The sequence below is a fragment of the Polypterus senegalus genome, chromosome 4 (assembly GCF_016835505.1).
Source record: "Polypterus senegalus isolate Bchr_013 chromosome 4, ASM1683550v1, whole genome shotgun sequence".
Taxonomy (NCBI): domain Eukaryota; kingdom Metazoa; phylum Chordata; class Cladistia; order Polypteriformes; family Polypteridae; genus Polypterus; species Polypterus senegalus.
The window spans coordinates 228,029,405-228,101,493 of NC_053157.1; the positions used below are offsets into that span (position 1 = coordinate 228,029,405).

Here is a 72,089-nt window from a genome sequence, read left to right on the forward strand (position 1 = left end):
ACTGCTTAGCTAGTAAATGCCATTTTCACCTCTATAGTCAAAATAGAACCTTTAATGTGGTTTGTATAAACTGGAAGTTGTGCATGTTGGGCTGGTCTCAATCTGGATAAGGCAAACTAATCCACTTATTCAGTGGGGGGGTAGTCTGCATACAGTTTTTGGCTTATTTCCCCTATCTGAAATATTTGTGTTTGCAAAGGCCTGCTTCTAAAACATGGCATGCATTTACCCTTTTTGCTGCTTTCTTTTCAAGCAGAGGACAGTTGAATGTGGATTGACCCAGGTCAGGTTGAGGAGCATGCACTGGTACCCAACACATGATGAAACAGCTCAGGATCCTGGTTAACATCCCCCCAGATAGACACGCAGTCCAGTCACAGGCCCCTAAAAATGATCATCTTTCTGCCGCAGCCAGGTGTTAGGTGGGCATCCCCTTGACCTGGTCTAGTCACTCGGGTCTCCAACAATGAGGATCCTGCAAGCTGGATCACCCTCGGAAAATCATACTACACACAGGTAATGTGCCTCATTTGGGACTCTGTGAGCACCCGCTTGTTTGACATGTTTCCGTGTCTCAGAAACACATTGCAAAACAGGAAGCACCGGGACTCTAAAGACTTGGACATTCATCCTTTTGCAGAAATAGGAGTGCCATACACCCCTTTCCAGCAACCTCATGACCCCCCATGCTTTCCCAATCCATCTATTGACTTCATAGGAAGAGACACCAGAGACATGAATATCACTGCCGATGTAAGTAAACCTCTTGAAGATGTCAACATTCTTTCTGCAGACTGACACATTGCTATTGGATGTGCCCAAGAGGCCATTAAAGGCTTGGAGCTTGGTTTTTAGCCAGCCTCCATTGACTCTTCACCAGTAGATGCCCCACAGCCACTGGACCCCACAACCCTGCCCAACACTCACTACATGCAAGCACTGAACAAATTAGGAGGAAGAAGACACCCCTGACGAACCTCAGAATCACCTGGAACAACATGCAGAAGTTCTACCTCCACTCTGCACAGCACCATTGTACAGGCCGACCATATTATCCAGCAGCTTTGGGGGGATCCTACAAAGTCTCAGGATGTCCCACAGGACAGCTCGATCAACTGAATCAAACGCTTTAGGAAAATCAGCAAAGGCTGTAAAGAAACTCAACTGATTGACACAGATATCTGGAAGATTGACCTAGATATTTTAATAATTAATGAAGTATCTTATTCTGATTTAGTAAAACAAGCAATTAAGGGGATTTTACTTGATTTACATTTCTCTATAGATTATGATTGTAATTAGATTTACAGCAAGGTAATTGAATTGCACTAATGTAAGAACCTTATAGAACAATTTACTGATAAACACAAGGATTACAGAAATCAAAACCTAAGAGAAGGATGCTTGTTTTTGTCAAACAAAAGTCTATACAGTACTGAGCTTTTGTGGTTTCCAAAAAGAACAGGGTACAATTTGTAGATTTTACATATTTTTCATAGAGTATTGTCTCTTTGAAAATTGAATGTGATGTCTGGAACTCTGTGCATTCCTTAGGTCAGTGATGTGCATAGACGTTTTGTTGGGCATTCGCTCAAAAAGAGGAGAAGGAGTGCTTTATGGGACAGGATTTGTTACAGTTTAATTAGTGGACACAAATTAGTATCTACTTTGATATCTGTGTTATTAATTTCACTGAAAATATGAATGTAGCATCAGGACATTACAGTGCTCACTACCTTGGCAAAGTATTTGTCCATGATTACTAATTATGTCAGATTATCAGAAAACACACTACTCCCCTTTTACTGTATGTGTACATCTTTTTCCAAATATAACAAATTTTCACAAGATGAAAGTGAAAGTAAAGGAATTTCCATCTAATGAAATGCCAAATGGAGTTTAACAGTAAAAGTTCATATCGTAATATATTACTATAACTGAAATATTATGCAAATTATGACAAAGGGGTTCAACTAAGTACCGAATATAGTGTCTGATTACTTGTGTTGATGTAATATTTCAGTTTTGCAAATTTGCAAAACTTTCGAAAATATATTTTTTGCTTTGTCATTTTTGGGTTTTGAGTATTACTCAAAGGCAACTTGAATGTAAATGATTTTAGCATAAGGCTTTTGTCTCATGCTGCCTGATTTTTAACTTAAAGATGGAACGAACATGATGTTAAGGAACACGCACTTATTATGACATGGAGGAGAAGGTGGCAGCAGATTACCACACACTGAATTGGGAGATCCTCGCCTAGTATGAGATAACCGCAGCATCCCTGGCCCAATGCTGGCACGAGTGATGGTTTAATTCCAAGAGTCACACAAAAGCCCAGGCCTTGGATTTATGGGGCAAGCTAGCCTGCTGGCTCCGCCCAGGGGAAAATACACCTGAGCGGATTGTGGAGAAGGTGGCGCTGCCACATCCTGCCAGATCATCTCGTCAACCGTGTGAGATGACATCAGTAGGCAGACATGGAGGGGCTTGCTGAATTGATTGAGTGGCACCACACTACCAGCCAGATGGACCACCTCAAAGATCTGCCTAAGAAAAGGTGGCATTTAGCAATAATCCCTATGTTAACATTTTTTGCTATTTTTCATTTGGTAGTTTTTTATATGGGATTGCAAAGTTTAATTTTTCTATTTCATATCAAATATTGAGTTGAAGTTACATTCTTTGTAATAAATATTTGTATGTTCTTTATCAATCTGTGCTGTTTCCTTTTTTTTGCTGAGACCATAACTGAGCCTTTAAATCTCCTTTGCAAATGCTTTACAAAACATAAGTAGTCCTCACTTTAAATTAGCTCACAACAATGGTTAACTAGCAAGTACCAAATGATTTTTAACTATCTAAATAAATCAAGATTTATATCAGGGATGTGTGTTTATAAAGCATTTGTTAACACAGTATCAGTATGTCTAAACAACTAGATGTACATTTAAATAGTTTATTAGTTATTTACTTACACTTTGTAAATGATCTTATGAACCACTCACAACCTCTCCATAACTGGTTTATATGTATTTTAATACTTCTTTGAAAAATATTAATTGATCATTAATAAAGCATCATAAATGCAGTTATCAAAGACATTATAAATATGCTTTGTGATCAGTACTAAAGCATTTATAATGGCATTTGTAAAGTGGTTGCTAATGCCAATTAATGTGGAAGCGATGCTTTCTAAATGATGAACAAAGTATTTAGTCATGCTTAACTAATGCTTCATAGTGTGCAGTTATTATAAAGTGTTACCATCCCTTCCACTTTGGTGCCACCTTTGTGGGGAGCCTGGACATGCAGTGGCTTACTGTCCCTGAGGGGATAACCAGATGGAGTGTGGATAGGCTCAGTTAGAAAGGTACTGTTGCCCAGTCGGGGCTAACCCTCTCTCAATTCCAGTTTTAGAACGGTCATTCTGTCCTGGCCCTGTATGACTCCAGCAGCAGCCTATCCATTGCTGCAAACCAACATGTATCACCAGAACATTATGATGGTAAATTAACCAGTCTGACATGTATCCAGGGTGAGTTCCAGAGACACTGCACCATCACCTGCTGGCTAGTGATTCAGGGCCACCTTGAGTACCTACTTGTGGTGATATTACTGTGGCCACCATAGGATATGATCCTGGGAAGAGACTGGTCCCAAAGAAAATTTGATGAGGAGGTACCATGTCTGCCTGGAACAATTAGCTCAGCCTTTGACGCTGCGCAGAGGAGAAGCTTAGCCATGCAAAAGGGCAGAGAAAGGTACATCTACCCAATATGATTTGATAAATGTGGGACCGATCGAGGACCACTACACTGGCCTACCTACACCAGAAATAAATCCTTAAATTTGCTGCGATGGCCAACCCAACTCACTTGCGTTTTTTCAGGCTCCTTTGTGTTATGAGGACAGTCCAACCTGTCATTGACCTGGACCCTGAGTACTTGTAGCAGTGAAACTCAACATCCACTCCACTCCTGGAATAGTGACAGGGCATAGTGCTGTGAAAGTCAATAAATAGTTGCTTGAATTTGGTGGTGTTAAGTTGAAGATAATTCTCAAAGCTCTCCACCTGACTTTAATCCTCCATCTCATTGCATCTGAGAATTTCTGTAAGTGACATGACCTGGTGTTATATTTGTAGTCTGAGATGTACAGAGTGTAGACAAAAGCATACAGGACTGTTCCATGTGTTGTTCCAATGTTGCTCCCACAGTCCTTGACCCTCATAATCTGTGGTCGGCGAGACATTATCCAGGACAACAGATACTGTTGAATTTTGCATAAATTCTGTGAGTAGAGCTTTTAGATTTAGCTTTTAAAATCACAATTCTGCATCAGACTAGATTAGATAAACTTTAATCCTATGTGGAAATTAAGATGCATACTGTAACAGAAACATAAAAAAACAAGAATACAGACTCACATTAATAAAAATACAGCCAATCAATCAATCAATACATAAAAAACGTATATTGTGCAGATATTTTAAAATAAACGTAATGAGTACATCGGGAAGAAACATCGAATTGCCTAAGAGCAGTGTGCACAAAAGACTCCCAGAGCATCTTAGCACACTGTAGTGGAATGAGCTTGTGGCTAAAAGTTCTCCAAGAGCACCTCCTGGAGAGGATGAAGATGATTTTTCATGATGGCATCCAATTTTCTTTTCTACAACAGCTTCCAGTGTGTCTTATGTTCACACAGTGATGAAGCAGGCTATCCTAAAAAAGTTTGTTCAGGCATTTTACTTATTTTGAGCTCAGGTTGCTTCCTCAGGAGACCCCAGCTTAGAGCACCACACTGGCTACTATGGACTGAGAACATTTCCAACAGCAGCTGCACTCCTCAAAAGACCCGAGTCTCTTTAGAAAGTCCAGTCTGCTCTGGCCCTTCTTGTCCAACACCACTGTGATGTCAGACCAGTCCAATTTGTTGTTTAAATGAACCCCCAGACACCTGTAGCTCTGTACATTTCCATGTCCTCCTCCTGGATGAAGACTACTCTCAAAGGCTCCATGACAGGCTGGAAGTCCACCACTAGCTCTTTTGTCTTTCTGATGTTGAGTTGCAGGTTGTTGTCCTAGCACCAAGAGATGCAATCATCCACAGCCTTCCTAAACTCTGACTCACCTTTATTATTAATGGGTGAAAAGGAAGGGAGTCGGGACAGTTACCTGAGGTATTACATCACCATTTTTGACACACAGTTCCTCAGCCTCACAAACCACTGTCTGTTGGTCAAGTAGTCCATGATCCAGGAGATTGTGGGGGCCTCAAAAATACAAAGCCTTGAGCGTTTCCCTAGTTAACGAGGCAGAATGGTGTTACAAACTCTAAAAATGGCAAAGAACATGTCCCTGACTATGATGCCAGCGATGTCCAAGTGGGAGTAGGCTCTGTGGAGCATGAAGATGAGAGCATTCTCCACAGCTATAAGCGTTACTATATCACTATATATTACTTTATTACCATAATCTCAAGATTGAAAATATGTTGTTTACATCAAATAGAGCAATCTGTAAGGATGGACTGACGTTTGTCAAGGAAATGGAGACACTACGTCTGGTGGAATGGGTTAAGCTCCTGTCAGTTCTTTTAAAAATGTTGCAAAGTATTATGAGGAAAGACTAAGTGGCAATATGCTTCCATGATGAGGATGCAAAAAAACTTTAAAATTGGTATAGTTTTTTTTTGTGTAGTGGAGTTTTGGAGTTATGTGTGTTTTTCTTGATTTATACATTTTGAATGTATTTATTAAACATTTAATTAACCAGATAAAATAGGATAGGGTACTGCAAACAGCTAGTAACTTTAAAACATTATTTCAATAAATAGCAGGAATGTTTTTTTTTTTCAAACATATACTTAAGTCATTTGCCCTTGAGGATTAACAAAGTAAATCAAATTTAAAAAATAAATAAATAAAAAATGTACACATTACAGGTTGGTATGTCATTTTAGAGCCTCAGTTAACTGCTTAATTCTTCAGTGTACACAAGTGTTCAAAATATGTTATAGAAGTATAAAATGCACAAAATACACAAATGTTGGATAAAAGAAGCAGTTATTTTGATGTCTAATGCTTATTTTTCTTCTTGAAATAAACAGCTATTAAGGCACAACAAGGCTGCACACCTATATCGTAAGAACTAGAGTCTCTGGTCTAACTGTGGAAACAGGAATATTAAAAAATTCCAGACTCTTGGGGCTCACCTTGGGGGCAAAGGCAGTCCGTGTTTATGGGCTATATCATGCAGTACTACACAATCCATCAAAATGTGTCAGGTCTTTGTGGGGCTGCAAAGCAGTGTGATGCCCAATGAGTCCAAACATCTTGATCTATCTACCTTTAAATAAACCAATGGTTTGTTCAATTATTATTATTATTATTAAGGACACAGTTTATCAAAGGCAGGCAGTAAAGCAAGTTGTTAATATATATTATCTTATAGCATTATTATTCCACAGGGGTCAGTGCTAGGGCCACTGCTATTTTTAATATATATATAATATGGATAGCAATAAAAGTAACAAGCTGGTTAAGTTTGCAGATGAAACCAAAGTAGTTGGACTGACAGATAATTTGGAATCCACTAAATCATTACAGAAGGTCTTGGACAGCATACAGGCTTGGGCAAATTTGTGACAGATGAAATTTAATATCCATAAATGTAAAGTATTACATATAGGAAGTAAAAATGTTAGGTTTTAATACACAATGGGAGGTCTGAAAATCAAGAGTACACTCCATGAGAAGAATTTAGGAGTTGGTGTGGACTCAACACTATCAACTGCCAGACAGTGTTCAGAAGCCATTAAGAAGGCTAACAGAATACCAAGTTATACTGTATGACGCCTGAAGAGTAGAGTACAAATCCAAGGAGGACAAAAGTCCAGAGAAAACTACTAGGCTGATTCCAAGGCTAAAGGGATAGTTTATGAGGAGAGATTAAAAGAGCTGAGACTTTTCAGTTTAAGCCAAAGACAATTAAGGGGAGACATAATTGAAGTATTAAAAATTATGAAGGGAAGTAGTTCAGTGGATTGAGACTGTGATTTTAAAATGAGCTATTCAAGAACACAGGAACGCAGTTGGAAACTTGCTGAGCACACAGAGAACCATAGACACATGGAATAAGCTATCAAGTAGTGTGGTAGACAGTAGGACTTTAGAGACTTCCAAAACTCGGCTTGATGTTATTTTGGAAGAATTAAGTGGATAGGACTGGCAAGCTTTTTTGGGCTGAATAGCCTGTTCTGATGTAGGTTGTTCTAATGTTCTAATAATATATTGGTTCTTTCACCAATCAGGTGCTATATAAGTACAACACGCCTTTATCATAACATTTGTGTATTCAATTGCACTGATTAAATTAGGAAAATTATCTTTTATTGTCAATTATCTTTTGTTGTCAGTCTGCTCACACTCACTGCTCACTGCAAAGTGGTGGCTCTGAGGCTAGGGATTTGGCATTTGGAAGGTTGCCAGTTCAAATGCTGTAAACACCAAAAGTGACTCTACTTCATTGGGCCCTTGAGCAATGCCCTTAACCTACAATTGCTCCGTCCTGGGTATGACGTTAATCTGCATCCAGCCCTGCATGTGGGGCCTCCAACCTGCAGGAAAAGACGAATTGGCACTCCAGCCACCATAAAAAACCTCACACTGGTTCCATTCTGAACTAGTGTGGTGCTGAGGTGTCACCCATTGCATGGCTACACTTGGGTCCTAATCAGAGATCCTGAGTTGGTTTGTCATGTGGTGGGTGCGGCAATGCGCTGTGTCAGTGCGTGCTCTTAACCTCTGCTCACCTTGACCATGTTGAAATTGAATGTATCTGAGTAGCATCTTAAGTATAACATCCCATACATATGGCATGACATGGCACAGGGATGAATGTGAGATTCCTAAATGGCCAGCCATTTCAAATACCCAACAGTTGGTAAAACCTGTAACAGAACACGAATCATGTGATTTGTGTATGATGATCTCACAATTCCAGCAGAACAGCTTAACGAAGTCTGAATTGGCTTATAAGAAAGTCATCATCATGAGCCAAACACCATCGTGATCACAGATAGCCTGCCACTACTCCAGTGCTGCCATTGCCAGTTATGTTGTGCAACACACAGCTCAAACTTTTTATAGAAACTAAAGTGATCAACATTAAGCCTATGAATTAGACCATTATTACCACTTTTGAAAACAGTTATATTGAAAGAACACGTCAGTCTACCCTGCTCTGGATAAGAATATTTGAAAAATGGAAGGATGGATGGATATTTTAGGAATGTTGGAATATTACTGATGCGTCTTTGAAATGTTCAATGAAATGAGATTTTCTGTTCACTTCATTTTCCTCCTGCCTGGAATCACTAAAATGCCAACACCAAAAAAGACGGCACAGTTTGCCGTAATGTGAAGCAAATTTTCACACCAAGTTTGTGTTTTATAAATACTCACTTTTGCATAAGAGATGGCTTACACACATTTCCAAGCATAAGCCTGATACATGAGGCCCCTTGTGATTGACCTTCAACATATCTGTTTTTCTCACAGTCTTGTCTCTCGATTTCTACATGATAGTAGTGCTTGTTTTATAAATTGAAATCATTATTATGTGGACTCTACGTTAAGAAATATCTCTTTCCTAGTACCAGCCAGATGGTTTGTATGAGTAGAGAAATGCAAGGTAAATCTACATGTAAAAATGTACATTTAGCAAAAAAATAGACTACAGTAATAAATCCATTAAAACACAATCCACGGTAGTGTGATGTTTGAATTATTTATTACCAGTCACAACAACATTATTTGCATTAATTATGTTCCAGATGCAAACATTAGTCAAACAGAGTAGAAATAGTCTAACGGTTTAAAATGTTAATGCTCTACAAAAACAAGTCAGAAAGAGAGAAATCCTTAAAAAGTACCATTCTATTTTCAAACTGTATATAAAGAATAAGCAAAAACAAAATTGTCTTTTTCATATTGTGAACAAGAGACATGTCTTTGCACAAAAACTGTGTTGTTAACAAAAGACATTCAAGCAGGAGAGGCCAAAAATGTGAAACCAGTGCAGACAGGAGAGATCATGCAAACTTTACAGATGGCACAAAACAAGTACCATAGCCAAAAGATTAGAAAGCAGGAACTTGGAATTGTTGAGGGTTACTTTAGAAATTCCTAAATACATATTTCAATTTGAAATTCAGATGGAAAGCATCCACCACCACTCCATCAATATATAAGATAATAACGGTAAATCTTTGCACGTTAAAGAAGCAGACGATTGTGATAAAAACACATAAAATACAAATAAAAGCTAATTTCAAAGGATTATTTCAAACTACTGGTTTCAAACATTTTAGATCCTGTTACATATTTTTAACCACTGAAATCTCCATTTCTAAAAAAAGACTCAAGAACTCAAGAAAAGAAACATAAAAAGAGAATTGTCCACAGGACTAGCTTTCCATTAACCTTACACTTAGAACTGCCTTCTCATGACCCTGAATTAGATAAACAGATGGCTGGAGGAATGAACAACTCCCACTTCACCCTGTTTTTTAACGAATGCAGTTGAAAATAATTCTAAATCACTTATAAATTGTTTAAAGTAATTTGTATAACATCCCCAGTCACAAGCTTCAGGTGCTTTGTCCATCGAAATGCACTCCAGTAATCCACTGAGAGGCAATTATGGTGATATTTTTGCATTAGTGGAGAAGAAGAGGAAGAGTTGAACTCCAATTGTATATTGTAGGTGACAGAAAGTGACATTGACTACAGCTGAGATGCAACAAAATTAAATGTTTTGTCAAGAATGACACAAAAGCTAAATTTGCAAAGGTTGGCTTCTACAGAGAAAGTTTTAGACTTTGTGAGTTAAACAGAAGATCCAGAAGACATTTGTCTTTCACTAGGATATTAGATAGGAAGATAGCAAGCAAATAGGCACTGAGGTTGAAGTTCAGGCAGTGAGGCTGTCAGTCTTTGAATTTTGGTGTAAGAGTGATGTTCACATATGAACAGAAAAGGAGAATCTGAGTAGCCCAGAGACATTTTTTAGATAAAGAACAGCATCGAATCTGGTGAGACATAAGAACAGAGAGGCTTCACCAAGGGCAACACGCTATATGCAACTGGAGAAGGAGCACAATGAAGGAGAAGCATTTTGTAGAAAAGTCCTTTAGGCGTATTTGGAGGATGCTGTGGTTGACACATTCAAAGACAGCAGTGAAATCAAAGGTTTATTATTTTGTAAGTTCATCTCTTAGTTTGCACAGCCTGCTTCATGGAGCACTGAATGCTGTTACTCCAGTAGTCAGAAATGCCAGCTTGATGAATGGATTATTTGCCAGGTAAAGTCATATTTTGGAGACTCTGTGTAACACTACTCCATTTGGAAGCTTTTGGCCCTTGGCGCATCTACATACTGTGTAGAATCTGCTTCACAGATCATATTTGTCTGATCTTTACAATTTGAATCATACCAACCATGAGAAGCGTGAACTTGTATCGTCACACAGTCTTCCCCTTTCTGATTTTTTCCTTCCCAGTTGTCCGGCTCTTTGCCCTTATCATGCCCTCTTAGTCCCCAGAAGTCTTTTCTGCAAGAGACAGGAAATCATCAGCCTTGAAATCTTGACAGATGGAAAAGAATACATTTGGACCATTTGGAAGTGGCCTACTATGAGTGCTGATCTGAATCCCATTGGATATCTGTGGAAAGAGCTGAATGTTACAATAAGGATAAGGAGCCAGTCAAATCTGAGAGAAATGAAAAGGAATGGGCTAATCGAGAATGTAGAAACATTGAGCTCTTGATGGCTGTGCTACAAAATGTTAGGTTAAGGGGACCAGTATTTTTGTCCATGCTCTTTTCATTTGTTTCATTAATCAAAATAATATGGTCATTCATAAATCGAAAGCAAACTTTCTGTTCTATTAAGTGTAATATAAAAATTGAGGATCTCCAACACCTTTTCTTCTTCATCTTTTCACACTTCTACGTGGGGTCTATGTTTTATAGGTTTTTCATTATCAAACATCCTTACCTTAACCTGTCTTGTGTCTATTTGTTTTGTTTCATTTCTTTCTGTCTTGTTATTAGATGCAACTGAGAAGGCAAATTTAATCTTTTCTTGTGTAAACATGACTAAAAAAGCAACCTTGAACCCTCAACATCAATCCAGGCCTGGGACCAACTTCATAATGGAGGATAGATTTGTGAATACCAAATACTACTGTCAGTTTTTTTGCTTAGTTCAAAGAAATTTGTTTTTGGATTTTTTTTTTTACAAAGTGAGGTTGTACTCAAATGTTCAACCATTTCTGTTGTACCCTTCCTGTCTATCTGGGTAGATAATAAAGTTAGTGAAGGATTGCTTCTACAACGAATCAAAGGGACAGTTATAGTATATGGAAGCATGAAAGAGAAACATTTTATTGGTATAGCTTTCATTGTGTGTCACAGACATGATGTTATGTCCCTCAGTGTGTGAGTTCCCTTTTTCCCTTTATATGTGATGGAGAAAAGAATTGTGATACTGTTTGACTGAAGGTTTAATCACCAAATACTTGAAGCATTTATCGAATTATACATTAATGAAAGAAACCACAATCAGGGGCAGCAAACTCTGTACAGAAGATGGGTTCATTTGAAGATTTTCATCCAAACAGGGTCACTGAAGCACTCTCTGTGGGACTGCGTATGTGAGAGTGTTTCAAAGCCACACAGGTTTAACTTCATTATGTTTACCATCATCCATTCGTCACTTTCTGGAAATTCAAAGGCAGCCTTTTTCCAAGGCAGTAGAGTCTGTTTTTAATAGTAGGAACAATCAAGCTCTTCAGCAATTGTTGCAACTAACATACTAACATTTTCTGCTAAATGCTGAAATTCTGTTACTTACGCCATTTCCTGGTCCAGAGGGCTGTTGTCCACCCACTGAAATTGACCTTCTGTTTTCTCATCAGTTAGTCCAATCCAATAGGATTTGTCTTCATGTTTTTTCAATGTTTTTATCTTATCTATTAAGAATGTCTGTGACAAACAAATGTAATATTTTAAGTTACCCATTTCAGACATTACATGCAGCAAAATATAAAACATAAAATGTGACATATCACTATTCAATAAAAAATAAGCTTTTGAAGGTTAGGTTATGTACATTTCAGAAAGCAAAACAGACTGAAAATTTCAGCCAATACAGTATACCAAATCATATTATTTACTTCCATTCCTCCATCGTCTAATCTTGACTCATTCTTTTCCTCAGAGGTGGTTCCTGGCATAGGGAGTATAGGCAAATGCCGAGGGTGACAAATAATTAGGGGAGCAGGAACGCCCTCGCCTCCCAAGCCACACATCCCCATTTGCTCTATTGGCAGGATTTCACCCAAATGACACCCAGGCACCTGTTTCACTGTTCTACGCTCTTCCATTTTTTCCCGTGCACTGGAATGGACCCCAAAAAGGAAAAGGTGTGCTGTGAAGGGGCATCATTCCTCTTCTACTGTACGTGTAAGTTACGTGGCATGTAACAAAATGCATCCCATTCTTAACACTCAAGCATATGGAAAAGCATGTCATGTCAAATTATATGCTGCAACAAAGCCTCTCGTTAAATTGATAAAATCAATATATTAAATGAAAAAAATAATGAAAACTGTATTTGTAGCTTTACATTTATGTTTTATGTTATAGAAAATATGGCAGACCAAATTAACATTTAGAAATATTTCACATGAATTGTTTGTATATTGAAATGCATTTCATCTTTTATGATACACTAGCAGGAGTACCTGGCATTGTCCGGGAATCTATAACCGGTGAATTTCCCAAATGAAAGAAACAGAACATAGAAATAGAATAAACAGTTTTCTGATTCACATTTTATTGTAAGCTCCTCCAGTTCGGATTGTGTCTGCTGTGGTGTTTGAGATGCCCTTGAAATAGACATTTCTGTGGCATCTGAAGTGGGAAGAATTGTTATGTCTTTTTTTTTGGCATCATGGGCATATTCGTGAAAAGCAGGAGAATTATAATGTGTTACATGGTATTACGTGCGAAATACGCACCACAGTGAGATTAATTTACCTTATTTACAATACGTCGGAAAGCAAACAAATCATAGACATATATAGATAGACGCCGCATTCACTGTGTTGACCAGTTGACAAAATACTTCAGCGCGTCCGCCCTATTGCGAGTGGCAAAAGTGCCATTTAAACTAATACAGGTAGATGTGGAAACCCGGATTTCTGATGAAAAAACAATAACGTTTAAAACAGTATTGTTTACATACAACATATTTTGCCGAGTTGTTTAAATATAACTATTTATATCCATTTATACACTAATAATGGCAATTATTAAATAATACTAATAATAATTATTATTAAATAATTCCTTCCATATAAGTAACATTTCTTGGACTGCCTTCTTCCATCTCCAAAATATTTCTAGACTTCGTCCTGTTCTTACGCAACATAGTACTGAAGTATTGGTTACTGCCCGAGTCACCTCATGTACTGTAATGCTATTCTGTCTGGCATCCCGCAAAAACTTATCCATCAATGACAACTTCTTCAAAATTCTGCTGCCAGGATAATAACCTGCTATTCTAAATCCACTGAACATACTACACCTATTCTCTCTTAACTTCACTGGTTCCCTCTTAACCACAGAATACAATACTAAATACCGCTCTTAACATTTAAAGCTCTCCACAACCTCACTGATCTCCTACAGACTGACACTCCTCTCGCTCACTCAGATTCTCATTTGCAGCTCTACTTTCTGTATCACACGTAAGACTCTGTTCTATGGGAGTTGGAGCGTCTCTCATAGTGCTCCTCAACTCGGGAATTCTCTTCCATCTCATATATGTCAGCTCAATTCAATAACACATTTTAAAACTGACCTCAAACTTTTCTTTTCAAACTGATATACCAGTTGTGAATTTTGCACTGTTACTGGCAGTTTCTTTGTTTGTTTGCTAATGATGTTTGATTTATCATTGTCTTGTTTTAATTTTACTAATATTGATTAATTTTATTGTAAGGTGACCTTGAGTGCTAAGATTATAAAATGGAATTTTCTAATGGTGAAATATAACCAAAACAATTGTTCAGCCTCACCTATGAAATGTAATCCCCCAGGATCTGGTTTGGAGCATACAGCGGTTTCTACAATCCCAAGCAGCACATGCATGAGGCATCTTTATCCATTACTTCACTTCACAGCAGTGCCACTCGCAATGTGGCAGCAACGTTGACATAGGATGGTGCTGGTCATGTGGCATTTAGTAATTCTATGTCTATGTATATGGTTGGCCTTCTCATATTTGCACACTTCCACCATCTCTTGGCAATTTAAAGAAAATGGGTAAAGAGAGACGCACAGAGACCAAAGCTGTCGCTAGATGGCTCCGCGGTAAACTTCTGTTGGAACATGCGGCCAACTTAAGTTCAGAGACGTGTGCTGAACGTTATGTCGGAGAAAAGGTGCCCTGCAGTTCACCACGAACATTTTTCTGAACCAAACATTCCCCATGACCTTCTCCTGGTCACAAAGGAGCCCAATGCCCAGTTGGGTGGTGATCGGACGCCCAGTGCAGATTTGTATGGGGTAGACAAACATACTGTGAACGCTGGCCCGGACACACACACACGGACATCATATTTACACCACACACTGTTTATTTACAAAGTCTATTTACAAGAAATACATGCACTCACAAACCCCAGTGCCTCCAGCCCCGATTCCCCCAATGTCCAGGCCACACAGTCCTGTGCCTCTCTTTCCTTTGACCGCCTCCCGTCCTCTCTCCAGTTCCGTCCTCTTCCACCCGACTTCCACTAATGACTGGAGGGAGGCGGCCCCTCTTATGGGAACCCGGATGGGCTCCAGCTGCTTCCCGGCAATTAGAGTTAGCCACACCCCTGTGTGGCAGAAGTGCCGGCTGCGCACCCGGAAGCCGTCCGGGTGTCCCCTGTCGTCTTCCCCCCGGCACTTCCTGGTGTGGCAGAAGTGCCAGGCTCCCGGGACAATAAGGCACTGGGGCGCCGCCTGGCGGTGGCCACGGGTCCCTACAGGGCTGGGCTTCGAAGCCCCCTACCCGAGGCCTCCTGCATAACCAGGACGGACGCCCCCTCTCGGTCTGGAGGAGGCACACGCCCTCCTCTGGTCCTCCAAGGCGTCCCGGCCGGGGACCACAATACATACACACATACATCGACTCTGGTTTATATATTAGAATAAAATAAGTTAATTTACATTCTAAGATACTTCTGCAGTTCTTTTTGGGATATCTGAAAATGATTTCATTTTTAAGATATCTCAAAATCCCTTGCTGTAAACTTTTTAACTCTTTAAATGGGACTTCTTGTCTGGTTTACCATATATGTGTTTAACAATTTTTGATATCTGAAAATCTTGTTTAAATCTTTAAAGAGACGATTTTCCTTTTAAGGATATTAAGAAATACCATCCATTCCACTATATCCTAACTACAGGGTCACGGGGGTCTGCTGGAGCCAATCCCAGGAAACAAACCCTGAGAAAGGCGCCAGCCCTCCACAAGGCCCACACACACACACAACAAGCAACCACAAGGGACAATTTAGATTCACCAATGCACCTAACCTGCATGTCTTTGGACTGTGGGAGGAAATCCATGCAGACACAGGGAGAACATGCAAACTCCACGCAGGGAGGACCGGGGAAGCGAACCTGGTCCATACATTTAAGACAGCTTAACTAAAGTAGAAACCATTTTTAAGATAGTGTGAAATTAATATCTGAAAATGTATTTTACATACTAGGGTCGTTCAAGTAGTTTCCGCACTTTTTATTTTAAATACGTTTATTAAGAATTTCAAAAACTAATTATGTCACTTTTCTACATAGTCACCTTCCTTTGCGATGCAAAATTCCCAGTCACATGACACTCTCAGACACGACCAATTACTCCTCCTACTGACTTCACTGTTTACAACAAAAATATAAAAATAAGGAAACTTTTTGAACGTTCCTTGTACTTTTCAATGGAAAGCATGGATGGACTGTTTTTTGTGAGTGGTGAGGATGACTCAATTCCTGGCTGAAAAGCCCATATACTGGACAGAGAATGTCAATGGATAGTTGTTCCAACCAAGATGGCTAGTGTTTTCTCTCTTAGGTTGGACAATAAAATAGAAGGACAGGGAGAAAATCTGCATACACTGCAAAAATGCAAAAACTAGAAAGAAAATCTAATGTACTTGACAAGATTTCTTAAAATTAGCTAAAAAATCTTAAATACATTTTTTAGTAAGTTATTAAATCTTACAACAAGGAAACCAAGATGTAATGGCTTGATATATAAACTGTTCACTCTCTTAGATTTGATTGTTGGCACAGTACCAAGTCTGTATACTCCTCCAAAGTAGTAGGTGGCAGCATACATTTGCTGGTTCACCTGCACGGCAACCTGGGATATGTAGTGGAGGTTGAGTGCCACCAGATGGATATGCCAGCAATGGATGTTCATTTGTAAGGATGTTCTGCCTAACCCAGAATATTGTGGTGCTGTATCTAACACAAAAGGACCTGCTTTTCCTTACGAAGGGAGTCAGAGTCAGGAGAGGAGAAGGAAGACAAACTTTGCCTGGAAGGTTTTGGAGGTACTGTCGATTGCATGTTGTGTTGTTGGAGGAAAGCCTGTAAAGGTACTGCTTCAACTAAAAACATCTATTTGTTATAAGGTTATAGTTGTGTCAAGGGTTTAGAAATCTGAGACACCCCTTGGTGGCCAAAATATGAGTCAATGTGATGGTACCTAAAATGCATTTTAACATCCTGTGACTATAAAATTTTGAGTAGATAAATTTATCATCTAGTCTTTAAAATAATTTGATGTTTCTGTTATTTTAACTTAACTGTTCATATTATTTTAATTTTATCCATACCATACTGTTTTTCTTGTCAGAGCATACTTGCAGCTTTAAGACAGTTGAGCAGCCATAAGGTTGTAAGATATTTAGTTGAAATATAGTTAACATATTTGTAGCTTATGGCACCGTAGTGTATAATGATTAGCACTACCACTTTACAGATCCAGCTTACTATTTAGAAATCCATCACCTGACTGTTCTCTCTGTGCTGTTTTTATGGGTACCCCAGTTATCTTCCTACATTCTCAAAGCTTTGCATGTTTGCTTAAATGGTCCCATTTCAGGAGTGAGTATGTTGAGTGAGACCCTGTGAATAACTGGTACCGTGTCCATGCCTGTTTGCTTTTTTACATACATTGTGTGCAGTGCTACTAGGATAGACTCTTGTTTCCTGCTCCTCTGAACTGAAGTAAGCTGGTTTGACAATGACTAAGAATATTATTAGTTTGCCAGTGAACATGACACATTTTCTTTGTGATTGCCACGAACTGTTGGCAAAACCAAAGGACATTTCTAAAAGACCATAAGAGAAAGTAAAGGTGAATTGTGTTATCATAAGGAAAGGCATCCCAAAATGTTCTTATTTTTCTGCAAATATTACTTTTATTTCAGTGTTAGGTGGCTGCCTTACCCACAGGCATATCTACCGCTAATTTTCATGAAAGTTATCCTTGATCATTCTTTTGTACTTGTTTGTATGAATTACTTTTTAGATTCAGTGTTAAAGGCAGTCAGACCAAAATAAACATTTTAAAGACATGCCTGGCAGCAGTCAGTTAGTCAAATAAAAATGAAACTGAATACAAATTCACAAAAAATCCAAGTCATTTTTTGGAACTTTTGTTTCGATTTTAGCATAAGAATATACTTCAACCTGTTTTCAGCCTTTCGTTTAACAAAATTTAGTTGAATGAAATAAAGTTTAAAAAAAGGACACAGTGCGCAGTCCTTGACTACTGCTGCAAATACCACAGCTCTCTGTTCCAGTAAAAACCAATTGTGACAGGTAACTAACATCATATACTGCATATGTATGAGGGAGAGTCAAGCTAAAGTTATAAAATGAGATTTATTAGAAAATTGAGCGAACCTTAACAAACCTGATCATGTCATTTCTCAATGGAGTCTCCACCCTTCTGATATGCTCTTGCTCCATCTGCCTTGAACTGCCAGCAGAATAAAAGGTTTTAACTTGTACTCACACCACTCGTGCACCCAAGTTATTGTTGAACACTTGATGCCGAGGGGTACTACAGTCACTAGTGACAGTTACTGTGACTTGCTGGAGGCCAATGTGAAGCCTGCTATTCGATCCAGGAGGTGGGGACTGCTGTCTCAAGGAGTTCTTTTGCTGCAAGACAATGGCACACTGCTAAGAACACCAAGGTTTGTCTGGAAAAACTGAAGTTTGAGGTATTGCCACATCCTGCTTATTCTCCAGATTTGGCACCGTGTGATTTCCACCTTTTTGGACCAATAAAAAAAAACATCTGTGCGGTCGTCGATTCAAGACAGATGATAACATGAAGAATTGCACGAGTGGCTGGGCGGACAAGACAAAACCTTTTATTCTGCTGGAATCCTCGCACTTCCAGGCAGGTGGTGCAAGTGCATTGAGAAGGGTAGAGACTACAATGAGAAATAATATGGTCAGTTTTGTTACATTTTCTGACAAATCCCATTCTCTAACTTCAGCTTGACTGTCCCTCGTATGTGAGTTTAATGAAATGTACATAATGGAAAAAATACAAATTCATAAATAACAAATTAGGCACAATGACTGTAGCTTTGTTTATCCAAAGTTACCAAAGTTCTACAGCTTTTAGTTTGCTTCAAGCACCAGTGTGACACATGTTCAAATAATTCCACAGACAAAATATCTTCGTTTTAAAAGTTTTAGTAAAACTTCAAGACAAAACAGTTTACACAAAAATAGAGAAAAAAATTGATATTAAAAAACTTCTTGTTTAAGAAAAGTTGGGTTTAACGCTTATATATCGTGTTTCATTTCTCTACAGTTGTATTAAACACGTTAGACACGGTCAGAAAACTGTATGCCATCTCCTATTCTATTTGCAACATATGTCATAGTTCGTACTAACAGTAGGACTATGTCCTCACTGGCTTAATTAACACTCTGCTCTACAGATACAGCCAAGAAAGTCTCATGTTAACTTACAGGGGGTAAAGGTTATACCATATTCTAGATAGCTATTAGGAACTGGTATTCTATAGAAATAAAGCAAGCACTATATGAATTTAATATCAAACATTAACTTTCTAAGATAGCCCTTACAATGATAAAGTAGTAATTTTGAAAAGACATTGAATATTCTTGCAACAACCAAGAAAGAATGCTTACCAAATAAATATGTTTTGGAAATTTGCACATTAAAAATGAGAATTTGTGGGAATTACTCAATTTGTGTAGGACACCTGCATTGAATATCAAGCCCTGAGCAGTGCATAATTTTTTAGTTACTGGTCACTAAACAGAAGTAAATGCATTTAGTTTGTGCTCATTAGTGATTGTTGAACCCAGCTAAATCTGCTTTGCCTCGAGTTAGTGAAACTGAACATTTTGCCAAACAAAGTCAATGGGTAAAGTGAAACTGAACTAGTGTAGAATGCATTATTATGGTGTCATTGAAGGGTAGGGAAGTTAGCTGGACCAGAAATGTGACCTGAGCTGTGAGGCGGCAGTTCAAACCAGTGTGCCACAGTGTCTCCCTGAGATAAAATTAATAGGATTAAACATCATAATAGTAAATGGTGGCTGGCAGCAAGCATGTATTCTCTAAGTCTCACCCCCACAGATTTGATAACAGGTACTCATAAATCATAAACCAAAAAGTACAGTTTGTTCTTCTTTTTTTCTCTGTTGCATTTTGCTCATTCATTACCACTTCCAACAAATAAAAATTCACAGTGAATTTCCAGGAAAAGATTTGGTGAATAAAGCATATTTCCTGCAAAAAAAAATGCTTTGCTGAATTTTGCCGGACAGCACTTGTGTCCATGTTAAGATGAATCGGGTGGTCCACCAATCCAGTAAAATCTATGCCATGCACCCCCTTTTGTTACACTGAATTATATTGTCCCTCTGCTGTCAGCTTTTTATAAAGTGAGACTTTTATTATACCTAAGGCACACTTTGTTTAGATTAAACATTTACTAAATATGCTTTTAGGGGTGAAGGTAAACCTCCGCATCACAGTGTATATTACATGAAAACATTGATTTGATTTTACTGAGTGGAGTTTGTGCATGAGGGGGGTATCTTTGAACCAAAGAGTGAGGGACAGCCGAGTGTGCAAAAGAATAATTAGCAACACTACAAAGATAATTAACTATCGAAAGTTAAATTATTTTTTCCACAAGCCAGTGAAGCCTACATTGTCTACCAAGGTTGTATTTTAGAAATTTCTTATATTTGTCAACAATATTCTATTACAATCATTAGCATATTTTTTGACAAAAGCCACACTGAACTTTATGCAGGTTGTTGGAATATAATATTTTTAAAGCAATTCATTTCTAAAAATTCATACAACACTTCTACTTTCATCTGCTCCCATTTAGGAGTCACCACAGCGGATCATCTGTCTCCATCTATCCCTGTCTTTTATATCATTTTTTGTCACACCGACTGCCTTCATGTCCTCCCTCACTACATGCATAAACCTCCTCCTTGGCCTTCCTCTTTTCCTCTTGCCTAGCAGTTTCATCCTCAACATGCTTTTCCCAATGTACCCCTAATACCTCTTCTACAAGTGTCCAAACAATCTAAATAGTAATATTAGTATAGTAATATTTAGAATATTTTACATATATGAGATCTCACTTCTCTATATGTAATTTTTAACTGCTAAATAAACTCAGATGAAGTGCAGGAAGTGTACTTCTTAGTAACTGTGTGGCATTTTCTTTTTTTGTATAAAAGGTGTTGCATCATTATTATAACCTACAGTCATTTTTATGCTACACAGTCCAGTATATAGTGTAAGATTGTTTTTGATTTGTATTATGAGGGTGGGATTTAACTGCTGTTTTGTGATATTTTTGTTACAGCCCTGTGAATAAAAACTTTCTGCATTTTTAATTGCGGGAACTCGGTGATCCATGACACATTACAGTGTTCAGTTAACAGCAACATCATGTTAAACAACTGTGACGCTGCTATCAGTGAAGTAACCATTTAACATTTAGTTTCGGGTAAAAAATGTCAATTTGTTTCATTTGTATAATGCACAGTAGTTATTTTATCAATGCATAGCTTGGGAATTCTAAGTGGAGCTAGTTATTTCAGGGAGCATGACTGGCTTTTGCAGCTTTGCTCTTCGTAATCTTTACTCAGGTGTGAAGCAATATAATTTGGCAGAACGTGGTTACTCATTCAGCAGTAGATTAGGTGCACCTTTCTTTTAAAAGAAGTCACTTTTTTGCGAGTGTTATAAATAATTCCTTGCAATAATGTATCCTTCCTTCCATCCCCTTGGGATTAATAAAGTATCTATCTATCTATCTATTGTGGTCCCCGGCCGGGACGCCCAGGAGGACCAGAGGAGGGCTTGTGCCTCCTCCAGACCACGAGGGGGCGTCCGTCCTGGTTCTGTTGGGGGCCACACCAGGAAGTGCTGGGGGGAAGACTTTACGTGACACCCGGAGAGCTGCCGGGAGGACAGGAGGAAGGAATGCCAGGAACACCTGGTGCTCATCCGGGAGTACTATATAAGGGGCCGCCTCCCTTCAGTCAACGCGGAAGTCGGGTGGAAGAGGACGGAGCTAGCGGAAGGATTGGAGGCGGCCAGGAGAAAGAGAGGCACAGGACTGTGTGGCCTGGACTTGGGGGATTCGGTGCTGGAGGCACTGGGGTTGTGAGTGCACATAATTGTAAATAATATTGTAAATAAACGGTGTGTGGTGAAAATATGATGTCCGTCTGCCTGTGTCCGGGCCAGCGTTCACACTATCTATCTATCTATCTATCTATCTATCTATCTATCTATCTATCTATCTATCTATCTATCTATCTATCTATCTATCTATCTATCTATCTATCTATCTATCTGTCTATCTATCTATCTATATTTGCTGAATCAGATCAATAATTTTATAGACTCAGTTATCTGGCAGAATTGCTATACCTATAAAGTCATAAACAGTATGATCCTCCATTTCACTAAGTTTGACGTACTGTTTTTCTTTTTAAAGAAGCTCATTTAATTAATAAATACCTAAAAAGGTGAACAAGAAATCAATTAAATAAATAGGTTTTTGTGTCTATTTAACTGAGGCTTTTGTATTTGGACACTCTTGCTTGATATCCAACTAAATGTCTGCCTATGCAAATCCACCTCTTCAACATGTCTCACTCAACTGGCCAAGCATAATAACAGTGTGACATTTGGCTCTTTATCCTCAGACCTCAGCTTCTAGTTATAACAGACATTAGCTTTGCAGAGCTCTGATCAGAATGTCAGATTAGTGTCTGATTACATTTTTTCTGGGCAGAATTTGTTGAAGCTGTGCTTCCATGTTGATTGTTCATTCAGGAAGAGGCACTGCAATTTCAATATTTTGTCATTTTTTTCTGCTTCTTAAATTGTGCAGCTGAGATCAGAATTTCTGACAGAACATTTATCAACTTTGATTTTATAACTGGATGCTCTGCTCCTTAATTATTGAAGCTGAATTGTGTTAATCCTTCATGTTAAACCTGTTCTTTTTCAGGTTAGTTTCAGAGCATTGGTTACCCCAGTAATTGAGCTGGATTTTGTCAAATTGTTCTTTCTGGAATGCGCAAATAATGATCCAATTCCAAAAAGCAGGATTAGCACGTTATCCGCATCTTTGGCTCCACAAATCGCATAATTCTGGCTTAATCTGTTCCAGAAATGTGGGTTTGGCTTAATGCAGGTTTTATTTTAAAATTATTATTTTTTAATTTGCAGAAAAAATACCTGTTACTGATTACCAGGTTTTATATGACTCTAAAGCACAATGACACAACTCAGACATGAAGGTGCAGTAGGTAGAGGTTTTACTATTAAACATAACATTACATTTCAGGACATTTTGTTTGTTAGATTCAACATCAGCGATGGACAGAAACGACGATGATTTTATGCATTTAAGAAATGTTTGGTCCGAGAAAAGTGAAGCCAAAATTAAGGAAGGGGTTTTTGTTGTTCCTGAAATCTGTGAACTGATGCCTGATGATAGGTTCAAAAGGAAACTGAAGCCCACTGAATCAGCAGCATCTCGACTTTTTTCCACCAAATCTGGGCAATGTCCATGATGAGTTTAGGGAAAGATTTCATCTGGATATAAAGGTGATGGAAAACTGATATCGGGGGAAAATTCAGTCCAAGCATGATGGGTGACTACTGTTGGTTCTTGCAAAGAGAGACAGATGTGCCATACAAGGGCAAAAGCGAGTGCCTCCAACATTTTTGGGCCTGCTGACCTCACTTTTATATTGAGGTAAATTGACATAACTATGCTTTAATTTGTCTCTGGTATCGTCTTCTGGTTTGTTTTCAGAATAAACACATCAAAACAATTTTGATGGAACAGAGTCCAAACTCCAGATATCGTGTTGATATATTGATATTCAAAAGTATCAAAACGTCAATGATGTGTATTTCAAAAATCTGATGTGCTAATTTAATATATGAAATCAGTGTCAAAAACTTAATAAAGAGCTGCACTGAAGTTTCCAGTAGCAAACAAAAAATATTTTTTTGTAGACCAGTGTAATTAGTGAACTTTCCCAGCAAAGGATTGTCATACCATGCAGGAAGAGTTTCTCCCTTGCAACTCATGTGCACAGATGGACTATATAGATTATAGTCCTGCATATTTGCAAAATCTAATTGTGTTTTGCTTTTTGTTTTTGTTTTGAGTTGGTGTTATTTTATCTTTTACTTTAACTATATTTGCATTTTTGTATGGCACTCTCTGAATTTGTCTATGGTAAGAGTGATATATACAGTGTAAATAAACTAATATGAATTGAATTCAAGTAGATTTCAAACTAAGTTACACCAATTTTGAAAAAACAAGAATATTATTATTGGGATAAAGTTTAGCTATTATCTGTGTCTGCTTATATTATTGGCAAAAACAAAATCAAAATAACAAAACATAAAAAATTAAACAAAACAATTACATTTTCAGTTTTAAACTTTGGGTTTTAAATAATCTGATCACTAGGAGTGCCCATATTGCTCCTGGCCTGGTTGCTCAGAAGACCCCTGATGAAGACCCACCTGTTCCTCTTTACTCTTGATAATCACCAGTTCTGCTTTCAATGCACGGCAGTATTTACAGCTAGAGTGCCAGTTCTGTGCTTCAGTGGTGAAAAAGTAACATTTTGATTTGAAATAAAACCATTGGTCTGGGCAGATGTGACACCTTCTTTCTGTGAAACAAAAAAGAAAGAGAAAATCTTCTAGACGGAAGCCTTAAAAGCCCAGTGGTTTGTATGAGTATTTCAAACTTAAATCCACAAACGGATGCAAGAAAATGACTGAGACTCCTGGGTTGCAGATATTCATGAGTAATGCAGTTGATGAGTACACAACAGCAATACAAGTGTTCTGGCAGGTGGGTGTATGCATAGTGGCATGTCTAAATGTTTTTTAAGTTCCAACCCAGACGACCTCCCTGGCAACTGGCAACACAGTAAGTGAGTAACTGTCAGGATGGTGTTAAACAGATCAGGAGATTTGAATTTATTCAAGGAACTGTTACAAGAGTCAGCATTTCAATTTGTATAATGATATTGTCAGAAAACCAGAGAGTAAAACTGGGAGGGAAGTCTGAGAGCCGCTAACAAAAGGACAAGTAGTTTTCAGAGCAAAGGCGCTACAACTGTAAGTTGAGAAATGAAATGCTACGAGTTGTAACTAGAAAACTTGAACAACCTTATGCTTGCCCTTGTAGTGTTTAAAGTATTTAATCCGTAAATTGGGGATGAATCCGTAAATTTGTGTGCTACACTTGGTTAGAAAACAGAGATTTGAATAGTAGTGCATAAGTGGTACATATATACATATAGTGGTATTTACATAGTGCCACCTTGAGTGTGTCCTACCAAGTCAGTAACAAAATGCTGAAAATACAAAATTTTAACATGACACCATTTAAACAGACCAAATGTTCATATTTATCCTACCCTGAACAACATGCCAGACAAGGAATAACTGCCATTTTTAAATTGGCAGATTTAATTCTAGTTTGCCCTGCTGGTTCATTGTCAAGTCTTTTTAAAATATACCATATATATATACAGTGGTGTGAAAAACTATTTGCCCCCTTCCTGATTTCTTATTCTTTTGCATGTTTGTCACACAAAATGTTTCTGATCATCAAACACATTTAACCATTAGTCAAATATAACACAAGTAAACACAAAATGCAGTTTTTAAATGATGGTTTTTATTATTTAGGGAGAAAAAAAATCCAAACCTACATGACCCTGTGTGAAAAAGTAATCTCCCCCTTGTTAAAAAATAACCTAACTGTGGTGTATCACACCTGAGTTCAATTTCCGTAGCCACCCCCAGGCCTGATTACTGCCACACCTGTTTCAATCAAGAAATCCCTTAAATAGGAGCTGCCTGACACAGAGAAGTAGGCCAAAAGCACCTCAAAAGCTAGACATCATGCCAAGATCCAAAGCAATTCAGGAACAAATGAGAACAGAAGTAATTGAGATCTATCAGTCTGGTAAAGGTTATAAAGACATTTCTAAAGCTTTGGGACTCCAGCGAACCACAGTGAGAGCCATTATCCACAAATGGCAAAAACATGGAACAGTGGTGAACCTTCCCAGGAGTGGCCGGCGACCAAAATTACCCCAAGAGCGCAGAGACGACTCATCCAAGAGGTCACAAAGACCCCAGGACAACGTCTAAAGAACTGCAGGCCTCACTTGCCTCAATTAAGGTCAGTGGTCACGACTCCACCATAAGAAACAGACTGGGCAAAAACGGCCTGCATGGCAGATTTCCAAGACGCAAACCACTGTTAAGCAAAAGAACATTAGGGCTCATCTCAATTTTGCTAAGAAACATCTCAATGATTGCCAAGACTTTTGGGAAAATACCTTGTGGACTGATGAGACAAAAGTTTAAATTTTTGGAAGGCAAATGTCCCGTTACATCTGGCGTAAAAGGAACACAGCATTTCAGAAAAAGAACATCATACCAACAGTAAAATATGGTGGTGGTAGTGTGATGGTCTGGGGTTGTTTTGCTGTTTCAGGACCTGGAAGGCTTGCTGTGATAGATGGAACCATGAATTCTACTGTCTACCAAAAATCCTGAAGGAGAATGTCCGCCATCTGTTCGTCAACTCAAGCTGAAGCGATCTTGGGTGCTGCAACAGGACAATGACCCAAAACACACCAGCAAATCCACCTCTGAATGGCTGAAGAAAACAAAATGAAGACTTTGGAGTGGCCTAGTCAAAGTCCTGACCTGAATCCAATTGAGATGCTATGGCATGACCTTAAAAAGGCGGTTCATGCTAGAAAACCCTCAAATAAAGCTGAATTACAACAATTCTGCAAAGATGAGTGGGCCAAAATTCCTCCAGAGCGCTGTAAAAGACTCATTGCAAGTTATCGCAAATGCTTGATTGCAGTTATTGCTGCTAAGGGTGGCCCAACCAGTTATTAGGTTCAGGGGCAATTACTTTTCACACAGGGCCATGTAGGTTTGGATTTTTTCTCCCTAAATAATAAAACCATCATTTAAAAACTGCATTTTGTGTTTACTTGTGTTATATTTGACTAATGGTTAAATGTGTTTGATGATCAGAAACATTTTGTGTGACAAACATGCAAAAGAATAAGAAATCAGGAAGGGGCAAATAGTTTTTCACACCACTGTATATATATATATATATATATATATATATATATATATATATATATATATATATATATATATATATATATATATATATATATATATATATATATATATATATATATATATATATATATATATATGGTATATTTTAAAAAGACTTGACAATGAACCAGCAGGGCAAACTAGAATTTTACACTAGTATATATATATACTATACTATACTATATTTATATATACACTCACCTAAAGGATTATTAGGAACACCTGTTCAATTTCTCATTAATGCAATTATCTAATCAACCAATCACATGGCAGTTGCTTCAATGCATTTAGGGGTGTGGTCCTGGTCAAGACAATCTCCTGAACTCCAAACTAAATGTCAGAATGGGAAAGAAAGGTGATTTAAGCAATTTTGACCGTGGCATGGTTGTTGGTGCCAGACGGGCCGGTCTGAGTATTTCACAATCTGCTCAGTTACTGGGATTTTCACGCACAACCATTTCTAGGGTTTACAAAGAATGGTGTGAAAAGGGAAAACATCCAGTATGCGGCAGTCCTGTGGGCGAAAATGCCTTGTTGATGCTAGAGGTCAGAGGAGAATGGGCCGACTGATTCTAGCTGATAGAAGAGCAACTTTAACTGAAATTACCACTTGTTACAACCGAGGTATGCAGCAAAGCATTTGTGAAGCCACAAATGGGCTACAACAGCAGAAGACCCCACTGGGTACCACTCATCTCCACTACAAATAGGAAAAAGAGGCTACAATTTGCACGAGCTCACCAAAATTGGACAGTTGAAGACTGGAAAAATGTTGCCTGGTCTGATGAGTCTCGATTTCTGTTGAGACATTCAAATGGTAGAGTCAGAATTTGGCATAAACAGAATGAGAACATGGATCCATCATGCCTTGTTACCACTGTGCAGGCTGGTGGTGGTGGTGCAATGGTGTGGGGGATGTTTTCTTGGCACACTTTAGGCCCCTTAGTGCCTATCAATATGGGCCAACATTTCTAAAGAATGCTTTCAGCACCTCGTTGAATCAATGCCACATAGAATTAAGGCAGTTCTGAAGGCAAAGGGGGGTCAAACACCGTATTAGTATGGTGTTCCTAATAATCCTTTAGGTGAGTGTATATTATGTGGTGCCAAACAGGCAAATACATTGATTTTCTGAATATATAAAGTCGGCGTCAGAATATATAAAGTCAAAACCTGAATATATAAAGTCAGCGTCGGAATTTATAAAGTCATTCCTAATTATATAAAGTCAACATCGGAGTATATAAACTCATTCCTGAATATATAAAGTCAAAGTCAAAATATACTGATTGAAACGACTCAGGCACATTTTTAGTAAACTAAAAAAACTGAACTAAGTTAACAAAAACGTATTCAGAAAAATAAATTAAAAAAACACTGTTCGGTTAATGTTTTGAAAATGATGCCTGTGCCCTGCCCAGGATTGGTTCCTGCCTTGCGCCCAGTGTTGGCTGGGATTGGCTCCAGCAGACCCCCGTGACCCTGTGGTCAGATTCAACGGGTTGGGAAATGGATCGATATTCCAGCGCTGACTTTGTATATTCCGACGCTGACTTTATATACTCAGGTTTTGACTTTATATATTCGGGAATGACTTTATATATTCAAGTTTTGACTTTATATATTCCAGCGCTATATATTCTACCTGTTGAAGCTCATCGAGAGAATGCCAAAAGTGTGCAAAGCAGTAATCAGAGCAAAGGGTGACTATTTTGAAGAAACTAGAATATAAAAAATGTTTTCAGTTATTTCACCTTTTTTTGTTAAGTACATAACTCCACATGTGTTCATTCATAGTTTTGATGCCTTAGCTACCAACTATGTACTATGTAAATGGTCATGAAAATAAAGAAAACACATTAAATGAGGCCTGTACTGTATATATATATATATATATATATATATATATATATATATATATATATATATATATATATATATATATATATATATATATATACAGTATATATATATACTAGCCAACCCGCGGCGTAGCATATGCTGCATAATCAGGCCGCTTTTTAAATGATTTTTAAGCACAGAGGAAAAAATAAACATTTGAAAAATCCGTAATTTAATAAACCTCCAAGAAAAGTAACATTGCCACAATGCACGCTACGAAGCAACATACAATTGTCCGTGACTGAAAACCGAGTAGCGCCTTCTCCTTCCAAAGCGAAGGACGGGTTGAACGGCGCTCGCTCAGTACGCACTGCCCGCTTATGTGCCCGCCCCCAACTTCCTACCTGAGTCGCTTTTGTTTGTGTACAGTCCACACGCACCTGTGAGTCACATTGACTGTTAATTTTCCAAACACCGTCTCAGTCGGTTTCCACGTTGACTTTTCATTGTTCTTTGCGGTTCTGGGTGCTTTTTTTATATAATCCACTAAGTCACCCGACCTTTGGGTGGGGAGGGAGGGATGAGGTTACAAAGGGCAGGAACGTAATCAGTGCGAGCGTATGACCCGCACGTACTGGGAATTTCTCGTACGTGAGGAACAATCGTAAGCCACGGTCTCCATCACGAATGGGGTTCAACGGCTTACCCACGCCGGGTAGACACACGTTGATCCATTCAGTGTAGCGCGTGCAGTACCGGACATACAAGTGCATCACAGACCTGTTAATGCTCAATCTCACGTGGCTGAAAGCCACTTGTCCCTCTAAGAATTTGGACGCCGACCGCTGTTGGGTCGTGTAACTATTTAGCAGGCGGGAGTCTCCTTCGTTTTTGTAAATAAGCATCCAAATCGCTCCACTAAGTAAGAACTGCCATGCACCACCACCCACAGAATAAAATACGGAATCGTCCCATATTTGAGAATGAAATTGCGCGTCCCGTGGTCTTGGCCCCCAAGGGATGTGGCCCCCGCTGCAGTATGCGTCCCTTATTTTTTTGTATTAAAAGTGGTAACCGTACCTGTGACTCACGTAGACTTTTCATTGCTTTGTGCGGTTTTGGCTGCCTTTCTATATATAATCCACGAAGACACCCGACCACGGTGGGAGGGGGGCTGTGTACAAAGTGCAGGAGCATCTAAGAAGACGCATGTTTGTCGCGGATGCGAATTGCTGTATGTAGCGTGTAAAACAGTTTGCTATGAGCAACAGTTTCGTCAATGACATTTCTCCAAAAAAACCCGACTGACAGAAACAAACAATTACCTGAAGCAGGAATTTCTATAACATTGAAAGAAGTGTTGTTTCCATGAAATACATTTGAAGCGGCAGCCATGGAGGGCAAAAGAATAGTCAACGTGGCTCACAGCTGGGTTTGGACCGGAGCACAGACCAAAGCGAGTGAGTATGTGTTTGATGAGCTGTTTGATTTGGCGGGCAGTGGTCTGAGGTGCGTTCCTGAGCACGTGGGAGGAGGGGTAGAGTTTGTGGGCGTGGCTTAGTTGTTCCTTTCGCATGGTTTTTCATGGTGGACGCGGTTGGTGTCGAAACCGAAAAGAATAATGAAAAGTCAATGTGGCTTAGACGTGCATGTGGACTCCTAGCACAGACGAAAGGGGCTAACCGGGTGGTCGGTGAGTTTTTGCGTCCGGGCACATGGGTAGGCAGTGTGAATGCGTAGAGAGCGAGGGTAGACGTGGGTCGGTGAAAAAGGAGTGTTGGTGGGCAGGAAAACATCTTCCGTGTTCCCGCAGGAGCATCTAAGAAGACTCATGTTTGTCGCGGATGCGAATTGCTGTATGTAGCGTGTAAAACAGTTTGCTATGGTGCAAGCGGTCATGCGTTGTAACCGAAAACTCGTAGACTGCTTACTTCATTGTGTTTTAACCTCAGTTGTAAATGATTGTTTTAAAGATCCCATGAGATACCCCTCGCAAACCGTTTCACACGCTGCATATGGCGATTCACCTCCGAGAAACATGCCTCTATGAACAGTCAACATAGCTCGGAGGTGCATGACATGAACATGGCATTAACCTGACCTGCACCGCATGTGGCCTCCACGACAGACGAATATAAATGACGCCACTTTTTCTGTGTCCTCGCGTCCAACTTGGTGGGCGTGGCCCTGCGAGTTGTCGTCATATCCAATGGTCTTGGAGTTGGTGGGCGTGGGTTCTTCCTGCGGCGCCATAGGTGTCTCACTTGTCGGCGGCTTAGTGAATCCACGCCCCTTCCGGCGTGCTTTTCATGGTTGTCTTGCCTTAGTGAATTATATATATAGATATATATATATGCTGAAGTCATAATCTCATTTATATGTGTTTTCATTTCTTTGACCTTCCTCTGTAATTACATAAAGTCTTCTTTATGTCGTGATCATTCATTTTGTGAAGGTCCAAAAGTCACACATTTTATTTTAATAGCGATCAGGGGCCTCATGTATAATGGCATGCATAGAATTCACACTAACACATGGTGTATGGACAAAATCAGAAATGTGCATGCGCACAAAAAAATTCAGATGCATAAATCTGTGCTTACGCAACTTCCACCTTCTTCCACTACATAAATCACAGTCAGGGTGAAATGTAACGCATGTGCATGCACCTGCCGCCCCACCCGACTCCTGCCAGAATTACGCCTCTTTGAATATACACATCAATATAAATAGCCCCTTAAGTTCAGCATTTTATGAAAAGAGAATGGCAAAAGCAAGGGGAAAAAAAGATGAATTTTAGCGAATACCAAGTGAAGGCAAGGAAAAATGTACTATTTGTTGATTTAAGCAGTGGTATAAACAACAAAAGTAAGTTGATCGAGTGACGGAGAAACTCAAAAGTTCAAGTTCAGAAAGTCGCACAATACCCAAAATAAAAAAGAAGTGGTCAGATATTAAAGTCACCATAAAAAGGTGAGTTGTAACAGAGCAGAAAACATGCGTACGCAATGGATTGGGGTGGTGTGAGAATGTGTGTGGTTTTATGCCAAGTTTAATTTTTATTTGCAATGTGAGCGTGGAAACGGGTGTACGCACCATTTATACATGAGGCCCCTGGTGAGATATTAGACATCAGATCAACAAATGGCAGAAATGCTTAAATTGTTAACAAAACAAGGATACACTTATAGGATGGGATTTACATGGATAGCACTTACCCTTATCTTTAATAGGACAGTATTCATTGAAATCTGCAGTTAATTTGCTGTGATTGTCATTTAGCTGCTGGTATTTTGCAAGCAGTACACTCTGTGTTTTTGTCAGCTCACTTTGGTTGTCTTTTAGTTCTTGGTACTGCTTCTGCTGTTCACTTTGGTTTGATTTCAATTTTGCGTTCTCAAACAACAGCGCTGTTTGTTTCTCTCTCATTTCCCTGGTCTTGTTCTGCAGCTCACTCTGGTTCTGTTTTAGTTCTCTGTTCTGAAAGCGTAACTCATTACAGCTCCAGTTAAGTGCTGAGGCCTGATTCTGCAGATCTGACAGCTGCAGTTGCATAATGTTGAGGTCTGCTTGTAAACGCATTGACTTGTTTTCAGCAGTAGAAAGATTATGTTGTAGTTTCTGTTCTTTTGCTGTATACTTGTGGCTAATTACATCTAAATAAACAAAAATATTGGAGTCAGACTTTTTATTTGATATAGTACATCTTTTATTATTCTGAGTCTCCCAGGTATTATTATTTGTGTTACAGTAAGCCCTGCTTTAATTTTTACACCCTTAGATTGTAATAAATTAACTAACTGAATAAATAAAAGTGGTATAATGTTAGACTAGAGAGGCATAGGGAAACTTACAGAATTGTTTTGCAAACTGTTTAGGTATTCTTATCGGTTCTGGATGAATATGTACAGGTCCTTAAAGGATTCATTAAAAAATAAATAAATGGATGGCTTAATGTCACCTGATTCTCATAAGGTTCCTCACACCATAACCCCCTGTTTCCTGTGTTTGAGCCAATTCTGCATCCATCTACAAACAACACCTTGAACTCCCACTTTTTTAGTGTGATGCCCAACCTCTCATATGGCTCCTATTTTTATTCTGTTTTCTCAGATTATTGGATTTCTACCCTGGATTATGTATTAGGATTTTTTTTTTTTTTTTTTGATTGCCTTTTAGGGTAATCTTTTTTTGGTCTTTAAAGCTTTTTCTTTTATTTTTCTATTTTTGTCAATAAATCAATATATTTTATAAAGATTCACCCTTCTTTTCTTAAAGACCAACAGGTTTACGGTTCCCTTCTCTTCTGTAGGGCATGTTGGTATATTTCAGGACTTTTATATTCTTTTTGAACTTTCAAAGCCAGCTTCCCATTTTGGGGCAAAATTAGGCCGAAGCCTGCAGGTAGCAGATGGAGGTCTAGCTGACTTGGGGTGAGCCTTTTCTGGGCAGTCTGGTGAAGGTTGGCTCTTTTTGGAAACCTTACACCCATTTTGCCATGCCTCTGACTCCTTTTAACAACAGCACATAACTGACTTGATTATGTTGATCTAATTTGTAAGTCACTTTGAATAAATGTATCTGCTAAATAAGTTAATCCAAATATAAAGTATTTTATCTGGAAAATACTTACAGTACACTATCAGAGAGATGAAGGCAGCTAACAATAAAGCACAATGAAACATCAGCAAGGGTGTCAACAAATTGATCTTCTTTTTTTCATTAACAGGAGGTACTATTTAGTAAGAGAAGAGAAGCGCGTGTTTAAATTAAATTGAATTGTCACAGTAACATATTTCCTCATCCTTAAACGCACATGATGGTCTCACCAACAGGTGTTTCCCCACACGGCTGCTTGACGTCTTCTACTAGATTCCAGTCTATCATCATGTAATTTGTATACTGAGAATCATCTGTCCGTATCTCTTCTGCATCTGCATTCAAAAAGCAATATCTTTGAGCAATATGTAAGAAAGCCATAAATCCAAAATGTAATAGATTAATCAATCAGATGGAAGTTATCAATCCATCCATCCATCCATTATCCATCCCGATGTATCCTAACTACAGGGTCACGGGGTTCTGCTGGAACCAATCCCAGCCAACACAGGGTGCAAGGCGGGAAACAAACCCCAGGGAGGTCACCAGCCCACCACAGGGAAGTTTTGGAAAAGCAAAGAAAAATCCAGAATTATTGCTCACATAAGCATCCAGCTTATAACACAAAGTAAGGACAAGTCACTGACCTTCATCAGTGGTTTTAATGAGCCTAGGCAACCCTATAAATATCAAATTTATTTTTTCAGCTTCATGTAAAAAATGCACACAACAAGTGAAGCAGCTTTGTTATAATTAGAACATGAAGTTGACTGTAAAATCAACAAGTTGTGTATGAGTGTGCTTAACCACACACATTTTTAAATCCAGTTTTATTCTAAAATCCAAGAATAAAACAATAATAAAAATCTTCAAATTACATGTTGATGTAAATGTCCATGTGCAAGGAAAAGTAACATCCACCATAGACATTGCGCTGTCTGTTTGCTCAACATGACACAAAGAAGAACTGATTGAGCTACGTTTGTGTGTCTGCTTTTATCCCTTCAGCGATAACTTTTACCATAAATTTAAACAGGATGTTACAGACTCACATCAAATGTATGCTTTTATTACGTGACCAGTAATGGCGCACTGCACGATAACATGCAGAGAATACACTTGATTTGAGCATTCATAGTTTTCCTACTCTTTCTCTGTATGTTTAGCATTTGTTTTCTCAGAGGTTGATGTGTTTGGTGTTTCCTGAGCATCTCTTCTTTTCCCCACTCTAGCGGCCCACTTCTCTTCTTCTGTCGCCATCTTTTCGCGTTAAAACTGATTAAGTCAGTGTTTGTGTTGCAATAACTTAGTAAGTTTTCCTTCATTTTCCAATTAAGCTGGCCTTTAAGTCTTCAATCTGCCTCAAGAATGATTTAAGATATGAAGAGGTAGAGGAAGTGATGGCGAAGCTGGTAGGGAATGAGAACGGCGCCCGTACACATGTGTTGCACTGCTGCCCTGCTGACCGCTGCCGAGAGTTGATTCTACAATAAATTAAAAAAATAAAACAAAGAATAACCTTGGAGGTCAATCGTCACCACCAAAGCAGGTAGTAGACATCACGTAGTATATGTGTATCAAATTTCAGGTCAATTAGTCAAATGGTTCGCGAGCTACAGGTGATTTAAAATCCTGGACAGACAAACAGATAGCCATAGTAGCGTATAATATATGAAGATAATAATAATAGCGGCTCACTACTCAAAGCACTAAATACAAGGGTGGTGACGAAATTCAAACTCAGGACTTTGAGGTTTCTAACCAATAGCTATTCCATTGCACCATCTGCATAACTCAGAAATAAAGCAGAGTTACCACTGTGACAACCAGTTGAAAATAAAACGTGCAACCACACATGAATGTGATCGTCTTTCATTTTGTATCAACTGATAGTTGGGCTTCAGCAATATGTCAGTGGAGCAATTTCTTTTTCTTTGGTTTCATTCTTGAATTAATGCATACATATTTTGTTACACCTTTAATTTTATATTGGATATCTTCACACATCCTACATTTCACATCAACATTAAACTGTAACATATCAAATAGCCATTTGTTCAGCATTTCTTGCCTCGCATTTCTTCTTTCATTCTTTATTAACACAGATTGTTGTGGACATGAAGCACACATGAAATGTATTTATTTCAAATCAAAGTATTTCACTAGCTGTATAATTCCATACAAAGACATCACCAGATAAACACTTCAACACAGACTTGAATTGTGAGGATTTCAGCAGGGCAATGCTTTCATCTGACAGAATGGGGGTTTGTAGCAGGCTGTGTTCTCCTAAACCACACATTTGCAAAATAAAAACAGGATTTTAGTGCACTGGTAAGGAGCTGCAAGCTTCCTGGTGTTATGTCAGGAAAATTTAAGGAGGTCGGGGTAACAAAATAAATTGTAAGCTTCTGGGATTTTAGTGTTAAATAAGACAATAAGAAAACACATTTGGAGTTTGCTGCGGTTGGTTGGCACCCTGCCTGGGATTGGTTCTTGCCTTGTGCCCTCTGTTGGCTGGGATTGGCTCCAGCAGACCCCTGTGACCCTGTGTTCGGATTCAGTGGGTTGGAAAATGGATGGATGGATTTGGAGTTTGCCCAACAGCATTTGCCAGACTCCCCAAATACATAGAGGAAGGTTCTCTGGACAGAAAAGACTAAAATTGAACTTTATGGTCATCATGGGAAACACCATTTGTGGCACAAACCCAACACTCCCATCACTTGGAAAACACCATTCCCACAGTGAAGCATGGAGGTGGTAGCATCACTCTGTGGGGATGACTTTTGTAAGCAGGAACAGGAAAACTGGTCAGGATTGAAGAGAAGATGGATCGCACTAAATACAGGACAATTCTTGTGAAAAAAACCTGTTTTTTCAGTCTTCCAGAGAATTGAGACTGGGATGAAGGTTCACCTTACAGAAGGACAAAAATCTGTGGCATGACTTGAAGATTGCTGTACACCAATATAACTCATCAAACTTGAAGGAGTTGGAGCAGTTTTGCCTTGAGGAATGTGCAAAAAACCCAGTGATCCCTGTATAAACTAAACTAATAGAGCCATTCCACAAAAGGCTTGCAGCTGGAATTGCCACAAAAGTGGGCTTGATAAAATATTGATATTGTGGGCTGAATACCTATGCACACTCAGGACTGCTGTCTTTTGTCTTAATTATTGTTTGTCAGTCAGTTAGTCATTACCCAACCCACTATATCCTAACACCAGCACTGGGTGCAAGGTAGGAAAATCCCCAGTGTCACAATAAAAAATATTTTGCACCTTCAAAGTGGTAGGTATGTTGTATAAATCACAAGGTGTTGACACCCCCAAAATCTATTGTAATTCCAGGTTGTAATGCAAAAAACCAAAACTAACACTGAAGGGGGTGAATATTTTTGTAAGGCATTGTGAATACCTCACAACAAGTTATTCATTGAGTTTCTTGTTCATTGCCATTAAAAAAAAGCATAGGGAAACTTTTAAATTGTGATTGATTTTGAAATATATGTAGGAATGAGACCATTTTCTATCAAACGGCAACCATTTTCTATAAGATTAGGCAGGGATCAACTGAACACTTCATTTGATCAGCAACAAGTATAGCAACTGTAAACAATATGGCTGGGACAATGAATTGATATTCACCAAATGACAGCAGGCATCCAGCACATAAAACACAAAATGGCACCGTCCTATAAATGATGACATACAGTAAATAAAACAATAAAAAAATCCACATGTGAAAGGCTTACAAAATGAAACAAACTCAAAACTATAGTAAATAGCTGCAAAAAGTTCTAAATTCCCTGAAGAACAGAATTATACTGTAGATTTATATAATACAGAATGCTAAAATCTTTTTATTTTATAAAACTAATTTCTGCATTTTATTGTTATTTTAAAGACTTAGATGACTTAGATTAGTAATATTTCACTTACATGAAATAATGCAAATTGCCTTTTAATTAAAAATAATTTACTGTACCTGTGTCAGAGTCTGTTTCTTCCACCGGTTGACCTGGACGATTTTTAAGTTTTACTTCTGCATAAATGACATTATCTTTTCGTCCTGTTTGGAGAAGCAAACAATGCACATTAAAACAACTGGACTACTGAAAATGGTTAGCACAGTAAGATTAAATGACTAATACCGTGAACAAATTACTATTACAGTCAACCCTCTTTAATCGTGGTTAATCCATTCCAGACTCTGCCGCGATAAATGAATTTCCACAAAGTAGGATTCTTTATTTATAAATCGAATATTTTCGCAGTTAGAGCATAGAAAACCTGTTTACAACCTTTTAAATACAACATGTGCTGTTTGGGCTTTCAAGTATGCGAAGCGCCACACGGGAAGCATATCGTATATCATTGAGGAGTTTTATTTGAATATGTAATATGTGCTCTGATTGGGTAGCTTTTCAGCCATCTTACAATAGCATCCCTTGTATGAAATCAACTGGGCAAAGCAACTGAGGAAGCATGTACCATAAATTAAGAGACCCATTGCCCGCAGAAATCCGTGAACCAGCAAAAAATCTGTGATATATATTTAGATATGCTTAAATATAAAATCCGCGATAGAGTGAAGCTGCGAAAGTCGAAGCGCGATATAGTGAGGGATTACTGTACTAAAAAATTATAACAGATATCCTTTCAATTCACTGGTAAGGCCTCACCTGGAGTACTGTGTATAGTTTTGGTCTGTAGGCTACAAAAAGGACTGGAAGTTCCAGAGAAGAGCAACTAGGCTGATTAGAGGACTATAGGGGATGAGTTATAAGGAAAGATTAAAAGAGCTGAGCCTTTTCAGGTTAGGAAAAAGAAGATTCAGAGGAGATATGACTGAAGTGTTTAAAATTATGAAGGGAATTAGTGTAGTGGATCAAGACTGTTATTTTAAAGTGAGTAAATCAAGAACACGGGGACACAGTTGGAAACCATAGACAAATGGAATAAGTGACCAAGTAATGTGGTTTAGTGTAGGAGTTTAAGGAATTTCCAAAGTAGACTTGATTTTATTTTAGAAGAATTAAGTGGGTAGGACTAGTGAGCTTTGATCCGCTGAATGTCCTGTTCATGTCTCGATTGTTATAATGCTCTAATGTTCTAAAATAAAATTGACTAGCTTCAATAATATGATACGGGGCCTCATGCATAATATCGTGCATAGAATTCACACTAAAACATGGCATATGGGCAAAAGTATAAATGTGCGTACGCACAAAAAAATCCAGATGGATAAATCTGTGTGTACACCAACTTCCACATTCTTCCGCTACATAAATCCCTGTCAACATGAAAAGTAACGCATGTGCGCCAGTCCCCAACTCTTCCCAGAATTATGCCTCTTTGATTATGCAAATCAATATAAATAACCATTAAGTTCAACGTTCTGTGAAAAGACAATGGCAAAAACACTTGGGAAATAGAAGAATTTCAGCAAATACCAAGTGGAAGCAAGGAAAAATGTACTATTTGTTGTTTCAAACAGTGGTATAAACAACAAAAGGAAGTTGATAAAGTGATATAGAGTGTCAGAGAAACTTGAAAGTTCAAATTCACACAGATATCAAAGTTGCCGTGAAAAGGCGAGTCATAACCCACTGTCTAAGTGTTATTTGGAAGCTTATTAGGGTACAGAAAAATGAAAAAAAATAGGCACACAGTGGGAAAAAAGTTCAAAATGTCAACTTCAATCTTGAAATTCCACTTTAATCACATAGTTTATTTTATCATTAAAGTAGAACATCATAAACTTTTATCTTAAAATTGTTTAATTTACTAGTTTCTCAAATCCCATCGTAACTAAAGCAGCACGTTAAATGATTTGTTTTATATTTGATCTTCTGTGTGCTCTATGTGTGTGAATCACTATGTGCTTCTTAAATGGGCTTTCTCTTCCTCCAACAGGACACAGAATCCATTACATTCATGATATTACAGCTATCTGAATAATTTAAATACTGAGAAGTATACTTGATGTCATTTTCATGATGATAGGAATTAAAGCATGTTATTAAACATGGGAACACTGTGGCTCAGTGATAGTGATGAGCTGGTGTCCAGAGATTGTTCTTGCCTCACGCAAGATGTTTGCTGCGCCATGCATGACCTTTGATGAAATAATTTATTGCCGCAGTACTGTCTCTTTCAAACGTACTAACCCCCAATTCCTGTCCTTCCTTTTGTTTCTCCAATTACCCAATCACCACACAATCAGCTCTGTAATAGACATTAGGCCATCTGTAAGCTGAGAACGTTGATTCTTCAAAACTTTTAAGGGACATTGAAATATCTTCGTAGTACATGTTTAATTATTCTATCCGTCTATCCATTCAGTGTCACACCAGTCCCAAATAGAATACAGTGCAAGGCAGGAACAATCCCTGAATGGGGCACCAGTTCATCACCTACCTCTGCCCAATGTGTCCTCACATGTTTAATTATTAACAATGTAGAATATTTAAATGATGTTAACATTTTATCTGTATAATTGAATAAACATATTCTGCTGCATTTCATCATAAAAATGATATTATCATCATATGTAAATACACTCTTTATAAAGTGGCTCAGGTTGTGCAATATGATAACTGTATCACAAGTTTACAGTGAGGTAATTGTACTTATAAGTACAAACAGTTCTACAAAGAGCTCTTGATGGACTGATTGATTGTGTTTATAGCTCATGTTTCTGAACCACGATGTCCCTACAGGAAAGGCTCTGAAGCATTTGTTGTATGAGAGCAGATCAATAGACAGCATGGCTAAGCCAGCGTGTGCTTGATGCTGTATCCCAATAATTCACTTTCCAATCAGCTGCTGTAGAGCTGTGATTCCACACTGAGATAAAGTGGGATAAATACTTGCGAGTAACAACGCTAAAGCAGCTATGGTATTTAGAATAGTTTGGCCATTCCATGGACCATTATATTGTTACAGGTTAATTACAATCAGATACCTTAAACTAATAAACAGTATGTGGTTAATTTCAATGTATTTGATAAAGCCGTGTCAAGGATGTGGATCTAAAAAAGAAAGGAAAACCACACTGGAACAAAAGCACTGCTTTGACGCTGGGTGCCACCAGTTTGCAAAATTGAGCTGAGAACTTGCGTACGCCATTGATTTAGCTACTGTGAAAATGTGCGTGGCTTTACGCCAAGTGTAGTGTTTAAACATCACGATGTGAGTGTGGAAACAGACGTACGCAACATTTGTGTGTGTACGCACCATTTGTACATGTGGCCCCAGGTCTCTTAGTCCAGTTTTCAATTATTTCTTTAAATACCATGTCTATAAAAAATATTCACTCCCTTGGAATTTTACACACTTCATTGAATCACAGTATTTTTCATTTGTGTTTTTTTACATTAATCAACAGAAAAAGACTCATTAATGTCAAAGTAAAAACAAAACTCTACAGGTGGTCTAGCTTTTATCTTTCTATTGCTAAGTCAGAATCTTCTATTGTTTATTTATGTAGTCTATGTATCAATGCAAACCCATACATCCATTTTCCAACCCGCTGTATCCTAGCACAAGATCACTGGGGTCTTCTGGAGCCAATCCCAGCCAACACAGGGCGCAAGGCAGGAACAAATCCCCGGGCAGGGCACAAGCCCATTGCAGGGTACATGCACACACACACACCCACACACTAGGGACAATTTAGAATCGCCAATGCACCTAACCTGCATGTCTTTGGACCGTGGGAGGAAACTGGAGCACCTGGAGGAAACCCACACAGACACAGGGAGAACATGCAAACTTAATTCAGGGAGGACCCGGGAAGCGAACCCGGGTCTCTTTACTGCAAGGCAGCAGTGCTGCGCCACCATGCTGCCCACCCATACATTACCTAAACTAAATATTAACACCTTAATACAAATGGCTCTTACAGGAGGGAAACACAGATGTGGTCGATAAAGACCCACAGAGAACTTCAGTCAGCGCCTCTGCAACTCTCAGCATTCTATGAAAAGAAAAGGAAACCACCGTTCGCTCGCTGAGCAGCTGACTCAGTCATGACTTCCCTTTTATGCCCAGAGGGACTGACATGGTCTGGAATCCTACAGATTTTATTTTTTCTCCAGCCGTCTGAGTTTTTGTTTTTCTGTCCCCTGGCCATTGAACCTTACTCTTATTCGTGTTAATGTTGATTTATTTTTATAATTATGTCTTTCATTTTTCTATTCTTTAATATGTAAAGCACTTTGAGCTACTGTTTGTATGAAAATGTGCTATATAAATAAATGTTGTTGTTGTTGTTGTTTTATGTACCACCAAGAGTCATGCTAGCAATTGATGGTTGAATGTCAGGGTTTCGCAAGGGTCTTGTCCCTGTTTCATTTTTGTTACCTGTGTTTATTTGTTTATATCTAAATTGTCCTTTTTTTAACTGCAATATAATTAATTGTTCTCAATTTGCTAATTATTTGTCATTGTATGACATTTTTGGTTATTTGTTTATTCTTCATTGTGTTCATTAATAGAAGTGTGGGCTATAATTTGATCAGATGGTTTCACTTCTTAAGTGTTTTTTGTCATTTTCCTATTGCCATAATTCATCTTTCTTTGCTCTCATAATTGTATAATAATAATGACGATTAACAATAAGCAGAGCAGACAAGGATGCAAATAACACAGAATGATGAAAGTCTCCTTCAGCATCAGACCCACTAGTGTGCTCCTTTGAAAATAATAGTTTAAATAACCTGAGGAGTGGAAGGAAAATCATAAGGATGGCAAAGATGATGAAAACTCTAAAAACTGACATATCAAATACAGAATACTATGTAGTTGACATAAATTCTTGCTGCTTTCTAATTATGTTTTGCGAGTGCAGTTTTGAAATTTCTTTTTTCTGAGTCGTTTACACTGGTGTTTATTTTAATTGTCATTAGCAGCATACAATTAAGAAAGAAAATTTCCAAGAAAAAGGTGTAGGTAGAGCTTTATTTGATTTAATTAAATTTAATTAATTAATAGGAAAGTGACAAAAGGAAGTGTAAGATTTACATTCATACAGAATTTTGCCAGAGTTATAAGATCTTAACTGATTTTCTTTCTCAAATGGAGAAGAAAAACCTAGCTAATTAATCAATGAAGTCAAGATGAGGTAAAATGACTCACTTATTAAGAAACTGACCAGAAAAAAAGCCTGCAGCCACAGTGGGGCTGGCGACTGAGACTGGAAACCACTGGCCTGGACACTTCAGACTTCATTTGGAGGCCCCCTCCTGGGAGAACTGGAACTTAAACCCCAATGCAACACATTTTATTAAACACAAAACTCAAGAAGCGTGTAGGCACTGAGTGCATTTACATGCGCTTTAATAACTGGGCTATGCACAGAATCCTGGTTTCTAAAATGCCAAGTAAACCCTTATTCTGGTTACAGAAACCGTGATATTGGTCTCTGAGAAACCAGGTTAACACGAGTAGATTTCTGTATGAGTAACCTCCAAGAGTGTGCTTGTAATCACAGAAACAAATGAGTATAATAAAACCAAACAAAGAGAAAAAATAAAGGTCACCACTGAGATTGTGACAAGAATCCAATCTGAATGTGTTAAACACAATGCATTATTTTAAGAGAAGAGATTATTACATGAAATCAGTTTTTAAGGAAAATCCAACATGGTGAACAAAACTTTGAAAATACCAAAAAGCTGTAATAAATACGATGCAACAAAAAACACAATTTTATTCAAAATTCAGAGATTTTAACATAGAAATTATTCCAAAAGCTTCGATTCTGACCCCCGCCTTGCTACTCTCTTGATGACAGAACATATCACGGGACCTCCATGTCAGGTAACTGGTTGTAGGAATAACTAGAGCAACCAATAAGGCCACAACCATCAAAAAACACCACAAAACTGTGAAAACATTGGTTAATAATAGTGCTGCAATGATGTCACTAGTGTCATTTATTATTTTTTGATGGTCGCCGCTCATCGCACGCTCTGTCTGAACGGTTCCATTGCTTACCATGTGTTTACGACACGCTCTCTAAATGTGTGTAGTCCCTTAGTCAACGCTCAACTTGCATATTTCATAGTTGCGTCGCGGCGATAGATTTTATTATTAGCAAGGATTTTCATTCTTGTTTTGATCTGTAAGCAAGTCATAGGCCTGCTCTGAACTGTGCTGGTATGTACTGTGCAAGGATAAAACTAATAAACAGCAGCCCCACCTTGAGACATGCAGAGAAGCAAACGTCCTGGCCTGAGGGCCCCATTTATTAGTAGTTATCAGTAACCTATCAGTGCATGAAAACTATACATACAGGCACTTTTGCAATTAACTGTGCATTTAAGAAGTGTAATCAACAACTGTAATCCTGACATTGTCATCTCTGCAGGACCGTGACTCTTACACACATCTCATACTTCTCCAAGTAGCCTGTCATTGTGTTTAAAGTCAGATTAGATGTTGTGAAATCACATTTTCACATATTGTCTAAAACCAAATGGGGAATCCCTGCAAGATAAGAGGTCAACTAATTTTACTTACATGAAATTGGAAGTCCCCTGTTATGACATATGACACCATTACAACACTTACAGATCATATCCTATCATTTTTTTACTTTTATTTTTTGTTGACTGGAATTTAAACTAAGTTGTATTTTTCCACTGAAATTATTATTTTCAAAATGGCTAAATGGCCAAAAAATTGGTATAATTTAAAGTGTAGCCTATAACATTGCATTTCCATTTTTTAAAACAATAATGGGTTTAAAAATAAATCCAATTTATTTCCACATCTTCTTCTTCATAATCCATAAGGAATAGGAAATTAGAGTGTCTTATAATTGGTCATAAAGATTGAAGCTAAGAGTCAGATTAAATCCAAAGAGCACAGTGTGCTTATAAAGTGATGAAAAGCTGATGATATATTTGGATTCTATGACCCAAAAACCTCAATTAGATGCAAACCTCATTTAAAGACTTCTAGGGAAACCCCCAAAAAATAAAAAAAATAACTTTAATTATTACAAATAATGATTTAGGGACAATTAGCAAATGATAATAATCATTTGCTAATTCTTTCAGAGGTTCAACTTGGATTCAAGGAAGTGTATAAATGCAGAGCCTGTACCATTGCGTCGTTGATGTCACATGCTGTGCACTTCCAGTATAGTTTGCTGGTGACATTACGGCACCCTTACATCAAAATGGAGGCACCCACACAAAAGAAAACATCATGAACGCACAAAAATAATTTCTATACTTTAAGTATATTTTTTAAACAAAACTGATATTCCTTTCACAATCTGCCTATTTCAAAATTCTAGAATGATAGAAGAAAGACCAAAAAAGTCAAAATGAACTTACTTCATAGCACTGATGGAACACAATGTGTTGCTCTTTTATTGTATAACCTTTGTAATTGTTGTGGTCGGGGGCTTCTAAGCCTTTAATATTTGTTTTCCTCCTGCAGATGCACATGATGGTTCTGCTATGTTCAAATCCAGTTGGCCTTGGAATTGGACTTCAGAATGGATGTTGAGCAACATTAGCCTCAAAATAACCCTTTGCTCATGCTGTTGTTGATCATTGTACATACAGTATGGTACATGCATATTTTTTGTGAGTATACTGAATGATTTTTTTGATCTTTATACCATACCATCAAGCCGTCGTAATCCTTAGCAGGGTCGCTGGAGTCTAACCCAGCCAGCATAGGGAGCAAGGACAGGGCACCAGCCCACCACATGGTTAGCAAACACACACACGCACACACACCATAGCCAATTTATCATCAAGGAGGAAATCAGAAAACTCAGAGGAAACCTATGTGGGAACAGAGAGGACATGTGTACATTATATATCTATTATATAAAAATATCTTGGGACAAGACAAGACTTTTTCAGAAAGACATTTTCATGTCCCGCGAGAGAGACTTTGTGCCAAAAGATTTAACCACCAGTTGGAAATAAAATGAAGAGGCATATCCGCAAGAATTAAAAGATTTATTGATTGGTGAAAGTGAAATCCACATACGCCGTCACTCTTGGGTCACCGAGAGACAGAAACGTTATTCAAACACTTCAAACAAACATAAGTCTCTTTCAGGAGTGAATCGAGCTCTGTGTGTAGTTGGAGGGGACAGTTCCGTCTCTCAATTAAAAGAACAGAAAATCTTCTTCATTGGGATGCGCCTCGGGAGCGGGAGCCCCAACAAGAGCAAAGGATGTCTGAAGAGAGATAAGGCAGTGAGACAAAAGGGCAGCTGCTGTACAAGCTTTTAAATGTTTGAAGCGCTGCATGAGATGCAGATAACGTGGCACAGCAGCAGCAGTTGATCAAGAAAAGAGGAGGTAAAAAAAACTGTTTTCCACTGTATCACCATTTAAGAGGGGGTTTCGGAGGAACAACCACATCTCTTTGGGGTGCTTTCAGACCCCCTCTTCACAACGCAAGCGGTAGAGGCACAAAGTGGCTGGCTCATAGCATTGGCCGGAGTGGGGTGTGTGTTGGCAAGCGAAGCCCCTCGATGGCCGTGGGAGGCGGAGTTACACACAGGGGCACGTGTGCATTGTTGCAATGTTACTTTTCTTGGTTGTTTATTAAATTACAGATTTTTTAAATGTTAATTTTTTACCCTGTGCTTAAAACTCATTAAAAAAATAGTTTTTAGTGAGCGGGTCATAAGGCTATAGCGCAAATTCTTGCAGTGTTAGTTTTCTCTGTTGTTCAAGGTTTTCAATGTTTTTACATTTAGTTTACCATTACGCTGTGCTTTCTATGGTATAGTTAACTATATTTGTGCTTAAAAACTTAAAAAAAAATATATATTTACATACAGTTCATACTGTCTGGAACGGATTAATTGTATTTACATACAATCCTATGGGGGAAATTACTTTGGTTCACGACCAAATCGGGCTACAACCAGAGTCTTGGAACGAATTATGGTCGTGAGCAGAGGTTCCACTGTATTACTGTCAGACAAAATTACAGGCATTTCACGGAAATACAAACCAGTATTACTGAGAGAGAAAATTAAAGGCACACAATACAGTGACACATATTACAGCCAAATACAAGGTCCCTTGCCATTTAATATAGACTGTTCATACAAATATATATATATGACAGCAACACTCATCACTCATAACAGTGACAAAACAATTACATTGACAATCATGTTACGTTATTTTCAAAATGTTTCCTTTTCTTTTTCATTACTTCTTTAACACACTATTTCTCCGCTGCAAAGCGCGGGTATTTTGCTAGTATTAAATAAAACTCCTCAATAATAAAAGATATGCTTCCCCTGCGGTGCTTTGCACACTTAAAAGCTCTAACAACACATATTGATTTTTGATCGTTTGCTTTTCTCTGTCTCTCTCACTCTCTCTGACATTCGCTGCTCCTGACGGAGGTGGTGTGCGAGCAGAGGGGCTGTTTGCTTAGAAGATATGGATGCTCCTCTAAAAAATGCTGAAAGACTACCTTCACATTGATCCCTTCTTTGCGGTCGCTTTATCACAGTGCTTCTGCTTTGCATACTTAAAAGCCCAAAAGCCCAACAGCCCTATTGATTTTTGATTGTTTACTTTTCTCTCTCTCTGTCTCTCTCTCTCTCTCTCTGACATTCTCTGCGCACTCCTTTGAAGAGGAAGATATTTTTGCATTCTTTTAATTGTGAGAAAGAACTGTCATCTCTGTCTTGTTATGGAGCACAGTTTAAACTTTTGACTAAAGGGTGTTATTTCATGTCTATAGGGCTCTAATAATGTTAAAAAACGTATTTAGAAGGTCGTAAACAGGTTTTCTATGCTCTAACTGCGAAAATATTCGATTTATAAATAAAGAATCCTACTTCGTGGAAATTAATTTATCACAGTAGAGTCTGCAAAGGATTAACTGCGATAAACGAGGGTTTACTGTATAACTGTGCAGAGAATATTTATAAACAGTGTGGGAGAGTTTCTAAGGGCTTAAAATATATAAAAATAACATTCACTACACTTTTGGCATGCAGACTTATTCTGATAAACTGGAAGAACCCAAACTTTCTTCTTTCAAGTTAGTGGGAAACCGATGTGTTATACTATTTGAAATTGGAAAAAATCAAATACTCAGTTAGAGGATCCGTACAGACTTTTTTCAAAACATGGCAGGATCTAATCAGTAATGTTTTAAAATAAGCTCATAAAGCACAGAGAATTTATTAATTTAGGTATGTTTACAAGCCTTAAATTTCACACCGTTTGCCTTGCTCTCTCACTCAGGGCTGGGGATCGATTTGTCCTTAACTCAATTTTTCTTTTTGTAAAAACTTGATTGATTTGTATGGATTGCAGTAAAATTAATAAAAAATATATAAAAAAATAATAAATATATAAAAATAACCATACAAACATATGGTTTCTACTTCGCGGATTTTCGGTTCTGGAACGCAACCCCCGCGATTGAGGAGGGATTACTGTACAATATATACATACATAATAGGAAAAGAATTTATGGCTGACTGCCACCATTACATTTACAAATAAAGACTTTATAAAATAATTTAAGAACCCAACCACATTTCCAAACTAACAGACCCAACAATTAACAAAAATGTCACATTGCTACTATCTGTACTATTCTCCATTATAAATATCTAGACATGCATACTTCAAATTATAAACGCTTTAGAAAAATGATTGATTAGTTTTCTCTGTGACCCTGAGCTAGAAAGTGGGTATGTGATAAAGAATGAATCAGTAATTCCGATTGTTACCACACACCAAGATTAAAGAAATGTCTGCATTGTGCATCTGGACATTCAGCCAAACATACTTGCCAATACTATTCACCTATTTTTTCCAAATATAACATCAAGTCAAGCTTTTATGGTCATTAAAGTCCTACTGCCTACCCCACCACTTGGTGACTTTGTAGTTGGCACAGTGCTCAGCACTTCACCTTCTTGGATCTAGCACCAAGGGTTTGGTTCCCTGCACCTGATCATTACTTGTGTGGACTTTACACTGTGTTTCCTTTTCTGCATTGATTTTCCTTCCACATTCATAAAGACATGTAGGTAAAGTTAAGCTAAGACTCCAAAACAGGAACCATGTGGGTGCATAAGTGGGCCATGTTATTGGATTAGCTGTCTGTCCACTGTTGATTACTGCCTTCTGCCATATGGTGCCAGGACAGGCTCTGCAACCTCAAAATACTGAAGTGGATTAAGCAGTTTACAGAGTATTATATTAAGGTTACTAATGGAAGATATAATTAATTATTATCATATATTTATGATTGAAAGTACAAGTATGCAGAATTTTCAGTGTACTTTGATGCATTTTGCTCAATGTGAGTTATATTTTCTGCAACTCACATCCAGCAAGAGTACCTCAGAGCAAAAATTAAGAATCACAGACACATGGCAGCAGGACTTGAGTTGTGACAATACAACAATCAAAGTGGCTTGAGTTGGCAGTGCCTGCCTAACTCAGGACCCATTTTCACAAAATAACACATAACAACCTCAACCCTACTTAACTGAATTCAGGAACAGCACTTGGCACAAGGCAGTAAATAAAACATAACTTATGCACCGGAAATAAGAAAATGTAAGGATTGAAGAGAAAAGGAGGGCAGGACATCATCCTAGTGTGACAACACTTCAGTCCATTAAAGTGTCCATTCACACACACATACCCACCCACACAGAGGCAAATTAGAGCCAACAATGAATCAGACTAGCATGATGATGTGAAAGAAGAACCTACTGAGACACAGGGAGAATATGCAAACTCTAGATGGACAAAACCACGTACAAGATGTGAGCACCAGACACTGGATCCCCGAGGCTGAAGCAGTACGCACTGTATCATGGTACTACCTTTTAACTGGCACATTCTTTTGAAAAGTCTATTGCAATAGTGCAAACAAATACAATTTGTGTTTATTAACATTGTAAATGCCTTTCGTATTAAACTATTACTGTGTTTTTATTGATGACATGGAGGTGCTCCTAAAAAAATAAGAGCTCTACTACTAATGTTAACCTTTCTAAATACTTTACATAGTTTTATTAACTGTACAACAGCAGACTTCTTTTCAATTTACAATCTGTTGGTGTCTGACCTGGTGGTATCCGGCTTTTTGGTTGCTGATTCTTCTCTGGGAAGACTACTGAGCTGTAGAAGTCTTCACTGGCCATCCTACAGAGGATACAGCAGCAACCGAGGATGAGGAGTCTTGACAGTTCTGCGTCTGCACAATGATTTACAAAGACATGACATCACACTGAGATTTACTAAACATTATTCTAAGTTCAACACAGGAAGATGATAATGAACTAAATGAACTGTTTTTGAGCTTTGAGCTACTTGGGAGGGTATGATAGTTGGGAAAATTTGAAAATAATGTGATCCTACTTTGAAAGGCAATGACAAATATATATACATATATATGTATATATATATATATATATATATATATATATATATATATATATATATATATATATATATATATATATATATATATATATATATATATATATATAATTAACTGAAACACACATGTACATAACATAAATTATGCACCAAAAATAAATAATGTAGGGTGACCTCCTCTGTTGTTGACCACCATTTCAGGCTCAACAGCCTAGATTTTCATAACCTCTCTCCTTTACACAGATCCAATTTTTAATTCACTGGCACTTTCCAAGGTCCCTTCCACCACCTAAGTACTAATTTCTTTATAGTCAGTGTTACTCTTCATCTTGTTTTGCACCTCCTTCAAGTGATCTGCTGTAGCTTGCACCCCAGTTCATCTCATTGCCTCACTTACAGTGGATTCAGAAAGTATTCAGACCACTACACTTTTTCACATTTCATTATGCTGCAGTATTATACAAAAATCATTTCAATGTATTATTCCCCTCATCAAGCAACACTCATTCCATTGATCATCATTGAGATGTTTGTACCCCTTGTTTAGAGTCCGTCTGTGCTCAGTTCAATTGACTACACATGATGAGCAAAGGCACACACCTGTCTATAGAAGTTCCTACATCTGAGCAAAAACCAAGCTGTGAGGTCAAAGGAGTTGCCAACAGAGCTTAGAGAGGATTGCATTGAGGCACAGATCTGGGGAAAGGAACAAAAGTTTTCCTGTAAGCATTGAAGGTTTCGAAGAGTACAGTGGCCTATAAGTCTTCCTCATAATTATTAAATGGAAGATATTTGGAAGAACCAGGACTCTTCCCAGGCTTGGCTGCCCAGTCAAACTAAGCAATTGAGGGAGAAGGGTCTTGGTAAGACAAAGTGACCAAGAACCTGATACTGAGCTCAACACAACCTGTGTGGAGATGGGAGAAATTTTTCAGAGAAACAGTTATCACTGCAGCACCACACTGCTCTGGGATATATGGCAGTTTAGCCAGACAGAAGCCTCTCCTCTGTAAAAGACACATGGAAGCCCAATCTAGAGTTTGAAAAATGGCACCTAAAAGACTCTCAGACAGACCAAGATCAGCATCATATTTGGAGGAAATCAGGCACCATTCATTATCTCTGCAATGCCATTCCAGTTTTGAAGTAGCGATGAAGCAAGAAATTGAAAGTTAAGTAAATACAGGCAGTCCCTGGAGGTATGTACGAGATAGGGGTTGTAGGTTTGTACTTAAGTTGAATTTGTATGTAAGTTGGAACAGGTACATTATTTTAATAAATGCTATTGTTGACCGACTGTAACCAAGTGTTCTGCCAATAAATGATGGAGTTTCATCCCTCTCTGAACTTTTTATTATTTCTACTTTATTTTCCATGGTGATGATTTTTCTTTTCTTTACTATATCACCAGCACGTGCATCAGATTTGTGTTTTAGAGACATTGTTGAAGGGTGAAAACAAAAGGTACAGATGAGCTCTTCTGCACAGCACTGTATAGCAGGAAGGCACCCCTTGTCAGCACGTCTGATGTACTGACACGAGACAACTTCCTGCTATGTACGTAAAAGTACAAGCAGGCTTGCTATTGAGAATGAATGTGGGCAGCGACGGGTGGTTCATCACCAGCCCACCTCACTGTCACCTCCACTACAGTATGCTGCCTGCAGCGTCTTCCCACCGAGAACAAACATGGTACGGCCAAAGGCGGGTAGTGAATTGCCCACCACTGCCCCCATTCAACAGGCAGCCACCTGAGGCACACTACAATGCTGCCCCCCACCACCCCATTCACCCTCAATGGCCTCAACCGGGTCACCGCTTGCAGCATTACCAGCCGCTCACCTAGAATGAATGGGGCAGTCGTGTGTGGTGGACAGGCAGTGAAACCGCCCCCCTCCAGTCTCCGCTCTGCCACAGCTTGCAGAGTCCCCAGGTCGAAGATGACGGAGCGGCAGTGACTGAGGCGCATGCGTCGCTGCTGCAGCTTTGTTCGTAAGTCATAGGTCGGATGTCCGTAACCTGGGGACTACCTTTATAAAGTATTTACCTTACAGCATGAAATTATGGGAAAGAGTAGTGGAAGCTAGGTTAAGAAGAGAGGTGATGATTAGTGAGCAGCAGTATGGTTTCATGCCAAGAAAGAGCATCACAGATGTGTGATGTTTGCTCTGAGGGTGTTCATGGAGAATTATAGAGAAGGACAGAAGGAGCTGCATTGCATCTTTGTGGACCTGGAGAAAGCATATGACAGGGTATCCTGAGAGGAGTTGTGGTATTGTATGAGGAAGTCGGGAGTAGCAGAGAAGTATGAAGGAGTTGTACAGGATATGTACAAGGGAAGTGTGACCGTGGTGAGGTCTGCGGTGGGAGTGACGATTGCATTCAAGGTTGAGGTGGGATTACGTCAGGGATTGGCTCTAGTGATGGACAGGTTGACAGACGAGATTAGACAGGAGTCCCCGTGGACTATGATATTTGCTGATAACATTGTGATCTGTAACGATAGTAGGGAGCAGATTGAGGAGACCCTGGAGAGGTGGAGATATGCTCTAGAGAGGAGAGGAATGGTCAGTAGGAACAAGACAGAACATATGTGTGTGACTGAGAGGGAGGTCAGTGGAATGGTGAATGATGCAGGTAGTAGAGTTGCTGAAGGTAGATGAGTTTAAGTACTTGGGATCAACAGTACTGAGTAATGGGGGTTGTAGAAGAGAGGTGATAAAGAGAGTGCAGGGAGGGTGGAATGGATGGAGAAGAGTGTCAGAAGTGATTTGTGACAGACGGATATCAGCAAGAGTGAAAGGGAAGGTCAACAGGACGGTAGTGAGACTAGCTATGTTACAGTATATGGGCAGGAGACGGTGGCACTGACTAGAAAGCAGGAGACAGAGCTGGAGGTGGCAGAGTTAAAGATGCTAAGATTTGCATTGGGTGTGACGAGGATGGATAGGATTAGAAATGAGTACACTAGAGGGTCAACTCAAGTTGGACGGTTGGGAGACAAAGTCAGAGGTGAGATTGCGTAGGTTTGGACATGTGCAGAAGAGAGATGGTGAGTATATTGGGAGAAAAATGCTAAGGAGAGAGCTGCCAGGCAAGAAAAAAAGAGGAAGGCCTAAGAGAAGGTTTATGAATGTGGTGAGATAGGAGATGCAGGTGATGGGTGTAACAGAGCAAGATGCAAAGGACAGAAAGATATGGAACAAGATGATTCACTGTGGCAACCCCTAACAGAAGCAGCCAAAAGAAGAAGAAGAAAGATAAAGTATTATATGTAACAAGTAAACAAGTTAAGCTCGAATAATCATTGAGAGGTCTGAAAATAAACTTTATGAAAGGATTTAGGAGTCATAGTGGACTCAACACTATCAACTACCAGTCAGTGTTCAGAAGCTATTAAAAAGGCTAACAGAATGTCAGGTTACAGTATATAGCACCTTGATGTGTAGAGTACAAGTCCAAGGAGGGTCTGTCCAGGCTTTATAATGCAATGGTGAAGCCTCATCTGGTGTACTGTGCGCAGTTTTGGTCTTCAGGCTACAAAAAGGACATAGCAGCACTAGAAAAGGTCCAGAGAAGAGTGACTAGGCTCATTCCAGGGCTACAGGGGATGAGTTATGAGGAAAGATTTAAAGAGCTGAGCCTTTTCTGTTTCAGCAAAAGGAGATTAAGAGGAGACATGAATGAAGCGTTTAGAATTATGAAAGGAATTAGTACAGTGGATTGAGACTGTTATTTTAAAATGAGTTCATCAAGAACATGGGGACAGAGTTGGAAACTTTTAAGGGTAAATATGACACAAACTTTAGGAATATTTTCTTGACATAGAGAACCATAGACATATGGAATAAGCTACCAAGTAGTGTGGTGGACAGTAGGATTTTGGTGACTGTCAAAATTGAACTTAATGTTGTTGTAGAAGAAGTAAATGGATAGGACTGGTGAACTTTGTTGGGCTAAATGGCCTGTTCTCATCTAGATTGTTTTAATGTTCTAAGGGTGGTGGCAGCACATTGTGGGATGTTTTTGTCAGCGGCAGTGACTGGAAGACTAGACAGGATAGAAGTTGGACAAAGCAAAGTAAAGCGATGTCCTTAATTAAGACCTTCTCCAGAGTGCTCTGTAGCTCAGTCTTGCCAGAAGGTTCAGTAACTCTGAGAATGTCCTTGATTTGCCCAGCCAATCTTAACTTGAATCCAATTGAACATCTCAGGACAGACCTTATAAATAAGCTGTCCAAAGAATGTTCTCAATTCAACCTGGTAGAGCTTAATTGGATCTGCAGAGAAGAATGGCAGAAATCCATATCCAGGTGTGTGAAGCTTGTAACATTATAGCCAAGAAGACTCTAGGCCATCATTGCTATAAATGTTGCTTCAACTAAGTGCTGAGTAAAGGGTCTGAATATTCTTGTCCATATAATATTTTAGTTTTATATTTTTAATAAATTCCTAAAATCTTATTTTCTTTTTGATTGATGATGGAAAAAAATAATTTAAACACTTTTAGCATAAAAGTGCAACATAGCCAAATTTGAACAATATTAAGGGGTCTGAATACTTTCTGAATCCACTATATGCTTGTTTTCTCTCCTGTTCCTGCAACCAATTAATTTACTGCTCAACTCCAGACCCCAAATCACTGTTTTGTTCAGTTTGTTATTCAGTTTCACAGTCATTCAAGTTTTAGTATTAAGGAAACAGTGCAATATCTTTGTGGGAATGATTTCACAATATGTTAACCTTTCACCAAAGTTAATGTAGTCAGTAATACAATAAGAAAGTTCCTCAGTGTCCTCACAAGCTTTTCCCAGTACTTGCATCAATAAAGTGCTATCATCTATCTATCTATCTATCTATCTATCTATCTATCTATCTATCTATCTATCTATCTATCTATCTATCTATCTATCTATCTTGACTCTGCTTTGTTCTCCATATGAATTTTCTGAATTAACAAAGTTGCAATACTTCAAGAAACTTATGAGAACTAAAATGGCAATAGAGAAGACGCAATCACACTATGCTGTCCCTTAGCAAGATTGGAGTGGGAGACCCCTGTTGAGTAATGCAATGCTTTTCAAATAAAGTGCCTTAAATTATAAATCACACAAATTCCAAAAATATTTACAGTAAAAAAAGATAAAAAGTGGTAAAGCTACAAACCTGCTGTTCAGTCTGCTCTGATCACAGTCTCTCTCAGTTTCTGTCTTTCTGTTAACAACAATAAGAAGACTCTGTCAGTTTAAAAGATTTTGTATTTCCTTATGTAAAAATAGGATATGAAGAAGCAGTGTGACATTTGTCACGAAGCAAATTAAAAAAATAGTGTAGTAGTGTGAAAGGAAACAGCATATGGGGTCATTGAAGAGTGGAAAGTCAGTGACATGGTTGAGCAGATTTTAAGTGCAGCTGTCAAAAAACAGGCAACAGGAAGTAAAAGCAAAAACATTACAAAAATGTCCTCTGTAGGGCTCATATGTTTTTTTTTTTTTGTTTGTTTTTTGTGGGTTAAATGGGCTTCATGACAAAGGTATGTGTATTGGGACTGCTAGGTTGTTTCATTATTATTCTAAACCCTGCTTTTATTTCAGATTTATTACTGATTTCATACATTGCATTAGAATAAGTAAATGAAGCACACTCTCCTTTCAGTGTGTTTCGTGAAATATTTCCTCTCACATTAGAAACTGATGTTTGAAACTCTTCAGAATATTCTTTCAAGTGCGACCATGATGTCTATAATATCACTTCATTTGTTGCAGCTCCTGAGCAAGACAAGTTCCTTATTTCTTGTCCATATGTGCTGTCAGGGACTCCAATAAGACCATGTGAGCACCCCAGCCAATCATGAAATTGCTGTTTCTCCATGAACCATAATGCATTTTTTCAGGCTTGCTATACATAAACCAAGCCTGACACATTACATTTCTTGACAAAGGAAGACAAGTATTATTCATAAAGTCCAAGAAGGATTTGATTTTTCAAACTGAATCATAGTTTGACATTTAAGGAACAGATCGTTATTTTACATATGAGCAATGCCTTCATTCAAAACATTTTGCAAGAGTAAGATAAACTATAATTCCTTACATTAATGTTTTTTTTTTTTTTATGATTGAAAAACAGATTTCTTACAAATTAACCAGCAACCTCCTGGTTTGAAGTTGGAAGGCTTAGCTGCTTAGTTACATTGGGAGAAAATGCAAACTCACAGAGAATGCTATATGACTCAATTCAAGGTCAATTCAATCCAAAACAGTAGTAGCTCTACTCCAGGTTTCTCCGGGCCTTGAGATGGTGGAGGACATTTATCAGTAAATGTATGAACCTGTTTATTAAAATGCCTGAAAGACTGCTGTCACCACACTGTTTCATTGGTCAGTTACGCTCATAAACTAGATTTCAATGTAACTGAATTCCCCTTGGAGAAAACCACCAAAAGAGGTCCGCGGCCTGAGGAGGCAAACAACCAAAGTCAGCATGAGGTAGAGCAATATAACAGTTTTATTGGAGAAGAGCAGTCTGACACCACGGCAAGTGAGATAACAATTCTGATTAATCAATCAAAAGATAGATGTGTTATGCATTACTTTGATCATAAGCAAATAAAAAAAAATGTAACTTCTCTAAATCAAAATTGCAGCCAAAGAAAGAAGCAGGATGTGTTTAAAACTACAAAAGTTATATTTTGATACAGAAATGGTTTCTTTCTTTAGTGAATGGTAACTAAAGTTTGTTGACATAATCCAGAAGTTGAGAGGCATCAGTAAACCAGATTCAGATGAATTCTTTCCATTAAATAGTCAGTCATGTGTATGAAAGTGAAGGGAAAGTCCATTGAAGACTGAACCCAGATGGCATTTCTCCATACAAATGGTCATGGGAATCTGAAACAAACACCAATGGTTGTGTAATTGAAGAGGAACTATTGCCAATTATAAAAAAATGTAATAAGACACTGGGAAAATTTAGATGTGAGGTAACCAAACAGGTCAAGTGGACAGCTTGGTGTTTTTATATGTCAAACTGCTATTATCCTCTTGTTCTAAAGTGGTGCACATCTGTCTGCACAACAGAAACAGAAGTAGAAACCACACTGGTGCTTATTTTAAAATGAGCTCATAGGGGAAAACATTGGATGTTACTTTCAGTCTGATTTGGGTTTATTAGAAAGAGTAATGTTTGATCTGAATGCTTTAATCTATCTATCTATCTATCTATCTATCTATCTATCTATCTATCTATCTATCTATCTACAGTATCTATCTATCTTTCTGCAGTATCTATCTATCTATCTATCTATCTATCTATCTATCTATCTATCTATCTATCTATCTATCTAATGGTGATTTACCTTTAAATAGACAGAGTGGTGGATCTGATGCTAAGAATCTGTGCTGGTATCCAGAAGGTTGCTGATTCAAATCCCCATTACTACCAAAGGAGATCCTACTCTGCTGGGCCCTTGAGCAAGGCCCTTAACCTGAAGGGGAGCTGTACAATGGCTGATCTTGCACTCTGACCCCAAGGGGTATGTGAAAACTAACAAATTCCTAATAACATGTATAAGGAGAAATAAAGAACAAAAAAAATAGAATAAAAGAACCCTTTAACTGCCCTATTTTTGCATGATCCAAATATTTTTTAGCACTTTAATGGAATGTAAAGCTGCAGGAGCACATTTTACAACACAATTTCATGTTACAAAAACAGAAGATATTATACTTGCAGTTTCTGCTGAGACATTATTTGGTGTCAGAATATGAAGTTTTAAGTAGTCACATACAAAAAATATTTTATACGCCTTAAGGCAATGGAAATTTTATTGACTTTATTGATGGTTGACAGCTAACACTGAATAAATAAAATACAGTATTAATGCAAGAAAACATTCTTCTAGCACATGTTTCACACCCAAATTCTTAGACAGTGTTAAATAGAAAAGATAAGTCCCTAGTAATACAACACCCTGTGCTGTTGGTTGACCACATCTTCACACCTGCCATTTTCAGAAGGCTACTCTTCCACAGTTTGACAGTAATATACTGTATCTTTTTAGAGAGATCTTTATTTGTCCCCAGGGGGTAATTTGGCTTTTTACAGAAGCTCTTTAAATTAATAAATACAACCCTAAATCAGAAAAAAGTTGGGACGGCATAGAAGATGCAAATAATTAAAAAACACAGTGATTCTTAAATTCACTTTGACTTTTATTTCATAGCAGACAGTATGAACCCAGTATATTTCATATTTTGTTTGGTCAACTTCATTTCATTTGTTAATATATACATCCACTCCTGCATTTCAGGCCCGAAATACATTCCAAAAAGAGTTGGGACAGGGGCAAATTAGAACCAGCAATGAGGTAAAATAATTAAATAATGATGTGATTTCAAGCAGGTGATGTCAACAGGTGATTGTTATCATGATTTGATACAAAGGCAGTGAGGAGCAAAAATGATCAGAGGATCTACAGTTTGAGTTCATACTGTCTGCAATGAAATAAAAGTCAACATAAATTTAAGAATCATTGCAAATTTATATATATACATTTTATATATATTGTAAGAGACATTTTTCCTAGTTCTATAAGATTCATTAATATTTTACTAGACGACAATGCATAATCTATGGGAGGTTCCTATAACCCCCTGTAAGTAGAATTGTATTGGTATATTCTCACCATTTCTAACAGCTTTGAGTAAACATTATAGTTCAGTTAGTGACTGTGTGCTCCTGATCGCGCTTGTGCACGTAACCATGCTTGATGGCCTACGGGCTCTTTGAATTTGTGAAGTAATACATAAAGAAACTTGTTTATTTAAGTGCTGTACCGTACGCTTAAAGCATTTAGAAGAAGAAATTAAGAACCTTTAAGTATAGAAATAACTAAAGTTTCTCAAGAAAAGCTAAGTTTATAGAAGATACATTTTTCCTTTTTTTTTGCCTTTTATTCTACGTGTGTAACTATTTTTTCTTTTATTCTTGTGTGGATTATTTGCTTTTAATTTTCACTAAATATTTTAAAACAAACTTTTGGACTGTGAGATTTCTTTCGACAGGCATTTTACCCGTGCTTGACAACGCCTTACAACTTAAGCATGGATAAAATGCCTTTCGAAAGAAAGATACACACATTTTCCATACCGCCCCAACTTTTTCTGATTTGGGGTTGTACATAAATAGATGGATAAGTAAGTAAGTAAATAAATAAATATATATACACTTTGGTCTGAATATATACTGGAATTACTATAAAGCACAAAAATCTAAAACAAAGAGAAGTTCTGACTTGGCTGCCGCAGTGTCATTGAGGTGTTATGCACATGCGCTGCTGTTGGTATAAAGGAGCCCCAGTCACACTTCTTCACACACTTCTGCTGAGTAATTTGTTGGCTGAAAGTCCTCAGTGTTAGTGCATCACAGAGAGGATGTGCAGCATTGTTCATAAAGGCACTTAGTTTTATTTTCATTTTCTCCTTTGCTTTAGCCTCCAGGGGTTGCAGAGTGTGTCCCATAACTGAGCCTGCCCTTTTGATTAGCTTGTTGATTTGGTGGGCCTCTCTTGAAGTGATGCACACCACAACATAGAAAATCACACTGGCCATCACAAAGTTGTAGAAGATGTGAAGGATGTCACTTCTCACATTAAAGAATGCAGTCTCATAAGTTCTTATCTCATTCCTCTGTTTTCCAAGACCAGTCCAACCTGTCATTTATGTGGACGCCCCCCAAAATACTTGTAGTAGTGGACCAGCTCTATATCCACTCATTAAATAGTGATCGGACACAGAGGCTCTTTGGTGAGCCAAAATTCTATAATCAGTTCCTTGGTTTTGCTGTTGTTAAGATGCAGACAATTCTCTTTACACCAAGTAACAAAGTTCTCCGCCTGACTTCTCTCCTCTGTCTCATCCCCTTTACCAACACATCCCATAAGTGCGAAATCGTCTGAGAATTTCTGCAAGTGACATCATCTGAAGTTATATTTATAGTCTCAGGTGTACAAAGTGAAGAGAAAAAGAGACAGGCCTGTTCCTTGTGGTGCTCACATCCATATCAGAAACACAGGCCTTGAGTCTCACAAATTGTGGTCTACCTGATAGATAGTCCATTATCAGGACACCACAGGCTCATTCATCTGCATATCTTTGAGTTTACTCCATAACTGGGATGGCTGGATAGTACTTATGGCACTAAAGAAATGAAAAAAAAAAACCATCATCCTCACAGTGCTGTTAACTTTGTCCAGCCTTGTGGAGCAGAGACATAATTACATCCTGTACTCCAGTCTTTGTCCAAAAGGCAAACTGCAGTGGGTCCATGTTGTCTACCAAAGGATGACTCATATACTCCAGGACAAGTCCCTCAAAGGTCTTCATGATTTGAGCCATAACTGCCACTGGTCTTTAGTCATTAAGTGAAGAGGCACCTTCCTTCTTTGGAACAGGAAATATGCAGGTTGTTTTCCACAGCAGTGGCACTTTCTGATGCCTTAGGGACAATCTGAACAGGTGACGGAGGACACCACAAAGCTGATCAGTACACACCTGAGGAACTCTCTTTTATCATCATAACCCAGAAACAAAAATGATAAGGCCAAGCAATTAAACATTGAAATATATGTTCAAGAACAGATATTTATCACCATCTACAGGCTGCATACACAAAATTCAATAAATATTTAAAGTGGAATGGAAAATGAAAATAAGCAGCTAACAAGTAAGCAGCCACCTTTTGCCTTGTCATGGTCCATGTCTAAATCCCACTGTTCTTAGCAGAATCCTATTCAATGGTGTTGTGCATTGTGCTTATATGTTAGTTCAGTTAAAGGGCAAGTGGATCTGCAGTTAACATGGCCAGGAAGGTGATGACTTTGGAGGACAATGTGTCACTTCAGGATTTTGTAAAAGTAGGATATTCTTTCAACATCTGTGGACCTTAGATACAGCATGATTCCCTCATTTACTCAATTATCTGAAATATGGGACCTCTCCTGTTTTATGAAAGTTTATGGAGAATCTGGGCTAACTCTGGGTGCTATGGGAATCACAAAACTCAGTTTACCTCCAATTTCCTTCCACAGTCCAAAGACATGCAGCTTAGATGAACTGGTGATACTAAATTGCTTGCTGTGATAGACTCCAGCCTGCCCATGACCCTGCTCTGGATAAGCAAGTTTCAAAAATGAATAGATGGATGCATTTAAAATGGAGAGAGATCCCATACAATTACTATCAGAAACTTCTTGATTGTTTCTCTTGTGCAAATTTTACTCTTACTTGGGTAACTTTTCACACGGGTACCTCTACTTTTACTCACAAATGGCTGTTGAGTACTTTATACAATACTGGTGAAGGGCCACACCAACCACTGCAGCACAAAGTGTATCACACGTGAAATGCTGACTTGGTGTCAGGGGGCACATTTTGTGCATGAGGGGGGTTGTCGTTGAATGCAAAATAAAAAAAAAAAGATCAACACCACAGAAGTAATACCAAATTTATTTTTTTTTTAAATTTATCCAACCAATGCAGCTTACAGTGTTTACAAAGAATAAGGAATTATATATATTTATGCATTTATGTATTAAACAAAAATATTTCTTTTCAAAACGTTTTTAATAAAAACACAATTGAACTTTGTACAACTCTTTAGAAAATGATATTTTGTCAAGAATTATTTTGCAAAACTTATACACTACTAACACTTAACACTTCATTTCCACAATAACTAAACTGTTTCTTCTCTATTAAGATGTGCTTTTATCTTATATTGTGTTGTTTGGAAGCATTCTGCAATTTCAACTAATTAAAGTTTTTTAAGAAATAAAATAATTGCCGTCTCTGCCTATCCTGCATTGTTCTTTATTGGTTCAAATTTAAGATTGCTCTATTTAATATTGCTTGCTTTTTGTTCCTCTATATTTCTTACCTTTCACTCTGTTTTGCTTAATCTGAGTAGTGAACCAGGTTGACATTTCACTGCATGTAGCACGTGTGTAATTGTGTCAGGCCCTGTCATTTTCTAACCCACTGAATCCAACAGGGCTGCAGAGGGTGCTGGACTCTATCTGAACTAGCTTAGGGTGTAAGGCAAGAATTACCTCAACAATAATAAAAATAATAATAATAATAATAATAAGGAGCTTCTCAGAGTAAGAACAGCAGAGTACTGTATATGCAGAAATATTTTTACATATAACAATAAAACAGATAAATAACAAGATATATGAAGCATTAAATAGAATAAAAGAAATAAACCAACATAAAATACAAAAAAGTACTAGAAGAAAATCCTGAACGAGTAACATAATTTTTGATTTAACACACACAAATTATGCTGTGCACCTGGACAGAATGGTAAGCTGAAAGAAGGCACAGAATGTTAGGTTAAGTTAAAAGGCTTCCTGAACAGATGAGTTTTAAGTTGTTTTTTAAAAGAATGAATTGCATCAGCTGATCTAATTCATTTCGGTAGGTCTGGGCACTATACAACTGAAGGCCCTGTCACCCATAGAGTGCAGGTTAGTGTGAGGCACAACAAGATTACCAGAATCAGAGGACCTTAGTGGGCAAACAGGAACACAGAGATAGAGAAGGTCATTGATGTAGTCCTTTGCAAAGCCTTTTAAACCTTTCTAGGTTATTAATAGAATTTTATATTCAATCCTGTAAGACACAGGGAGCCAGTGAAGGTGAAGCAGGATGGATGTGATGTGCTCGCTGTTGTTGGTTTGTGTAAGGACTCTTGCAGTAGAGTTTTGAATCAGCTGGAGATGTGATATAAGAGTAGAAGGGGCACGTGCCAGTAGGGAGTTACAGTTAGCAATGTGGGATTTGATAAAAGCAGAGACAAGTTTCTCAGCATTTAGAAAAGGAGAGGAGTGACTGAACATAGGATATGTTACGAAGGTAGTAAGAAAAATTCTTAGAAAGAAAGAAGTAAGAAAGTTTCTTAATGTGGTTTATGTGGGTGTAATAATAAAAGGAGAAATCAAAAACAACACCAAGATTCTTTGCATTAAAAGAAAGTCTGATGAGATCATTATCAAGACTAACTGAGAAGGAGCTCATTTTGCACTTTAGTGACAATTTGCAAGAGTTCAGTTTTGTTCTAATTTAATGTTAAAGAGTTCTGCTCCATCCAGGTTTTAATTTCACTGAGGCAAGTTGAGGTCTAAGAAAACTGATGAAGTTTCACTTCTAAAATTGGAATAGAGTTGAGTATCACCTGCATAAAATTGATAACCCAGTCAAAAGATACAAATATTATTTACATGGGGAAGCATAGTGTAGATGCAGAAGAGCAGAGGGCCAAAGACAGAGCCCTGAGGAACCCCTTGTGTGACTGACACTGAGCTGGATCTGCTGATGCCAAGACTAACAAACCCCTGTCTATCAGTCAGATAGGACATAAACCACTGGAAAGCAGTGGCAGAGATACCCAGAATGTTCTCCATTTTGGATAGTAGCATGTAGACATCTAACAGAATTAATATGTCTGTTGCCATAAGCAAATCATTGGTTACTCGAAGAAGAGCAGTTTCACAACTGTGCTGTGCTCTGAAACCAGTTTGAAAGGGTTCCATCGAATTGTTAGAAGTTAAGTAATTTGTGAGTTGGGAGGCCACAGCACGCTCAAGAACTTTTGACACAAAAGGTAAGTGAAAAATAGGCCGGAAATTGTTAAGATTGTCACCATCAAGACCAGACTTTTTAACATTAGGATTACAGAAGCAGTTTTAAAAGTAGAACAAAGCTTGTGTCAAGGGATATATTTATCATTGTAATAGTCGGGATTATGGCATAAAGGCAGGATTAAAGAAGTGTGGTGGGGATGGGGTCCAGTACACAGATAGTGGGCCTCATCTTACAAAGCAGGTCATTAACAGATGCAGATGTAACTGGTGAACATTTAGAAAAGGATTTAGAGGGAGTGGGAAGACAGGGAGTGGTATAAACAGATGATGGATTTGTAGTAAGTTGAATTATTTAGATTTTTAATTTTATTACAGAAAAGTAGAGGGTTTTTCATCATACTTCAGTAGAGGAGGTAATTGGGCCAGATGCATGTTGAAGTAGTTTATTAACTAAAAAGAACAGAACCCTTGGGTTATCATGGCCAGTTTCTATTATTCTGTCATAGTGTGTGTTCTTGACTGCAGTAAGTGCATCCCTGTAACCCTTTGATGGTCAGAGAAAGCCTAGATGTGCACAGTGATATGTGATATGTGATGTATAGTCATCAGCTGGCTGCTTTCACAGACTGTAATTCTGAATTATACCATACAGCTGAATACTTAATGAAACTTCCTTATGTTCCAATGGAGCTGCTTTATGTAGTGCTGCATGAAGGGCTGAGTTATAGTACTCAACAACACTATCTAGTGTTGATGAAATAGGGGTGACAGGAAAAGATCAGAAATGGATTCAGAATGGATAGGGGGACAGATATTTTAAGGCTTCTGAAAGAAGTTTTACATTTACAGGAAAGAGGAGGAAGAGGTAATGAGACAGTGAAAAGTACTGCTTTATGATTAGAGAGTCCCAAATCACTGCTGTATAAGTTGCTGACAGATAAGCCAGATGTGCAGATCAGGTCCAATATATGACCACCTGAGTGGGTAGGAAAATCAAAAACCCTGAACAGGGTGCCAGTCCATCACGAGGACACACACACCCTAAATACACATCAGGGCCAGTTCACCTAACCTGCATGTTTATGTGCAGTGGGAGGAAACAGGAGCACTCAGAGGAAACCCTTGCAGACATGTGGAGAACATACAAATTCCATACAAGGAGGATCTAGGACGCGAACCCTGATTTTCTTAATGCGAGGCAACAGTGCTACCACTGTGCCACAGTGACATATCTTCGAATAACTAGTTTGCAAATTCAGCATCATTATTTGTTCAGTGTTAACTGTCCTTCTATGTTTTTTATGAGTTACTATATGCCAATATACATCAGATTGCATATATTTTTTGGACACAGGCTAGAATCTGACAGTGTGAAATATTCTATTCATTAGAAAATCATATTTAAAATTAAATATCAGTTAGGAAAAATTATCTTATTTAGTAGAATTATAAAAAAGTATACATACATAAATATATTTCCACAAAGACTTTAACCAGTTCAGCATCATGGGGCGCAGCAGCCCATCCTGGCCTGTCCTTTCGAGTTTACGTTAATTGAGACAATTCGTCCAAGGTGCCACTTTGTATCACACTGCCCAGTTTCTGCTTTTGTCAGTTTCACTAAGTTTGAAACAAATCAACCCCCAACCCTGAGATAGAGAGCTAGGCCAGAAGAGTAAAGCTTAAAGCTAGTAAAAATAAGAAAATAGATAAATTATTAAATGAATAAACATAAATGGAGTAAAAGAGGGGAGAGAACCTGCTTCCTCAATATAAATGCTTATTCTAAAATATTATTGATTAGATCCTGCCAGGTTTTGAAAAAGTTCTGCACAGATCCTCTAAGTGCGAATTTGATTTTTTTCCAGTTTCAAACAGTATATAACATCAGTTACCCAGTGACTTAAAAGAAGAGAGTTAGGATTCTTCCAGCTGAGCAAAATAAGTCCACGTGCCAACAATGTAGTAAAGGCAATCACAGTTTGTTTGTTCTTCTCCACTTTATATGGAAGTCCACCAAACACAGCTGTTAAAGGGTTAGGAGGGATTGTGACACCAAGGCTGTCTGAAAGACATTTAAAGATTTTGGTTTAGAATAATGTTAATTTGGTGCAGGCCCAAAACATGTGGCCCAGTGAGGCTTGAACTTGATTGCAGCATTCGCAAGTTGGATTTTGCCCTGGAAACATTTTGGACAATTTTAAACGAGAGAGATATGCTCGATATATAATTTTGTGTTGAATAATTCTATGCTTTGCACATATGGAGTTCAAGTGAATTCTGTGCATTGCTACTTTCTACTTCTTTTTTGAGATGTTGAGTGAGGGATTCTTTTCCCACTGTACTCTTGGATCTTGGATCACTAAGTTTTTCTTCCTGGACTTGAAACATGACCTGAGAATAGATGGGAGACATTAGAACCTCTAATAATTTATACATACTGAGAGAGTAAACATCTTGAACTAGGAACCTTAGCACACATTTTTAAAAAATGTAGAATATCCATGAAGTCCCTGGGAGCCAGTTGTTATGTTGTAGCCAGAGTTCCATCCCTGACTCAAATTTGTCGCCTTTTCATCTCTCCTTTTTATTTTCCTTTAAATAGAATCTTGTAAATTTTGTTAGTTCCTTCTCTATATATTTTGTAAATGAGTATTGCTTTGGTGATATGTTCTCTTTTCTACTGTATTAAGTTCCATATGTAGTTATTAGTTTTGTTTTTTGTTGCTGTTTTATTTACTCTGTCCACTTTAGGATGAGCCTTAGGGGACAGGGCCTCCTGATGCTGTAGATGTCAGACGGCTCCCTAGGCTTTATTAAGCTTGGAAAAGTCACAGGTCTGATGCTAAATCCAGTTTTTACTTGTTTGATTAGGATATTAAAATGCTTCTATTTTGATGATCTGGTTTATGGAGTTTTGCATTGGTTATTGTTCTTTGGATTCTGAACATGACTTTGATTATTTTTGAGTTGCCTTCTTTAAGGGAAATTATTTAAATGATATACTGTAGATATAGTGACAGTAAATTAAACTGAATATTTAAGTCTCTGAAGCTCATGGCTATGATGACAACATAAGTGTAATGACCGCACTGAATCTAAAATGAGAATGGGATTAGCTGACAAGATTAGGTACTATAAATTAGTCAAAGTTAACACAAGTATGAAAGAGACAAATTCACAATGAGAAACCAAAATTTTCGTTAAGGAGCATAGCAAGAGAGTCAAAAACCAGTAAAATGCTTAGTCAACAGAGGCAAGACATAAACAAAAACAAAAAGATGACGTCAATGTGCAGAAAATTTTTGTAATCAGAAATCAATTGTTTGTCTCAAGGGAAATCTTGCAAAGGTTTTAGGTTGTATCCACAATCTTGGACAACCCGGAAGAGTACAGCAATGAATTATACACAGACTTACAATTGACCTACCTTAGAAACTGAAGGAAACCATAAACAGAAAGGTCCGAAAATGGTGGTACAAGTAAGAAAAACAAGATGGCACCATCGATGAATGCAGTTTATAAATAATATTATTAAAAACCTGTTGAAACAAAAAATAAACTCAAACCATTGGAATCTTCTGCTTCTATCCCCTTCCACGCCATTATAAAAAAGGAAAAGAAAAGACAAAATATGACAAGTTTAAAAAGAAAACAAAATTCTAAATGCGGGGTTTGTGTTAATAACGATAATTGAATGAAATTGGATACAAGCAGAAGAGATTGTGTATACTGTAGCTAAGAATAATATGTAAGTGCCTTCTAATTGGCCTATCGACAGTTCCAGTTAGATTATAGCAGAGACGAGATTCAAGGAAAAAAACAGAGAACAGAGGCAGGAGAAAAAAAAAGCTTCAGCATAAAATAGAAAGCTTTAGCAAAACACTAAACTGAATAGACAGAAACAACCAATAGCATAACGTTATAGAGAACATGAAAGATACAATGTCTTGAAATGCTGAAAAGTCTATCAAAAAACACAGACTAGCAAGGAGAAAAAAAAAACAAAGTCGATAGATGTTTTGGAGAAATGAAAGCAAGCAGTGCACACATTAAAAGTGCACCATCAGAGAGGGGGTGTCAAGGTAGTGAAAGGTAGAAAATACCAGCAAATTGACTGTCCATGGTATAACGAATAGAAAGTAAAGGTGCCTTTGGAGGATACAAAGAGATTCAAGAGAGGAGGGGAACTGACATGGCATGGATGGAGTGTTCAGTGACCTGAAGAGGAGCAAGTTGGTAGGACACAAGTTCAGCTCTGGCAAATCTCTGGAGAGTTTCTGTTCAAGTGAGTGAGACGAGAGGTCCAAAGGAGATACACGAGGAGAAAGGAGAGTAAAATCAACCAAGATCTTTTTTTTGTTTGCTATTTGGTTTGAGGTAAAACCTCGAGTGAAGTGGCCTCTTCGGTTTTATGTGTTGGCCATAATGCACCTGAGCTACTTTTGTGGCCCTCAGTGGAGGGAATAAATATTCCGAAATGGTAAAGTTAATAAGGGTGAATTTACCAATCGTATTGGGAAGATGATATATATTTCTGTAAATTGTTTATTATTCCTGGATTGTACTCTGTGGTGTATATAATTGTATTTTTTTTTTTTTTTTGAGCATTTAAGTAAAAAGAAAGTTTTCTTTTCTTTGAAAAAGGTGTAAGCTGTGATTTTGTTATGTGGTGAATGGTTGGAGTGGACAGATATTGTAAGTTTCAGTTTTTGGGGTGGCAACACCACACTAAAGAACTCAGGAAGGGTGGTGCAAAGGGGTTATGAATATTTATTATCTTCTTATTTGTTATTCTTTGTTTATAAGGTTTTAAAATCTAATGTGCAAATATAAGCTATACATTAGAGTATACAAGAGCTGGCAAAGCTGTTTTGTTACTTTGGTTTGCTCATCACAGAGAGTAGAGGGGCAGGATTAAGCCAAAAGGATATCAAATATCATTAAGAGAAATTACAAAAGGCAACTTTACATTTCCATATTTTTCAAGAATTATCCCAGAAAATGTCACCTCTAAAGCTTAATTTATCAATTTTCGGATCTCTTTACTCTTAGTCCATGGATCAAGCAAATTTTGCATATAAGGTACGGCATACTTTGTTTCTTATGCTACCAAGAAATCCTTTGCAGAGTTAATGCATATCTGGGTGAGTAGTTAAATGAAAAACCAGGCTGACATTTCAGCCTCCCCATGACTTGTTCCTTATAGACTTTAACTTAGCAAGAGAGTGCCAGGAGTAAAATAGGCAGGAAACAAGCAAATTATAGCATACAGACTTGGTGTATTTCATATACTGCATGTGTCAGAGGAGGGCATGTAGGGTGGGTTGAATGAGCAGATGACTTGCTCTAAAAAGGTGGTTCTGGTTCTCAAATTTAATTTTCTCTGAAGAAATTGTTCTAAAGTAATTGCTTTGCAGAAAAGTCAGGTATACTAAAGGACTTGGTCCTATAGAAAAGCATTTGGGCTCTAAGATGGAGGGAGGTCCTATATCACCAGGGTAAGATTTTAGGGAAAAATTCCCTACAATTTGTTCCAAGCTTGTGGGCCTGCTTGTTGGAGTCAGGACGGGAATTGAGCAATGATTCAGTGTGGTGTAGTGTATTATGGTGTTGGTGTAGCCAAGTGGTGCAATTTTGAGATAAGTGAGAGATAATATTTTACGCCTGTGCAATGTTTTTTTGGATTGAGGGTCTGTGATTAAGTCATCCCACCTAACTAAAAGGGTCTAGAACAATATAGCTAGGCTCAATGATGACAAAGGGATAATTTTATGTACTGTATATGTGTTTGGTACTTTGTGTAATAAAATAATAAAATATGCTATTTTGGTTAAAGAATGTTCTTTGGCATTCTGTTCCAGAAAGAGTTGCACAACCATCATTACAACTTACGGAGACATCAGAAAACACTGTCATAAATACAAATGTTACAGGGTTAATCTTAAACAACAAAGGGTGTGTGTGTGTAATACAGTATCTTCTTCTTCTTCTTCTTCTTTCAGCTACTCCTGTTAGGGGTTGCCACAGTGGATCATCTTCTTCCATATCTTTCTGTTCTCGTCATCTTGTTCTGTTACATCCATCACCTGCATGTCCTCTCTCACCACATTCATAAACCTTCTCTTAGGCCTTTATCTTTTCCTCTTGCCTGGCAGCCCTATCTTTAACATCCTTCTCCCAATATACCCAGCATCTCTCCTCTGCACATGTCCAAACCAACACAATCTCACCTTATGACTTTGTCTCCCAACCGTCCAACTTGAGCTGTGTGTTATACAGTGTATCAGTTTAAATTGTGGCATTGTGTATGTTATATATCCACATGGTAGGCATGATATCCTGATCTGCTTTTCCTCACAGCATCATAACACTATAACATTGTAACTTATCTTAAGAGTAAACATTTATTTAGGAGTATTTCTCAAACTGTATTGTAACTAAAGTAGCATGTTAAATCCTTTATAATCTATATGCTTCCTGACCCCATTCTTTAGTCTCTATGTGCTTCTTAAACAGGATCCCTCCTGGGCCAACAGATGGCATGGGCAGCCAGCGATCTTAAATTTGTTCACAACTATCCAGTGTTCACTTTACAAGCTGCAGACAGGGGCGCACATTTCTACCACAAAGGCCCAGCAGGTTTATATACTATAGAGCCACCCCTTCACATTGGCAAGACCTAACCAAATGTGAAAATTTATGAATACACAGTCTATTGGCCTGACGAATGACACAAAATGTCTATTCATTACAAATTTCTAAACAAACTGTACTGAACTGCACACTTTGCATGTGAAATTTCTTTCTTATTTCCTATTTTTATATACAGTAAACCATATAAATTGTGTCCCTGTGTGTTCAAAGTTCATTCTGCATGTTGTATACTGTATATTTATCTCTCTCCAGGTTTCCTGATATACCTAAAGATTGATTTTCTTTGCTTTTTTGTAAGGTTTCCGGGGTTTTAGTTTTATTTTATATTTACTTGGAAACATAAAGTGAAGACAAAGAAAAATGTAATTATAAAAAAAAATGACAAAGTTTCAAATTTTGGATTTTTGTACATTTCATCATCATCCATATTCACCAAAAATCAATCGTTCCATAGTCCTGCCTTAGAGAATAGTTGCTTTTAACCTTCAAGTGTTTTAAAGTTGCCTTTGAATTCAAAGCTGCTGGCCAGTGTAAGATACTTGTTAATTCAAAAACTCCCAGTGACTCCAGTGTGCCCCCAGGCTGTTCTACTATATTTATTGGCAGGCTAAATATTGAGAAGGCCTGCATTTGTTTCACAGATCATCTTCTTTTTGTCCTTACAGTTCTGATCATACCAGCCATGGTATTTTATGTTTATGTGTAACTTCACACAGTCTTCTCCTTCGGGATTCTTCCCATTATTATACCAGTTGTCTGGCTCTAGTCCACCCTTAATTAGCTGTCGACCCCAGAAGCTGCAAAAGAAAAAAGTAAGAAAATGTCTGCATAGCATAATATTCAGGTGGATCTGTAGACTTGAGTAGCTGGTTTAAAACTTGTAGTTTTTATTAATTTTCTGATTTTTGACACATTTGTTAAAGAATTACCTGATGGAGATTTAAAATCCATGATGATGTCTCAACCTGCAATCTGCATATGACAGAGAATGCATCATTGTGGTGTCAGAGAAATGCTGAATCTTTAGAATCTTTAGATAGAACAGCCGTTATGTTGTTTTTAGTGTAACAGAATACACTTTTAGTCACTGTAACATAAAGGCTCACCAAGTCATCTTCATGTATTTCTACATAAGTCAAGTTTTTACTTTTACAGACATGAATATAATGTCACTTAACTGCTTCAATTTCAAGGAGCAGAAGACATGAGCTGCTACACCTGGGGTTTGTTCAAGAAGCTGCACCGCCACGAAGGCAATGGTGGGATGGGGCAGAGCCAAATAAAAGCATATAATGAGACCTGGTGCTATATTCTGGTGCACCAAGGAACATAAACAATATCATTACTACTTGAATAGATAAAGAAAATCATTTTTAGTGAATTGAATAAATATATATACACTTCTAAAGTTATACTTTTCTCATACAGTAATAACTCGGCCATGTAACCCTCCACTCCATGTCCCACATCTGCTTCAGTAAACAGTAAACATGCAGGTCTGGGATAGATTTTTTTCATCAATCAATAAAATCATCACTTAAAAACTGTATTTTCTGTTTACTTGGGTTATCTTTGTCTAATATTTAAATTTGTTTGATGATCTGAAACATTTAAGTGTGAACAAACATGCAAAAAAAAAAAGAAATAGAAAAAGAATACTTTTTCACAGCACTGTATATACTAGCTGTGTAAGTTCGTGCTGTAAAGGGCCTGGGTTCCTATAAACTATTGAAATTATCGAATAAAATTGAAATGCAGAGTAGCCGGTTTCGTTTTGCAGACATGAGTGCCCCCCTTGTCTAGCAGCGGCTAAGTGAGTTTCTCTGTCCTTAGAGGTTGCCTTGCTTGTGTATTAGCAGCTAAGCAAGTTTGTCTTCAACTCATTAACTTGGAGCCATTTTACCGGCTCTTTGAGCTTCATGCTGTAGCCTCGCACTTCTGGGCCACACAGACAAACACACACTTTTGCGTATAGACATTTATATATAAGATATACATGGAGATTAACTTGAAAGAGGCCCCGAATATTCTGTTGTAACTCCCG

The 72,089-nt window shown here is 38.0% G+C and overlaps 1 protein-coding gene across 1 annotated transcript; it reads right to left on the bottom strand.

The window, feature by feature from the left end:
• Positions 1-8,779: 8,779 nt before the first annotated feature.
• Positions 8,780-54,971, bottom strand: LOC120528094 (C-type lectin domain family 10 member A-like). The gene is made up of 9 exons (XM_039752117.1): positions 54,910-54,971; positions 49,431-49,559; positions 37,309-37,392; positions 33,549-33,653; positions 33,353-33,454; positions 31,938-32,375; positions 24,226-24,377; positions 11,926-12,056; positions 8,780-10,620 (listed from the first exon to the last, which is right to left on the bottom strand). The coding sequence occupies exons 2-9, from the start codon at positions 49,504-49,506 to the stop codon at positions 10,404-10,406; spliced, it is 1,305 nt and encodes a 434-aa protein (XP_039608051.1). The 5' UTR covers positions 49,507-49,559; positions 54,910-54,971; the 3' UTR covers positions 8,780-10,403.
• Positions 54,972-72,089: the final 17,118 nt, after the last annotated feature.

Bases quoted from the DNA above. Each gene is read 5' to 3' on its own strand.
- LOC120528094 (XM_039752117.1), bottom strand. From the start codon at position 49,506: ATGGCCAGTGAAGACTTCTACAGCTCAGTAGTCTTCCCAGAGAAGAAT. The intron at 33,455-33,548 runs GTGAGACCATCA...CTTACTAAATAG, and splicing joins GTGTGGGGAAACACCTGTTG to TACCTCCTGTTAATGAAAAA. The intron at 12,057-24,225 runs GTGGGTCTTCAT...TGTTTGTCACAG, and splicing joins TCAAGAGTAAAGAGGAACAG to ACATTCTTAATAGATAAGAT.